The sequence below is a fragment of the Apteryx mantelli genome, chromosome 4, assembly GCF_036417845.1.
Source record: "Apteryx mantelli isolate bAptMan1 chromosome 4, bAptMan1.hap1, whole genome shotgun sequence".
NCBI lineage: Eukaryota > Metazoa > Chordata > Aves > Apterygiformes > Apterygidae > Apteryx > Apteryx mantelli.
This window is the reverse complement of record NC_089981.1, coordinates 10,063,274-10,135,123: the sequence shown is the minus strand read 5'-3', so window position 1 is coordinate 10,135,123 and position 71,850 is coordinate 10,063,274. Positions and strand designations below refer to the sequence as shown.

The following is a 71,850-nucleotide window of genomic DNA, read 5'->3' as shown; positions in this document are numbered from 1 at the left end:
GATAGAAAGCTAATCACCTGACATTCCCTGAATGCCCAATGGAGAGAGAGGCACCTCCAGAGGATATAAACCACCATCGTAGACCCTCTCAATCACTGACAGTAAGAGACAAGCATTCTCAGAGGTGCCATCTGCCACATGTTTGCAATATATTTCTTGTGGTCCAAAAGAAGTCGGTGATAGGATGACTGCAAGGAATAGGGATCATGTGCAGAATTTTCTGCCCTGAACTAACATTAAGATAGCCAGCCCAGCCTACCATGGAGCATGCCCTCAGCATGGGAGCTATGTTTGTCCTCTGACTTGCTCAGTATCTCTCTGGGAAGATGCCAGGACACAGAGCACTCTAGAAGGTCAGTGGTCATGGCTAAGAAGAATGCGTTCCTCGGGGGCCACCAGCGCCCTGAAAAAAAAACACATTTCTGCTTTCTTGGGGACAGTTGAAAGGAGACAGGCAGCCAAGGATGTTAGTGCTGAGTGTATTCCTCAACATAGTCCCTGTACTAGTGGCATGAGGTGCCTGCAAGGGACACCTGCCACCCTGAGGGCAGCAAACCTAACTCCACTCATCAGAAGAGCTCCTAGACACCAGCGTTTGAAATAGTCTTTATTTTCTCATTGATTGCAACATAAGGCACTCAGGGTACTGTTGGTATTTCTGCAATGTGGTTGAGGCCTGGAGGAAGGAATCTGTAGGTGCATATGTGTGTTTCAGAGCAGTCCAATTTTCACCACATGCAGAAGGGTCAGAGAAAAACTAAAAAGACTTGACTTGCTTCCCTTTCCCAAGCCTCTGCCCTCAGTCGTTATCTCCACCCTTCCTTTCCCACAGCTACCCCCTTCTCAACTCCAAGAGCTCCTACTGCAGTCAACCCTCTTCTCTCCCTCACCTCAGCCTACCTCAAACATCAAACAAAAGTAGCAAACAAAAGTCACAATATCACAAAATAGGTCTAATTTGTCTAATCAAAGACAATTCCTGACTGTAGAGGCAGAGAGAGAGACCTTTGCTTCTTCACTACATGATACCCAAAGTCTGAGTGAGATTTGTCCCTCTGGAGCCAACACCTACCCATTTTGAAGCTTGCACAATCACACTGTTAAAACTCTTTTCTTCCTCTTCATTTTGTAAGTAAGTGGCACACAACAAGCACACTTCTTGCCTGCAGGGTTTCTGTTGCATTACTGCGAATAAATCGCTGTGTTTACTCTTTTTCTAAAGTCCGTTTCAGGTCAAGCTGCTAAAATACTTTAATTCTCTGGGGCCAGAGGTGAACAACGAGTCATCAAATGCTGTTAGAGCCCTGTGCAGTTTGGGGAGACTCCTCCTATCTGCAGGAGAAAGAAATAGGCACCTTTTTACACATGTTGTCAAAGGGAGGCCCAGAAGCATTCAGGGGAGGCAGGCAAAGGCTGATAATGCCCAAAGAGGATTATTGATGCCTAGCACCCAGGCTGTGAAGGCCTCAATGTCTGATCTCCCTTTCCCACCCCACGCACAGCAGACAAGCCGTTTCTCTTCTGGGGGTCTTGGCAGGATTTGGGGCGAGACATTGCACAGGAAGTGATTTTTGAAGGAAACATTGGAAGAAGGGACATCCTCCTCTGGAATAATCCCATTCCAGCTGATTCTCATGTTCCAAGAAAGAAAAAACAAAACAGAATACAGTTACTCTGACAACTTCCCGCAATCTCTACTGACTGCTCATTTGTACATCTCCTTTATAACAGCATTTGGCCAGAGTACGAACGCACCAAGAGCCTTTCACAGATGCATGCAAAATCCCACAGCATCCCTGGGAATGGAATCCCTGGCAGGTAATTTTCTCCCCACCTACTGTAAAAGCAACCAGAGAAGTAGAGCAGAAATAGGAAACTGCCTCACAACATGAGAGAGCCCCATTCTCATCTGCCGCTGACTTCGTCCCTGCCTCCTCAGTACAGTGAAAACACTCCTTCCTGACAACGCCCGCTTCATTACGCCACAGGAGACAGAAACTGAATCTGCAGGCTGAAAGAACTTCCTTGTCTTTTTCACAGAAACTGTTTCCCGGAAGATCCATGGGATGAATCAGAAACCAAGAGAAAGACACTAGAGCTGATGCCAGGTCCCAGCTTCTCTGAGCAGTCAATTCCGATGCACTGGGGCAGGAAGGTAAGCATTTCTGGGATAGGTTCAGCACTTCCTTGCCATCATTAATGCTTTGGGATGTTCTCTGTCTCTGCTGTTCCATCTTCACGTCCTCTCTCACAGACATCCACACACACACGATCACTGCGTAGAGTTACCCCCTCCTCATCTCCTGCTCCTCCCTCTCTACAAGCAGCAATGTTTTCTTCTGCTTCTTTTTTTTACTCTGTTGAACTGCCTCACCCTGTCTTCCTGCTTCAACCTCTCCAAATTTCTGCATGATTTTGCCTTCTCCTCAGTATGTAGCACCTTGCTGTTACCTTCCCAGACATCAACCATGCATACTCCGTGAGCGATAGCTGTCCCAGGCCACAAGGCTGTAAGTATAAAAGCAGTGTATCAGTCACTAAATTCCCCTCTGTCTCTTGCAGAAACAGAGAGAAGAAGAAACTTTCTCCATTTTGGTTATTTCATAGTGACTGATCAGTTCATAATGCTCTCCTTTCAAAGCAGTTCAAGCCTGGCTGAAGGGACTAATTACAGTGGGACTGTGCAAAAGGCAGGGCCGTCATATGCTCTCCTCAAGTTCATGGAGAGCTTCTGCCTCATCAGCTCTGCCTGTGGCATGTTGGGAAATGGCACGGTCCTTTGGTACCTCGGCTTCCGCATCCAGAGGAACCGCTTCACTGTCTACATCCTGAACCTGGCTGCTGCTGACTTTGGCTACCTGCTCTGCATCGCCATCGAAACAGTTCAGTGCCTGATGCACTGCAATGTGGGAGTGCAGTTTGGGATATTCCTCTTCCTGGATCTTTTCACGTACGGGACTGGCTTGTATCTCCTGACAGCCATCAGCATTGAGAGGTGCCTGTCTGTCCTCTGTCCCATCTGGTGCCGAAGCCATCGCCCAAAGCACTTGTCCGGCATCATCTCCGGCCTGCTCTGGAGCCTCTTGCTGCTGCTGAACATGCTGGGGTACGTTTCTAGCACTGTTCGCCCCTCCAGCAACTGCCACATACTCCTTATCACCATTGGAGTCCTGGACTTCCTCTTCTGCACGCCCCTCATGCTGGTATTCAGCCTCACCCTCTTCCTCAAAGGCAAGTGCAGCTCCCAGCACCTCCAAACAGGCAGGCTCTTCACCCTGATTATGCTCACCGTCCTCTTCTTCTGCTCATTCTGAAGGGGATGGAAACACACAGCCGCACCATAGAGTCGATACTTGTCAGTTCCCAGCACACTCTCCTCCCTAAGATGCAGGTGCAAATCCCAGGCTAAGAGGTTTCGGAACCTCTTGAAGCCACAGAGGGCTGCACTGATGCTCCCATCGTCTGGGGCAAGTGCACTGCATTGGGTAGCGCTGCCCTGCCAGGGAGTGCTGGGCAAGCACCTAGGCAAGCAGCAGCCCTACTCGGAGCACTACCATTCAACACCAGTGCTAGCAGCAAGGAGAGAGAGCAGGAGGGAGGGCTTTTCACGTGAAAGGGTAGAAGATGAGGAGGAGCAGGAGCGCCTGGGCAGCAGCCCTCTCTGAGGGGACACAGTGAGTCAAATGTAAAACCAGATCAGCAAAGGCTGTGTCCCTTGAGGGAGGGATGCTCACAGTTTTACAGCTCGGGTGGTTGTTTCCTTCGTAAGCGCTTAGCTGCCTTGGAGTTTCTCCAAAGTCTGGGGTAAAGTGTGTGCGGCGCCTTCAGCTGTTCGCTCTCGACTCTTCCTGCTGCATCGCACAGCACTGCACTGCACAAAGGGGAAGGGCAGGAGCGCTCTCTCCTCCTGATTTTCTTGCCTGCTCTTTGCTTGATTTCTGTTTGCAGTGGGCAGAAGCAGGAAAAGAAAGACGACGCTCCCATGGCCGCTTGCTCTGCGACGGACATCCGCCAACGGCCATCTGCCAGGGCAGCTTTTGGATCTGCGCTCAGAAGGGCAGGCTGTGACCAGCCTCTGGCAGCTCTCCGTTGGGAAGAAGGCCCATTACCGCTGCCGATCCAGGTAAGCAAGCCTGGCAAGGGAGTTTCCATTGCCCCAAGCCGATTTCTTGTGTTACAATGCCAGACGCGAGCCTTTAAAGCAGTGCAATGAACACGCTGGTCGCATCTGTGGCGAAGGCGCTGAGCCTCGGCGGGGCGAGCAGGAGAGCGCTGGGGAAGAGCAGCGCCCTGGGCTGGAGCGCCGCGGCTGCGGGGCGCGCTAGCACAGGCTGCGGCCGGGCGAGGCGGGCCAGGGCAGCGGCAGGGCAGAGCGCGGGCGCCGGGCGGCGAGGCGTCGGGGCGCGGGGCCGCTGCGCGGAGCCGAGAGCGCGACAGGTGCGGCGGGGGCGAGGGTGCGGGGGCAGCCGGTGCCGTGGGCGCTGCAGCCCCGGGCAGGCTCGCAGCCTCGGCGGGGCTCGGGGGCGCTTCCCGCCGCGAGGGTGGCTCCTGGCGCGGAGCGCGGCTGCCGGCGGCGCTGGGGGTGGCGGCGGGTGGCGGCGGGTGGGGGCCGGGCGGGCGCTGCGGGCGGGGGTGGGCGCCGGGGGAGCCGGGGGCTGGCGCGGCTCGGCGCGGCTCAGCTCGGCTCGGCTCGGCTCAGCGCGGCTCGGCTCGGCCGCCCGGGCGGAGAGCTGTGCCGGGAGAGCCATGCCCGGCGGCGGAGCGGCTGCCGGGGGCGCTGGCAGGCCGAGAAGGGGGGCCGGGGCCGAGGTGAGGGGCCGAGAGTGCGAGCTTGCCGCCGAGCGGGCGGAGGAGAGCTGCTGGGGGGGGGCGGCGGGCAGCAGGCAGCGCTGCGGGCTGAGACGTGCCCGGGCGCGGGGCGCCCCGAGCACAGCAAAGTGCCGCTGCCTGGGGAAGAGTTTTCCTCCCCGACGCTTGCTGCAGCTTTGTTTTCCTTCTCTGAGAACCCCTGGGGGCGCGAGCAGGTCCGAAGAAGAATGACCTCTGCGCTGCCTTGCAACATTGCCTAAATGACAACGGCATAGGCAGTAGCCCAGGCGACGCCAGAAAAGCTGCCTGTCACCGTTTGGGCAAAGATGGTCGAGTTTTCCGTTGCTTTCTTTTGAGAGAGGCACTGAGATTACTTGGAAGACGTCCAGATGTGTGTAGGTCAAAGGCACTGATGACCATTGGTCTCCTAAAAATGCCAGGCACGAGACTTTCAGGCAATGCACATGCGAAAGGAAGGCCGAACACATTGATCTCAACAGATCATGTATGTATACGCAATAGGTTTGGAACACCAACAGCAACAAACAGCCAGTAAGAAAGCTTAAAAGGATTTATATGAGCTTTATTGGTATAGCCTCACTATATTTGGATATATATACAAACAGATGTCTTTATATTATAACTACAGGCTCTCTTCACTGAATTGTGCACTGAGGACTAGACAGCAAATAATGAAAAAGAATGGCAGAGTAGAAGCATGTTTCCTGTTACTGAGCACGGGAGAAGTTTTCAATTTCTTCCTTCATTTCCTAAAAAAAGATAAAAAAAGATAAAAAAGGAATAATAATTGCCAACTAAACACAGGCAAACTTGCTATAAGCTGGAATAGAAATGTAAAATCCTGTAGCTAGCTGCTTTGTATAAAATGAAAGTCTGTGTAGATGCCTTCCGGGTGGAAGTCAGCAACTCGTATGTAACACAGACTGCTAAGCAGGAAAGAGGAATAGCGAATAAGCAGGATACCCACTGTGCGCAAGGAAGAAGTGCAGAACAGTGACAGGAAGTGCTGTGTAACCAAAGTACCTCTATCAACTGCGTTTTGTCATCGTCTTGCCAATGGCGGTAAACACACTGGCTGAGCACCAGGTGTAGTTTTGCGAGGTGGCAGATGTTGCAGTGCTTTGTTGCGTCGCCAACGACATTCAGCAGTTGCTGAAGAAAAAAGGGAGACAGTACAAGTTTGCGTTAGCACGAGATCATTTGAATGGGCTCTCGATGTGTTCAGACACAAAAGAAAATGGTCCCACACAACTCGCATCCTCCTTCCTTGTATGGCTAAATAAAGAAGGAGTGAAACGTCCAAGACCAGACTAAATATCGCAGCAGATTTCCATGGAGGAAATGAGCTGCTGTGTCCGACTTGCGAGAAAAAGCAAGGCTCCAGTTTCAGCTAGCATTGTGCTGTTCCTCAGGCTAGCAATCACCTCCATGATCCTAACTGCAAGTGAACTTCTCTGAGAACAGCGGGAACTGTCATACACACAGAATCACACAGAATCGCTGAGGTTGGAAGGGACCTCTGGAGATCATCTAGTCCAACCCCCCTGCTCAAGCAGGGTCACCTAGAGCACATTGCACAGGATTGCATCCAGGCGCGTTTTGAATATCTCCAGAGAAGGAGACTCCACCACCTCTCAGGGCAACCTGTTCCAGTGCTCTGTCACCCTCACAGTGAAAAAGTTTTTCCTCATGTTCAGATGGAACTGTCTGTGTTTCAGTTTGTGCCCATTGCCTCGCGTCCTGTTGCTCGGCACCACTGAAAAGAGTCTGGTCCCATCCTCTCGACATCCTCCCTTCAGATACTTGTACACGTTGATAAGATCTCCTCTCAGCCTTCTCTTCTCCAAGCTAAACAGGCCAAGCTCTCTCAGCCTTTCCTCATAAGAGAGATGCTCCAGTCCCCTAATCATCTTTGTGGCCCTTCGCTGCACTTGCTCCAGTAGTGCCACATCCCTCTTGTACTGGGGAGCCCAGAACTGGACGCAGTACTCCAGATGGGGCCTCAGAAGGGCTGAGCAGAGGGGGAGGATCATCTCCCTCGACCTGCTGGCAACATTCTTCCTGATGCACCCCAGGATACCATTGGCCTTCTTGGCCACAAGGGCACATTGCTGCCTCATGCTTAACTTGGTGTCCACCAGCACTCCCAGGTCCTTCTCCGCAGAGCTGCTTTCCAGCAGGTCTGCCCCCAACCTGTACTGGTGCATGGCGTTATTCCTCCCCAGGTGCAGGACCCTGCACTTCCCTTTGTTGAACTTCATGAGGTTCCTCTCTGCCCACCTCTCCAGCATGTCCAAGTCTCTTTGAATGGCAGCACAGCCCTCTGGCGTATCAGCCACTCCTCCCAGTTTTGTATCATCAGCAAACTTGCTGAGGGTGCACTCTGTGCCTTCATCCAGGTCACTGATGAAGAAGTTGAACAAGACTGGACCCAGTCCTGACCCCTGGGGGACACCGCTAGCTACAGGCCTCCAACTAGACTCTGTGCCACTGATCACAACCCTCTGAGCTCTGCCATTCAGCCAGTTCTCAATCCACCTCACTGTCCACTCATCTAACCCACACTTCCTGAGCCTGTCTATGAGGATGCTATGGGAGACAGTGTCAAAAGCCTTGCTGAAGTCTAGGTAGACAACATCCACTGCTCTCCCCTCATCTACCCAGCCAGTCATTCCATCATAGAAGGCTATCAGATTGGTTAGGCATGATTTCCCCTTGGTGAAGCCATGCTGACTACTCCTGATCACCTTCTTGTCCTCCACATGCGTGGAGATGGTCTCCAGGATGAGCTGCTCCATCACCTTTCCAGGGATGGAGGTGAGGCTGACTGGCCTGTAGTTCCCTGGGTCCTCCTTGCCCTTTTGGAAGACTGGGGTGACATTGGCTTTCTTCCAGTCCTCGGGCACCTCTCCTGTTCTCCATGACCTTTCAAAGAGGATGGAGAGTGGCTTAGCAATACCATCCGCCAGCTCCCTCAGCACTCGTGGGTGCATCCCATCGGGGCCCATGGATTTGTGGGTGTCAAGTTTGCTTAAATGATCTCTAACCCACTCCTCCTCCACCAAGGGAAAGTTTCCCTTTCTCCAGACTTTCTCTCTTGCCTCCAGGGTCTGGGGTTCCTGAGGGCTGGCCTGAGCAGTAAAGAATGAAGCAAAGGCGGCATTCAGTAACTCTGCCTTCTCTGCATCCTTCGTCACCAGGGCACCCTCCCCGTTCAGCAAAGGGCCCGCATTTTCCCTAGTCTTCCTCTTGCTACTGATGTCTTTGAAGAAGCCCTTCTTGTTGTCCTTGACATCTCTCGCCAGATGTAATTCCAAACTGGCCTTAGCCTTCCTCGTTGCATCCCTGCATACTCTGACAACATTCATGGCCCGTTTTGTAGTAAAGGACAGCGGCTGCCACAGCAAAGGCCCTCTTGCCTTGGATGAGCTTCTGTGGCTGCAATGCAGGGCCCTGCAAAATGCATCTTTTGAAGAGAGGCCACAGAGCCTCTAGAAAGAGGGCTGCCAGCTGGCAGTGGGAGCCTCCTCAGGTGCTTCTGTCTCACCGTTAGCTGAATGTTGCCCATGCCTGCAGCTCTGCTGGCAGAATGGATAGCTCAAGGGTCATCAGCAGAGCGGGAAGCAAAGGTGGATCAGTGAGCTCCAACCTACCCTGAGAGAGATGCTGGTTTCCTTCTCAGCAGGGGGTGAGCATTTCCTCCTCTTCTCTGCTAGGCTCTCTGAGGGCGATGCGTTCCTCCTTCACTTTTGTCTGCAGGCAGCTGCACAGAGATAGGAGAAAAAGCAAGCCAAAGCATTAGCTAAGCAGTTCTGTCTGCACAATCTAGCACCGTCGTCTTACTTGGTGCACAAGGGAAATGGTGAGAGGGACTGAAGTACCATTGTGCTGGCTCACTACATGCATGTGTTGAGGGAGAGAGGGCAGCAAGCAAAGGGGGTCCAATTGTTATTAGAATTAAAAAGCGCAAGAACTATTAGATTATATCATGCATAAAAGAATGCCCTTGACGATTTTGTGCACAGAGCAGACTGTAGACCGAAGGCATGAGCACAAAGCAAGGTCATAAGCTCAGGTGGCTTCGTCTCTCATCACAGGAAGTAAAAGAGGTGAGAAGCAGAAAAGTCTTTGGAGACAAGCTCTCCTTCCCCTGTGTTCCAAAAGCAGAGGTTGCCTAGGCCTCACAGACAGACGGCAATGACTTGGTGCGGGGGTGGCGGGCAGGAAGGCAAGAGGGAGAGGAAGAGAAAAAGGAAGCAAAAGCACAGGAAAAATCCTCACTGTTTCCTATTACCATAAGAACTTGTGGAGTGTTCAGCAACTGCTCTAAACAACATGTTACATTTGAGGAGTTAGCCGTTGCGGGGCCATCGAGGCCAGTGTTTTACAGTGTGAGCCAAGCTCTGTGGCTGGGCTTTATTTCATAAGCACGTTGAGTGACTGTCCTGGGGACTGACCTCACATGCTGCACCTAATTTGGAAATGGAATGCCTTTGGCATAAAGCCACCGGCATCACCAAAAGCAGGTATGCCATGACAAGAGGGAAGATATCAATGTCATTGGCACCTTATCCAAAAAAGGAAAAAAGAAAAAAAGAAAAAAGGAAGAAAGGACTTGCCAGTAGAGAGGGGTGTACTGGACTCTGCAGGCACCGCTGGCCATGTCTCATCCCCTTGCTCCTCGAGCTGCCTCTCCTCCTCCTCTCTCAGCAGTCGAGGCTCAGTTGGTGATGCCACAGGCAGGAGGACTTCCCGTGCCTAACAAGCTTCAGTCAACCAGAAAAGGTTAGCCAAGTGATGATACGCAGACACAAGCAGAGTAAACCTTCGTGCCAGGAAATCTATTACCAAAGCAAATGCCGAATGGCTGCTAAGCTAGAGATAGCAACGCTGTGTTTGTAGAATAGGCTCACCTGCTTTCTTTTGTGGTGCAGCAGGCTTAGCAGCTTGCTGGACAAGCAAGTCCTCGAAAAACTTTCTCCCTTCCTCCTCGCTAGGTGACTGGACATTGAAAACTTCTCCGTAAAGCTCAGAAAATAAAGCTCGTACCTGAGGTGGGAGGAGAAAAGACAGCGCAGCCGTAAGCCCCCCCCCCCCAAATGTGTGTTCTGCTCCACAAAGATGAATTCCTTTTCCAGTGGAGCTGAGGAATGCTTTGAATAAGGGAGAGACTAGAACAAGTTTGCTTCTTGGCCTTAAAGGCGAGATTGTAGTGGGTCGGCAGGGCAATTTAGGGCATCTTCTTTAAGGAACACCTCTAGGATTAAAGCTCTGTGAAGCGACCCGAGGTTCCAGTGCTCCAAGGGAGGACACTGAGCATCTCCTAGGTTGCCTGTTTTGGATTTAGTTGCCTTGCTGCCCTTCAGGTTGAAGCCTTGTGGCAACTGCAGAGGGAAGAGATGCCAGCAGGGTGCCCTAGTAATGCCGGTGTTGAATGGCTTAGGAGAGCACAGTATTTGGGTGCTTAATGGAGTGATAAATTAACATGAGACTGAAAGAAGCCGGGAAGGCAGTGAGAGAAATACCTCTGGCGGGAGATCTGCATGGCAAACATCCGACGTAGCGAGCAACAGCACTGGAGCATATGCTGGAATGCCCTCTAGTAATGTTGTGAGCGTAGCTCTCAAGGTGAGTCCAGCAGCCTCCCACCAGGCATGGATATGTGGAATAGAAAGGATGCTCGGTGCTGTCCTCTGGGCTTCTCGGATCAACTAGTCAAAAGGAAGTTTGGAGAAGGCTGTTGAAGCGGGTAGCAGAGGCTGCTGCTGAACAACAATGGATCAATCAAAATTGCCTGCAAAACGGGACTGCACAAAGACAAAGCGTCCAAACAAGCCACCAAGAATAAGGTAACATTGCTGCTTGGACCCAGTTCCTTCAGCCTCTCCCCAGCGAGAGGCAGGCCTGAATCTCTGCCTGATTTCCAAACTGCTTAGATGTCAGGTAACTCGCCCAGAGCCTCACGCCCGGTGCGAGTGGTAGTGTGCTTGAAAAAACAGGCCCAGCCCTTCAGCAGGGTCCACATCAGCCTGGGGCCACTGCTACACTGCTCGAATCCAGCAAGTGTGTTCTTGCCTCTTCCCTGCAGTGTGATGAGAGAAAAGAAACCCTTTTCTTCCCCCCTCCGCCAAGTGGGAACTTTGCCCGTACCCGGGCTCTCCAGCGATTAAGAACCTGGGCCTGTGACATGCTGGCTGGCAACAAGCATTGCTAGGAGCGTAACTGCAAAACAAGAAGTTTGCAAAGGAAGTGATCAGTCAAGACACAGATGTTCAAGGTGTCTTTCTTTGTCCAGCACACGCTGGTCTGGATCTCTTCCCCCCGGCCGTGAGGCTCTTATGTTCAATATGTCTTGACTGAGCAGCCTTGAGGCCTCTGCCTTGGTCAAGTTTAGGTGCAGGGGGTCCACTGGAAATGGAGAAGGTGGTCAGGAAGGAGCAGAAGAACCTTGTGGGAAAAGAAATGCCGTGGGCTCTGAAAGGCCTTAGCTGTATCTAACAAAGTGCAAAACATTCCTGTGAGTCCACAGAACTGGAGGATATTTATTAGATCCCTTCATTCAGATGGTTTCATCTTTCCTTGTGTGCTCTCTCCTAGATTGCAAATACAACTTTCTCGTGGTTTTTGCTCTGTTATCATGGAATACATCTGTGAATAGCACCTTTTTTTTCCTTTTCTTTTTTTTCTTTTTTTTTGGCCATCCCAGTACTGCAAGACCTTTTCTGGATAGGGCCAAGGAGCCTAGAGACTGGACCAAGTTCTGTGGGTCAGAAACCTTCCTGAGCAGCACAGTAAGAGAGAATGAGAAAAATTACTGATGCAGCTGGGACCCCATAAGCTAACTTCTCCACTGTGGGATTGAATTACTTTCCCATTGCAATTTCAAAATATGAATGTAAGCATAGTGGCTTAAAGATCGCAAATGAAGCCTTTTTTGCAGGGTTTTTATTATGCTCTTTTAGCTGGCCTTTCCTCAATTTTCTTGAGTCACTCCTGCATTCCCAATCTGGGAAGCTAGGTGACTCCACAAACCCACGTTGCATTTTTTTAGCTAAGAGGAGAGACAACACATTTCTTTGGCCTTGAATCCTTGAAGAACAGCATGCATGAAATCAGCATGCCCTAATTGTCTGTGGATGTCTTTGGTGGAGGAAAAGGAGGCTGGCTCCTTCCGGATGATCGGCTGGAGCTACTTGCTTTCCTACAACTGTAGCACCTAGTTATATCTCCGTGCTTCCTGCTTGCAGTTTTTGATACCAGAGCACCCTGGACTAACTCTTCTGTCCTCCCTCATCTAACGCCCCTCCCACTTGCAACGGCCACGACAGCTTGGAAAGCCCCAGCAATCGGAAGAATTTCAATGAAAGGACACGGGCAGTTACCTGTTACAGTTAAGGAAGGTTTGCTTTTGCTGGCCAGGCCTTGGAGGAAACGGCTCATCTTCAGGACCAGAAGGTGACTCCTCATCACTGTCCATGCAGTCATTTTCTAAGAAATGAGTGGTACCATGAGAAGGCAAGAGAGGCTTGTTAACTTTCCCAAAGAGTCTGCAACCTTCTCTTGCGCTAAGACAGCTTCTAAATGTGAGCTGAAACCCGGGGCCTTGTATTTCTTCATCTGAGGGGCATATGCTGAATGCCATTTTCCAAAGCCTTCAGTCTCTACAGAGCTCTCCTAAGTGTCTGGATTTGCGCAAGCTATGTTTTGTAGCGGTGAAAGCTCCTTTTCTCCTTGCAAACGGGAAAGATGATGCTGACAGCCTTCAGAAACTGGATGCTCGAGTGGAGAACATAGAGTTCTGTACTGTGAAGTGGGAGGAGTTCCCGGCTCTGCCCTCTCTACCATTCAGTTTCACCTCATCCTGACTGAAAGCTTTGTTTCTGTTGCTTGCACAAACTAGCAGTGTTTGCTTTGGGAGAGTTTTATGGCAGTGAAGGCAGTGAAGCCCTACCTGGCTGTTGGTCCTGCTGGAGTGCAAGTGCTGCGTGGGGAAATACCCTCTGCATGCCTTTTAGGAGTCTCTGTAGCGTGTTCTGAAGCAGTGGCTTGGAAAGGGGTGGCAGTGGTTGTCCAGGGGAAGCCACAGCCCTCTGTGAAGCTGGTGCAGTCTTCTGCATAGCCACAAGAAAATCTGTTGCTGTGATTTCAATGGCAGCAACATCGATGTGCAGCTTGTGACTGCTTGTGTAGATCTGCGGATAGTGTCGACGCAAAGCACAGAGGGCAGCTTCAGCGCAGAGGGCTTGAATATCGGCCCCGCAGTATCCTGAGCAACAAGAGCAGAATCCAAAGGGATGTCAGTCTCAGGCAGCAGAAAGCAGTCAAGGACAGGCTTTGCAAAGGGACACTCTCAAAGTCTTTGCATGTGGCCCAAAGGGGAAGAGTTTCATGGGCAATGGCAAAAGAGTTCCTGCACTGCAGAGCAGTGCCCTGATGGGGAGCTTGCATTACGGGAGGCCCAGCACCCTACAGCCTGTGCTTCGGAAGTAGGCCTCTGAGCCAACCTTAGCTCCTGAGGAAGATGCCCCCCAGAGCCTTCCATGTTCTCAGAGGCAAGGGAAGGCAAGGAGACAGAAACAGCTTGGGTACTGCCTGGCACAAGCTCAGACGCTGTCAGGAGCCAGGCACAGGCAGGAACTCGGGGCGTTTTTTCATCTTACCGACGCATTTTTCAGCAAGCTCCTCAAGCAATGCGTCCAGGGCCTTAGGGCTCCAGTCTCTGGTGTGGATCTTGAAAATCTCTTTTCGAGCCTACAAACCAGGTGGTCACACTGTGGTTTGTCTTAAGCCTCTTTCTCAAAAAGAAAATAAGCAATGCGCAGTCCCCCTCCCCCCGTCACATTCCCGTAATTGCTTGTCTTCCTCTGCTAAAATTAAGAAATGTTTACATTCTAGTAACACACTGCCTGCTTTTCAAAGCTCAGTACTTTTCAAGTAGATAGGAAGAGTAAGTAGAGTAGTAGGAGCAAGAATTCTGACTCCAGCTGCTGTCCTTGAACGAGCAAATGTCAAGCTGTGCCTATGTTCATCGCTGCTCTTTGCCAGAGCTTCAGTGAAGTGTTTCCTGTTTCTGTCCAGTATAGTGTGTTGTGCATTTTTACTAGCCTTCAATCCAATAACCTTTTTCTCCTTTTCCCCACAAAATGCGAACTAAAGACAAAAGAATCTGGGGAAGCCAGAAAAAAAAAAAAAAAGAAAGAAAAAGAAAAAAGAAAAGAGCCGGAGCTCCCTGCTAATACCAGTAACAATGTCAGCTCCCTAAATGCTTTTGGGTGGCTCCCAGGATTCCCAGCCCGGCCACACTCAAGCCCAAGTTTTCCCCCGAGGCTTTCCCAACTGGAGAACTGAGAACAAGGCAGCAACCTCAGAAGGCAAGAGCCTAGGTGGACTCACTAACTAAGCAAAGAGCAAGCCCTTGGGCAAGGAAGAATGTCCGTGTGCTCCAGGCGGAGTGAAACTCCTGTTTGCAGCCTTCCTGCCAGTTGTGTGTGGGGAACCGGGAGGTGTGCAGCACGTATGCCACTTGTTTCCTTGCTCGCTCTCGGAGATGCTGTGGTGTAAGCCGGTTTTCTTGTCGAGCAAGGCTCTGTGCCAGTAGCAGGAAGGTTGACGAAACAGCCTTACCTCTTTGTTTGGCAAGGTGAAAAGGAACTCCCTGTCAAAGCGTCCAGGCCTTCGTAAAGCAGGATCCAGGGAGTCTGGCCTGTTGGTGGCTCCAATGACCACGATCTCTCCTCTGCTGTCTAAGCCATCCATAAGCGCCAGGAGCGTTGTGACAATAGAACTACCAAAAAAACGTTGTTTGGATTCCCTGGGTTAGTAGCTGTTGTTACCTTTGGCATGACTTTCTCCAAAGTCATGTCGCTCAGAAAGGAGAAGCTTTTCTGGATGAGCTGTTGTTAGCGAAAGGACTCATGGTAAGACAGAAAAAGCGAGGCAAGGTCTCGAGAGAGACCTTGTCCGGACACCAAGCTTAGTGACCTGATTTCAACTCCTGCCTTTAAACTGCTATGAAGCTCTGTGTCATTGTACTCGAGGAGTTCAGGGTGTGGGGGTGTGGGGGTGTGTCCTATAAAGGGAAGCAGGTGGGTCTTCTTTTCCTAGAGATGAAGCAGATGACGTGGAGATGGAAGCGAAAGGAAGTACCTGTGAATCTGGTCTTGGCGACTGGAGCACACAAGAGCGAGACCGTCGATCTCATCAAAGAAAATAATCGAAGGCCGCATCTCATAGGCCTGGAAGGGAAGTACAGGTGCAGGCATACTGACGTATGTGAAACAGAGCACCACGCAGCGAGAACATGCAGGATAAACATTATGGCTGCAAAGGCACTGGCACTGTGCTGGACCCAACATCTGCAAGATTTCCAGCCCCTCAGGCAAAGCAGCAGAGCACAAGGAAAAGGAAACCCTGATGTTCCCTTCTCAACAGGAGACACTGCCAAACTGCCCAAGAGGCCAAGTCCTCCTGGAAGACGTCCACCCCGGAAAAGTAGAGGTCCAACTCTGACCCAACCTACTGCGCATTTCCTCCTTACCTGCCGAAATAATGAGCACAGCTGTCGCTCGGATTCTCCCACCCATTGGCTGAGGCAGTCGGCACCTTTTCTCATGAAGAATGCTATTCTCTTGTCTCCCTGCCTACATTCATTTGCGAGCGCTCGAGCCACCAGTGTCTTTCCAGTGCCTGGTGGGCCGTAGAACAGACAGCCTCTGCAACATGAAAAAAAGAGATTTACGTAGCTACAACAAAAACATGGAAAAGTGCCCATGACAGCCCCCGTTGTGAAAGCAAAGCGGCCTTCCCTCCTAACCAGAACACTTCCCGTCTTAGACAGATTTGCGAGCAAAGCCTGTCTTTCTCCCTGCCACAGTTGGAGTCTCTTGGACTGTGCCTCCCAGAATTTGTTGGAAGCACTGGGGAGGAAGCCTTCAGCTGGGAGGCCAAAAAAGGTCTTCTGTGTTTCCACACCCTACTTAAAACATCAGCCAGAAAAGGGAATTCCTGTGACCAAAGCAGCAAAGCATCTGAAGATTTGCACACTTTTAAAGGTATGGAAAGGGAAGGATTTCAAGTCATATTTCAACATCCAGTGAGTCAAGCTTTGTTGGCCAAGAATATATAAAGCTAACCATTATGTCTTGAGATATTGCCCCTCCAAAAAAAAAAAAGAAAAAAAGAGGAGGATACTTTTCATGTTGAAAAACATATTGCAGCAGTTAGCTCTGTAGTTCGAATGCACTGCCCGTTACCTGGGGGGTCGGATTTGGAATCTCTCAAAGAATTCTGGGTAAAGCAGTGGGAACAGGACCATCTCCTTTAAGGCTGAAATGTGGTGAGAGAGACCACCCACACCATCAAAGCATACCTAAAGAGACATGCAACAGAAGACATGTCAGAGGTCAGAGAAAGCTGCCACCTGGAAAAAAAAGGCTTCCTCCAAATTTTTCCTATGGAAAGGCTCAGGACGATCTTGAAGTTCCCTGAGAGGAAAGTGTAAAGCCCGGGAGCTGTCAGCAGCACAGTAGGGAAGGTTTTCATGACCCCTGGAAAAGTCCCCACTGACACAATGAGTTACCACTGCTTACCGAACTCTGGATTTGCACTGGATCAGCTTCTGGCAGGGTGGTTCCGCTTTTCCTTCCATCCACGTGCTTTGCCTTGAATTTGTCTTTCCCAGAGCTTTGGGGAAGACACCAGATGTGAATGGAGGAGAAAGGGAAAGGGGCTTTCTAACTGAACATGCAGTTAGCGGGATTGCTGTGGTTTTCATGTTGGCAAGTGAGTGCAGAAGCGCTTATACACTGGCATAAACTTCCCAAACCATGAAATATTCCCTAGACTTGATTGGCGTTCACTATGCAAGCGTGAAGAAAGGCAGGTGGGCATTTTTATACTGCACAATGAAATCATCTAATGACAATTTGTGGAAGGGGATTCTGGCTTCAAGTGCAGAACAGAAGAATTGCAGATCCCCAACCTCAGCCAGGACAATCCGCAGTCATCTCATCGCTGACCCCCAAATCCTGCCTTTTTAAAAGCTGTGGGCTAATGAAAGTTATCTTCTCTCCCAAAGGAAAAGCCTTGCTTCCTCTAGACGCTCCAGCTGTGCCAGCTACAATGCTGCGATTTTCCCATCATGGCCATCAATCGGAAAATCTTTTCAAGCATTACTGAGTGATGGGAGTGGCACCGCTATGGATCCCTGAGAACTATCACTATCCGTAAACCAACCTGTTTGTTCTTCTGCAGCGTGGGCTTTGCGATGGAGCAGCCCTTTGCCTGTCAGGAGAAGATGGCCCTGAAGAAATGAAAAGCAGCAGTGAGCCTGCACACTGGTCAAGAACTGCAGTGTGCGCAGGATACAGGCATCTCGATCCCAAAGGGAGAGTTTTACCTGCAGAATGAAGGCAAGGAATTTAAATGAAAGGTGTGTGTGTGTGTGGGAGGGGGGTTGGGTGGGGGGTATATGTCTTTTCATTTAGCAACCTCTAGCCCACTATCCACAAGAAATCAGCTCTTCCGAGAAACTGTGCATGGAACCTGCTTTCCAGTGGATCCTGGAAGATGGTCTTCCTGGGTCGAAGGTTATACTCCTTGCAGGGATCTTTGCCATCTTCCCCTTCTCGGCCTTCACCTTCTTGTGTTGCCCCTATGATTGTAGAACCTAGCGAGAACTTCTTATTTGTCTGTGCGCGTATAGCTTTTCATTCAACAACGTGTATGCCACTTCTGCACAAGAAATTCGTCCTTCAGAGAGGCTCTGCATATAGCCTACCTTCCAGTGGGGCTTGAGTGTCTTCAGCAGTTTGCCGCAGGTTAGATGGCTTTGGAGTATCTTCGCCGTCATCCTCTTCCTGCTCTTCATCGTCCTCTGAGGACCCTGTCATTACAGTACCAAGTCATCATTTCTTGTTTGTCTCTGCATATGCACATTTTCATTCAAGAACTTATAGCTCCCACCCTTAAGCACAAGGAATCAGCCCTTCTGACAAACTGTGCGCGTAACCCACATTCCAAAGGCTCTTGATACTGGACAACAGTATTCCTGCGCCGAAGGTTATACTCCTTGTGAGCATCTTGGCCATCTTCCCCTTCTTGGTGTCCACCGGCCTTTGATGGCCCTACAATTACAGAACCTAGACATAGTTTCTGATTGCGCTGTGCGTAGCTACATTTTTGTTTAACATCTTCTATCCCCCTTCTACACGAGAGATTAGCCCTTCCGAGAAGCTGTGCCTATAACCTACTTTCCAGTGGAGCTTGATAGCATACAACAGGCTTCCTTTCTCTCACGCTATAGCGTGCCTATAGGGAGCAAAGATACAGGTTCTTTTAGACTGTGGTACACTTTGGAGGAAGTTCTTCTCAGCTGAGCGAAAAGTGCACTGGCATCACTGTGCTGTGTGAAATCCATTACTTACCGAAAAGGAGTAAGGTAAAGACATTTTGACTTCTGCAAGGACTCGCTCAGTCTGCCTGAGGTCCATTCTTCCTCAGAACCTGAACTCAAAGAGCATATGAACCACAAATGAACTTTTGTAAGCATGGAAGTAAAGCTCTTTACTTTTGCAGAAGTTTCTCAGGCAAAGAAAATTGCTGAAGAGGACAAGGTAAATCTCCTGCAAATGAAGCAAGCGTTTGGTTCACAAGAGACTACGTAAATTACTGAGCCCACAGACATGAGGGGCAGAAGTTGGAAGGTCTGGTTGGAAAGATGATCCAAAACCAAAGACAGCAGCAACAGGGAAATACACAGGAGCTGTCTGCAAATTCTTCAGACATGAAGCACCTTTACAAGTGCTCCTCTCATGCACCTTCCCAGTGCTCAAAGACTCCAGCAGCCATGACTGTCCACCTCCAAAACACTCCTGTCAAACCAGGTTGGCTCCACAGTGCCAAGGACCACAGGTGTGACAGCGGCAAAGGAGGAAAGAGTTATTGGAGCGAGGACCAAAGGTCCTATGACCGCAGCTGACAAGGAACTAGTAACACAGGGGTGGACGCGCTGCCGGGGAGCAAAGATTCTAAACGTGCAAGTTCTGCAGCCCTGACAGCGCCATATTATGGAGGGCTCCCGCAGGCAGCAATTCCCAGCAGCACCGAGGACTTCCCTAGGGGCACAGAGGGAATTCCCAGCCCACCGAGTTAGTCCAAAGAGCTCTTGTGGCAGGAAGAAATGCTCCTCTCCAACGACCTGCTGGGAAGGTCACCAAACAGCGTCTCGCACTGTCCCACCACCTCCTCTCGCCTTCTCCTGCTCGCTGCACAGCAGCTGCTCCAGAGCAGAGCAGGGCAGGGCAGAGCTGTGGCGAGAGCAGCCCCAAGCACCTGGGCTCAGCTCAGGCTCCCAGGGCCATATGGGGAGGGCGCAGCTGTTGCTGCGATGCACTGCGTGATGCCCCAGGCCATGTCACAGAGGGGCTGCAGGGACCCCTTGACCCCCCAGGTGCTGCCAAGGTGGGCCCTGCAAGGGCAAGGGGAGCTGCCTGGGGCACTTTAGGGAGCTGCCTGCACCTCACTGCCCACTCCCCAAGGACAACAGGGGGCACGGGAAGCCACAGGAGGGGTCCCCCAGGCTGGGGCTCACCTCAGGCATGCCACTCCCACAATGTCCCCAGGTCAGGGTTGTGGGGCTACAACTGCTGGCAAGGAGAGGCTCTGCTCAGGAAGGAAGGCCTAAATGAGCAAGTGAATGAATAAAGAGGAAGACTGTGACTGCACTCTCTCAGCCTCTGGGGAGGAAGGGCCAAGTCCTAGCTGTTGCTTCCCTAGGCCACAGGCATGGAGATGGCATGGCCTAGCGAAGGAGCAGAGGGGTTTGCTCTCTCACCCTGAAAACTGTATTAAGGCAAATCGACCATGAATGCCTCCAAACAGTGTCAAAGCCTGGGAAAATCAAGAAAGAAAAAAAAGCACTTATTGGAAAGGTCATTTCTTTCCCTCGGCACTAAATTCTCTCTGCATTAGAGATGACATCTGTGAATCCTGCTCTTGGGGTGGGTTCTAATTGGGGGGGTTTTGAAGATGTGATCCTAACAGGGCAAAACCAAAAGAAGGGTGGCACCAGGTGGAGATTATCACTGGAGCCCCAAAAGCCCATTTCCCTTCTAAAGTCACTCGTTTTGCAGAAGAAAAATGTGATGCTCAGATGGAGCCTGCAACACTCGCAGTGCCATCCCACCGCTTGGGTTCCCAGTGGAGGAGACTGAGAGCAGCTTCCCATCTACAGCGTGACAACGCAGTATCACACACCCGAACGAGGCACGGGAATAATGCCTGCACGCAGTACATTCTGGTGACCCTCTCTGGTTACTTCTCAGTCTGCCCGGAGGGTGGTCCGAGGAGCGGCCGGCCCTCTGGCCTCTTCAGAAGGAAACGATGCCTGAGGTCTTTCCTTTCTCACCTGCTTGGTAAGCACTGCAGGCTGAGAGACCCCTTGCAGAAGCAGAAGAGATAGCTGAGATGGCTGCATGGAAAGCAGAGTGGCTTTACACCGAGTGCCTGAAAGGCATCCCCTGCACATTATTTTCCGCCCTGCAAATCTGAGGGAGCCTCAAAGGAAGCAATGGAGTGAGCGAGACAGTGGGAGCAGAGCTGAGTTCCTACTGCCCCCCGTGCCCCAACTCTCCAGCTGCAGAGGTCTGTGGAAGGGGCACGGTGCCTTCGGCAGCAGCACTGACTGCAGAAGAGAGAAGCTGTAGAGGGGAAGTGAGCGTGAGTGGGGGAAAGGGAGGGGATGCGAGCGTGCCGGGAGGTGAATGGAGGGGACGGGAGCACAGAGGGAAGGGAATGGAGGGGCTGAGGGTGCGCGTGGCGAGCAACGGAGGGGATCAGAGGAAGCCTTGGGGGAAATGGAAGGGAGGAGGGTGCTGAGGGTGGGGAAAGCAGGGGGCTCAGGTGCTCACGGAGGGAAACAGAAGGAACCTGAGGATGCAGGGAGAGGACTGGAGGAGACTTTAGCAGGTGTGAGGGGACCAGAGCATCAGCGCATGCATGGAGAAGGGATCTAAGGTCGCACAAAGGAGCCTGGAGTGTGCCAAGGAGGCGATCGAGGAGGTTGCAAGGCACACGACTGCACGCCCCCGGAAAGCAGACAGCGATGCACTGGCTGCATAGAGCCCATGGCTTTAAGCTGGCAGGAAGGCAGCGCCCTCAGGGTGCCAGCACCTCGGCTCCGCCACACCAGGGCTTGGCTGGCGGCAGCCACCCTCCCCGCATGCCTTGGGGCATCCCCACGGCCTGCTGGGAGCAGGGCTGCTATGGGGCACCACGGTTCAGCCCGGGGAGACGCGGCCCCTGCCCCCATGGAGCCCCAGCCATCTCTTTCCCCCTGCCCCACAGCCCCAGCCCAGACCTCCTGCCCCATGGCCCCAGCTGCCACTCACTGCCCCAAGGCCCCAGCTCTGTCCCGGTGCCCCACAGAGCCCAACACAGAGACCTCCTGCCCCATGGCCCCAGCTCGAACCTCCACAGCAGGGGCCCACAGGGGCAGTGACTGTGGCAGATTTCGAGCACCGTGCACTCTGGCCTCCGTTCCCGAGGCTCTGCCAGGGGGATTGCCAGCACGGCCCCCAAGAAAGCAGCCTCCACGTCAGCCCCTGCTGTTCCTCTCTGCAGAGGAGGCAGGACCTTTTGCCTGAAGCACTGGCTGGGGCCCCGGGAGCTGCAGATGCTCTGCGGTGCGAAGGAGGTGCCTGGGCAGGAAGAAGCTGGCGGAGGAGGAATTGTGCCCCAAAAGCAGGAATTCCCTCATCCTCCTCTGGCCCACCGGCACATGTGTTGACACTTGCTGGTGAGTCGTGGGGACATGTCATGTGGCAGGGTTGGATGCCAGGGCACAGTGCTCAGGCTTCATGCTTGTCAGGAATGGCAGGCTCCAGCCCGGGGGTGGGAAGTGGAAGGAGAGGCACCCCTCGGTTTTCAGGCATGCCCACATTGCCTACTGCATTGCCACCGTGGCCTCTGTGAAAAGCCCGTGCAGGGAGTGTGCAGCGTGACATGAGCAAGGCCAGGTTTGCAGGGGGGAGTGGGGCTGAGAGGCGAGCATGTAGACAGCTGGGACCAGATGGCACCAGTGTGCAGGGGTGCACTTCTGTGTCCTTCAGCCCCCGGTCAAAGTGATGACTTGTGGTCTCCAAAACCAGCAGACTGGCTTTCACCTGGCAGCCTTTACACCCATTTGAGCACCAGCCAGCACTGTTCCTCTTAGCAGTTCATTGCTCCTGAATAGCAGGCAAGGAGTGTTGTGGGCAAAGGGGGCCACCCATATGAAATCTGGAGAGCCGCAGTGTTCACAGCAGAGCTTGTCCATTCATGGGTATCCCCAGAGCTCTGCAGATGCAGGAGCCAAAGGGAGTCCTGGGAGGATGCCTTTTGGCTTAACGAAGCTTTGTGTCAGGCAGCCCCTGCCTCGTTTCATCCTAGCTTTGGATCTCAAAGCAAATAGAAAGCTCAGAAGGAGAGGAAAAGTCTTTTTATGCATGCCATACTGCTGTTTTATTTAGGCCTCTTCTTTGCACTGTGCATGCTACTGCATTGTGTAACCCTGCAGACTGGTGCTTCCACCGAGGGTCCTTAGCCTTATACCTGAGGAGCCGTCACTATGGGGTTTATGTAGGCAACAGAGTGGCAAGTGTTTGTCTGGAGAAGGGCTTTGTTCAGCCCTCTCATGCCACACCAGGACTATGTTCCTGGAGCAATGCGATCAAAGCAATCTGATTTTGACTAATAGTGGGATTAATGAGCTTTGTCAGGTCTTGAGCTGTCCAACTAAGGATGCTCGTTATGAGCCCAGGCCAGTTACAGACTTAGCTGCTGCCTTCAGACATGGGGCTGAGAACGATCCTTTTTTCTTTCATGGCCATTTGTGTTTCAGACATAGAGACAAGATGCTCTGAGGTAGTTCTGTTGCAAGGGAATAATCCCTCCCTGCAGCTCACATTGCAGGTGGGCTCCATCCTCCCTGCTAGGCTCCCTCAGAATGTTCTTTGTTCTAAAATTAAATGAAAAATTGTGTTTCTAAGTAATGGCAGCAAAATTGCCAAGACCAAACAGAGCAGAATCCTGGAAAATTTCAGTGGGGCATAAATGGAGGTGGTCACTGAAGGAGTGGGGCAGGGAAGGAAGAACAGCCCCCCTCCCCAAACTGGCAATTGTGTCCTTGGTTTTTTTCTGTATCCTTAGCAGCGGGTAGTGAATTCCAGCTCTTCAGGGCTGTCCCTGCACAACTCTGTGGCCTCCTTTTGGGTTTGGCAACAAAATTCAACTGCCGAGAAGCCTGTCAGCCAACCCTTCAAGTCTGCCAGTGCAACTCTTATCCTAAAGCCTACCCGCCAAGCACCCCATAGTTCCATTAAGGATCCCAAATCCTATTTTCCACTGCCATGTTCCCTACGAGATCAAAGATCAAGAATACCTCGAGCCCACCTCCGCCATATGTGTCAACTCACAGACCCAAGTGAGGGCTGCTACCTACAGACTTGGAAATAGAGAGTTCAGTCCCCTGTCCTGCAAAGACCTTTGGCATCCCAGACTATTTTCACACAATGTCAGACCATGCAGAGACTGTATTACAAAGTCTATGATATACATTCCGAAATATCTAATAATTTCTTTATTGAAATTAAATGATTCAAAATGATCAAAGTGAAGCATTTTGATTTTTCTCAATTGAAATTTAGCATAATTGACCCAGAAGACATTTCAGTGTTTCAACATTGCTCTCTCATGCAAAAGGAAGATTAGAGAAGTAGGAATTCCCCATTGAAGAGAAACACTATTTGCCCAAAGATGGGAGATCTTTGGAGAGCAGCCTCCACCAGGAATGTCAATGACTCCCCCACTGCTTCTGATCTTCCTTCTCTTTCTGCAGGTGTGGGAGTGAGGGCAAATTTAAAATAGCATTTAAAATACCAGCAGGAAATGAGTGGAAATGGAAAATGTCCCACGTCCCTGTAAGATGAGTTTGCAAGAGAGAGATGATGAATTATCTTCTTGAATGGCCTGTCTCCTTCCTTTACTACAAAGGCAGCTTAGACAACTAGATTAGATTCAGTCACCTAACTTTTAAATAGCTTAACTGCAGGGAGATGAATCCCATCTGCTGTATAGACATGTGGCATGTGCTCAAGATCCATGATGGGTCTGTATCTACTGCACAGCTCTGTCCAGGAGATGCATTTCACATTCTCTGAAATATCACACTGAGCTGCACCGTGTGCTGTTCTGACTGTCTTTATGTGCACGGTAAACTATGCACATCCCAAAATCTGGGATGCATGGAGCCTAATCAAGATGTCATGGAGAAAGCATGTGTGAAATTGCACGTGCATGTGTAAAAACAAAAAAACAAAAAAAACCCTCCTTCCCTGGAAATCCACCAGCCTTACCCTCCCAAGCCTGCAGTTCTGCGCCATGCCATCACACCATATTTCCATACCACAGCAATGCAGGAGGCCAGGCTCCATGATTACTCTTTCAAATGCTCATAGGTGTGAAACACTTGGGGAAAACATACAGGAAGACTTCCTTACTGAGCTTTAGCTTTATGCAAGTGACCTATTTAAAGCTAATCAGGCTTCCTCTGTGTTCATCAGAGAGAAAGAAGTTAGCATCTTCACAGAGCGCTTCTTCCTTAGGACAAGTTGAATCATCTCCAGGAGCTGCCTGTCTCTCTCCGTTGAGTCCAGAGGGGGTTTAGATGACTAGATTAGATTCAGACAAAGCTTCTACATGCTTCCTGGTAGATGACATGAGCATTTTCACCCACAGTCCTCCCTAATTTCTCCCTTTTATCTCTACCGAGAGATCTCCAACCTCCTAGGCACCAGCATGAGGTCCTTCAGTAGGATGCCTGAATTTAGGCGAGATGAACTGAATCCTAAGAGTCAGTTACTCTAACACAAACAGATAATGTAACTCCCTGTATTTCTCTTGTTGCCAGATGTTGAACTTTTGACGTTATTTGGTGACATAATGAATACATTCATAATGGATAATTTGCTGAAGGAGCACAGTAACTTAATTGCTGCAAGGTGGAAGTTTCACAGTTATTCAGTTCACCTCACAGAAGAAAATCCTCTTGTCTTCCCTTTACTCTGCTTCCCCAAATACTTGTGCTGCCTCCCCAGCTATAATACTTTACCTATGGATGTCCCCTGGTATGACTTTTCATAATTAACTTGTGCAGGAGAATTATGACAATTTTCAGAAAAGTTTTTTAAAATGTAGCGCCCTACTATGGCTAAAGAAAATCCAACAAATAAAATAGCCATCTTCAACTTACCGGAAAACATCAGCACCAGTGTATACACATTTATATACACTCAGGTTTGTGCCTTCGCCATCTGGTGGCAAAGCACGATCATAGCATGTCCACAGAGCTGAGAAAGTTTTTGGACCCTATCTATTTGTTTGAAAATGGGGATTCGAAATAAGTAAGATGGTTGAGAAAGTTTCCGTTTTTCAATGTTTGTTGATAATACCATCAGTTATATATACACATCATTTGGAGAGCTTCTATTTTGTAAATAGGTGATACTTATTGTTTACTGCTGCTACTTGTTTTAATGTATTATCTTGTATTATATTGTACTGAACAACATTGCATTGCATCATATCTGAGTGTTGTGGCACAAAAATATCCGACATGCTCTTTTCAGATAGTTGACTATGCATCTAGTCATAGGCTTGAGCAAAAGGCTGTCCCGGCTTATTCCAGTCATAGGTGGGCACATTGATTTATCTTACCCAAATTTAAACCTCTGCAGAAGATTTGAGTTCATCTGACCTTGTCAATCTAATCTTGCTTTAAGGTTAAAAAAAAAAAGGGGGGGGCACTTCTTGGGCACTGTTCATCTTTTCTTAGAAGAGATGTCTTCATAGCCTGGGATCCATGAATCTTCTTTGTAAACTATGAAGAACACGAGATGAACAGCTTAGGTGAAGGCGATTACTTCTGAGATCATATCTCTTACATCATAGAGAGCCAAAGTGCAGACAGCAAAAACCTCACATCTTGTCCTTCAGACTGGGGAATCCAAGTCACTGAGTGTAATTAGAACCCGGTTACTTTCTCATGTATCCTGAAATATTGGAGCTGAGAAAGATATCTGAGCCATATTACATACTAAGATCAAATTAAAAAAAAGTACTTCTCTTTTTCTTTTTTCTAACTCTTACATTGTGTAGGAGAGGATTTACTAGTTGCACTGGTTAGTATGAAATTTGCATTTTCCTGGCCTTAGAAATTAGTGGCTGAAAGATCTATTTCCCATCTCTAGTTTCTTTGCTATGAAGGATGGCCATTCATTTTCTTACACCCACTGCTTAATCCTGCCTGCTACAACAGTGGATTTCAACACAGGTGGAGTTGCTTGCTTTCTCAGCTGGGAAGTAACATCTGTGTTCACTTTGGAAGTTCTTGTATGATCCAGGCATAAGTTGCTATGTAATTGCTTGCAGGTCGTCTTCTTTTTTTTTTCCCCCAATAAGGACTGGACTATTTACCAGATTTGCTTATAGACCCTTGATCTCCAGATGTCCATACACACATATAGAAGCTCCATCATTAACCAGATAGACAAAAGCCTGTTCTCCTTCTTTTTCAGAGTGCCGGGTATTACCAAGAGTGGAATAAATCCAAATCTTCTCAACATTTTGGAAAGAAACCATCTATGTTATACAAACAGAAATAACAGAGATAAAGTCTGTTTCTATTTAAAAGTAGACTGAAATTTAGCAAAACATCATTTCAGGACAATGTGGAACTAGAAGGTTACAGTCTAGGAATCCTAGAATAGCCTCATTTTCACACGTGTTCTTTGTGGCTTGTATGTCCAATTTATTGATAGAATTGGTACAGCAGCAGAAGACTGTAGTGATGTATTCTTCCGTGCAAACAAATTGCAGTTACTTACCTTTGGTTTAATAAAGACATGATAAGTGAAAATGGATATGAATTTAACTCTTTTCATAGTCGTGGAGTTTAAGTGCAGCTGACATCTACTCTGGAATATCATTGTAATCCCATGCAGACAAATGCATTTGAAACCTTATTTTCCCCAAAGATGCTGACCATCCATTTCTGTCTTCACAGGTAACTTTGTATATGCTGCACACCTTCAAAAGTCAGCTCATGAATTCATACGTCCATGTACCTACTAGTCAGACAGTCAGTTTGTTATGAGTGTGAATGGAGCTTGGTTTGGTGCAGGAACGAGCAGAATTAATCAAAGAGTGTTTTCTATCAGACATTTGTCTAGTAGAATGCCATCAAGTTGACTGGAAACAGTTGGAATCCAACCAGTGGACTTTAATATCCTTTTCTGAATACAAAAAAAATTAGTATCACAGTTATAAATATGGCAGTGAAGGAATAGTTGGTTTATTTGTAATAAAATCTGGAGTAGCTCTGCATGCATATGCCTGCTTATGGAATTCATCTCACCTAGAGATATACCTTTAAGCATGCCTTCGTTTCTGTCTTCCATCTTAGTTTCTTCTCAATAGGGAGGGGGAGGGAAAAAAAAGTAACAGGTGTTTTTGCAGAATGCTTCATTTAAGTATCTTAGACATCTGCTACATGATGAGATGAGTTATGCCATAGAAGTGCCCATTTTTTTCTTCCTTTTCCCTGTTCAGGATGTGTAGAATGATAAGCTCAGGAGGCTGCAGCCAGGGCCTGTCCCTCTGGCCCTGAGCCAGGTGGGCAGAGAAGACCTGGGGATGGTAGCCAAGTTCAACCAAGAGTCCAGATGACCAGGAGAGTTCCTGGTGATGAAGCAGGTGTGAGGTCAAGCTGAGAAGTCAGCCTGCGGGTCAGAGTCAGGATCAGGCCTGGTGAGGGTAACCAGGGACAGAGAGAGTCCAGTGCCTACTGGGCAGGCCCAAAGTGACAAGATAGGTCCAGGGTCAAGCTAGGAAGTCAGTCCACAGGGCAGGGTCCAGAGCAATGGAGTCTGCACGCTGAGCTGAGCTGTGCTGAGCTGGAGATCAGTGCTCCTCTAGGGTAGCTCAGACAGAAACTGAAGGCCCAGGGTTGAGCTTAAATGGGTCTCCTGGGCCCATGGGCAGGAGGTGCAAGTGGCTGCCTCAGGCGAGGATGATCAGGCCCATTAAGGCCTGTTAGTGCCCTCAGACCCTGGAAACAGTAGTAATTGAAATGCTCACTAGCATATGTAATTTTGAATTAAGAATTCAAAGAACTGGGAAACCAAACCAAAGAACGATAAATAACCCAGACAAGCAATACCTGTTGATCCACTTTTAACCCAGCTATCTCCTGAACACCACGGCTTTTTCATAGTCTAGACGAGAACTCCGGAAGCCATTACATTGCCAGTCTAATGCAGTCTGGAAGAGGACTCGGTCCAATGCAAATACATGGCAGACCTCATGGTGCAGCCCAAAGAGACGAGCTTCCCTCACTCATCATCTTACACACGGCACTGCACATTCATTGTCCCAGGAGTCACCCCCACTCCACAACACGAGCAGCCACTGTAAGCACAGTCTAACCAAGGCTGCGTTACCTGGGACATTTCTGCCTGCCTAAGCCCCACTGATGGCTTTCCCTGCTAGGGACAGTCAGAGCAGATCACTCTTCAGCTGAGTAACCCAATTCAGCTCTCTGCTCTGAAGGCCAACAGTTTGTCGAACAACCTCTAAGCCCTCGAAGTAGCACAAGTAAGCTAGCTTTTCTGGCAGGTAGAGATGTCCTTAAACTCCTGCCAGAATCAGGGGAAGGGTCTTTGTTCGTATGTCTCAAAGGCTCCTCAGCTTCCCAGAACAGCTGTCTTCATCATCTTATCGTAAAGTAATTTCAATAAGTGTCCAGTGATATTGCAAGAACAGAGAGAGGTTAATGGCAAACTGTTTACTAAAGCATGATATCTATGTCAACATCTTCCAATAGACCATTATTTTTCTTTTCTTCAAAAGAGTTAACTATTCAAGGACCTTAGAAGAAAATTATATGTGGGATTAGGTGCAAGTGCAAAGGCAGTGTTAAGGCAGAGGCACCAGAACTCTAAGCAAATCAGCAGCGACTACCTACTTGAAGAATTTTCTATCTGCATTTGAAGAAAAATCTACCCCGATGGATGGACACATAATCTGAGCCTAGATGGTGCACAGATGAACAGGTTATCACAGCAAAATATCTGCTCCACAGATGAGCAGGCTGCCTGAAACTAGATGGTCCATGAGCCAAAGAGGTTATCTAACAAAGGGCACGAGTCCAAGGGTAGATGTGTTATTAGAGACAACAGGAGTCTTCTGTGGAAAAACCAGCTAACTGTGTATCAGGACTGTGCATTTTAATGAGAGGAAGAATTATCAAGTTTGATCATAATTAATAACAGAGGTGGATTCACATTCAGATGGCATACTTAATGCTTAAACTCCACAGAGTTGCACTGCAGCTCTTCAGAGTCAGATAAGCAGAACTGATTCCTCTGATATCTTACACTGTACTGCTATTTACATGAATATGGTCTTATTATTATTAAAAGAATTTGTCTTAAAGTTTGCAGTCTAAAGCTTTGTTAAGCCTTGTTTGTCAGTTGATAGGGACAGACCAGGGTTCACTGAATTTGCTAGGATACTTATGTCATCAGTTTCACTAGTAAAAAGTAGTAAGGGCAGGGAAGGAGACGGGCATGTCCTATAATCAATGACAACAAAGACACCCTTAGATGATGATTCCTTCTGCTTATCACACTTATCTTAAGATGGGATGAATTGTCCTTTGAAGGTGATATTGCTTCCTTTGTCTATAGGGGGAGCCTAGAAAAGATACTGCCTGGACCCCTAACCAAGGATAGGGGAGATTAATTCACAGAAAGATTCTTCATTACAGTGCAGCTGCTGAGACTCCTAATTAAGGCCTGGTGTCTTGCAGGAGATCTAATTTACAGACATTAAACTGCATCGAGAGTCATAAATACACCAAGTACTTCAGTAACACCATTTTTCTGAAGAAAGAATTCCGAAGCGGCAAGCTGAGTGTTAGAATATCACATTTCATATTGAAGTTGTTTCTCAGCGTATCACTCCACTAATGTTTCACAACGCCCAGGCTGCAGGTCAGCTGCAACATACAGGGAAAAGAATGAGCTGTTGCTCCAAAGGCAGTACTGAATTGCATACTTCTGCAAACATCGAAGCAAAGAACATTTATCTGGGCATTTATCTGGAGCAGGGAGGGGCTCTATTGCAAGTGGGAAGTCCTAAAGTTTTTCTATTTAGATAAATCTTCTGACTTGTTTCAGTAAGATGTCTTTGAAGTGAAGAAGGAAGCTACTCACTATTATGAAGGTACATGAAATGTTTGTAGCTTTTGAAATAAGAGTTTATTTCTGGGATCAATACTGCCTAAAATATCTCGCACCTTCATGCAAGGAAGGTAGGCCTATTTCTTCATTTTAGAGATCAAAAAGATCTTTTTCAATCTGCAGATAGAATCATAGAATAATTTAGGTTGGGAAGGATTTCTGGAGGTCATCAAGTCCAACCTCCTCCTCAGAGCAGGTTCAGTCAGATCAGATTGCTCCGGCCCGATCCAGCTGAATTTTAAATGTCAGCACAGATGGAGATTGTACAAATTTGCACCTAATCCAGTGTTTGATCACTCACGTTGGGGCAGGAGAGGGAAATTTCCTCCTTCAGTTTTTTGGTCTTTTGTGCACCTAAGCAGGGTAAGCATTTTCCTCACTTAAACTGTGTAACTAACCATTATAGGCTGGTTTTAATCCTGCTGTCTGCTTCTTGAAAAGGGCAAGTACTTCTGAAGATTTGGCTCAAGGGGGGAATAAACTGGCTTGGTATCTACAGTACAGACGGTATCTACAGTACAGAGTAGATACTCTTGCCTTTCTGGATGAAACAGGTCAGTAAGAGAATAGTTTTGTACCTATGCAATACCTTGAAGCCTATGCTAGAAACAGACCTCAGCAAGAACTGAAACCTCCATTCAGTCACCCACATGATAAGAACTCCGCTTTGAGAGCGTCAGCCAGGTTACTGGTAACCTCCAATAGATTAAGAATAATTTCTCGTGTGAGGTGAAGCTGGTAGAACCTTTACAGGGATGAGTGATTCCCTTTTTGTTCAGGATTCCTTCCCTTTTAGCATGAGATTTTTCACCCTCTAAATGGAAAGTATTTCATTTGGTGACTCTTCCCAGTTTATTCCTGAGCAGAAAATGGCCACTTTCCCTTGACAACAGGGATGCAAGCAAATGAGAAATCCTTTCTCAGCCAAACCTGGAGGATCTTGTGGTATCTCCTCCTCTTTGGGAAGATGCAAAGCTGAGTTTTCCTGATGCTGTTGCCATTTAGTGCTTGCCGCCATTTCTTTCAAGAGAGGAAACTCTTACTTTCTTCTGCCAGGATGTGGATTTGTTATTTGTATGTTTACAAGTTGCGGTCCCAAAGGTCAGGGTGGTGGAGGTCCATGTAATGAAGGCAGGTCTTAGCAAGTTGGCACAGCTGCAGCCTAACCATTATATTCCCATTTCAGCAAGGCTGAACGGGGGCTGCTTTGCCCTTTTAACGGACTTTGTGGCCCATACTGAGCTCTAACTACCCTGCTACCAATGCCCGGGGGAGTTAGCTAATAGGCAAAAAATGTATTGGTGATTGCAATACAGGAAGAATGATGTCTGAACTAGTGTCAAGACCATGTATCTTCAGGAACAAGTGGGCCATTGCCCTTGGAGTGGGCCATTTGAATGATCCTGTACACCCAACCGTGGCCACGAGTGAGGGGAGAAGAGTGCTCCATAGATGTCCTCAAGAAAAGCAGACTTTTTTCCTTAAAAAAGGCACACTAAAAGAGGTAACACAAAAACCATTGTAGTGCCAAACTAGGACTTGTGTTTCACAGTGCTGCTGCTGCCTTTTGAATAAATTATTTTATCTTTCTGCGCTTTCTTATCTCACCTGAAAAATAGGAACAGTACTCCCTTGTATCACAAGTCATTTCAATGCGTAATTAAAGAAGTCTAGTGAGAAGCTATGAAGAAAATGCGCCGTACTTCCTTGTGGCTACTGAGACAATCAATTGTGTGTTGCCAGTTTCCCATCACTTCTAGATGTTGAACCAGTTTCCTGTTGGGAGATGATATGAGTGTGCTAGCAACATACCTGAGAGGAATCACTGTGTGGCCATTGAGTTTATCCTCTCTGGACTAACAGAAAGCCAAGAGGTGAAGGTAACCCGCTTTTTTTAAGCACATTAATAGGGAATCCTGGAAGGATCATGTAGATGAAGGTTGATCCCCTGGCTTCACACACTGTGTACCTTTCCCTCAGTAACTTGGCTTCTGTGGATTTCTGTTACTCCTCAGCTATCTCCCCGAGGTTGCTGGTGAACTCTTCAGCAGTGAGGAGAGCCACTTCAGTCAGTGCCTGTGTGGCACAGCTATTCACTTGTCTCCTCATGGCTAGTGCTGTGTGTCTCCTGCTGGCAGTAATGGCATATGACTGCATGTGGCTCTCTGTAACCCTCTTCTTTATGCAACTGTCATGTCCTCAAAAGCCTGTACACAGATGGTAATCATCTCCTATTTCACTCGCTTTGTCCATGCACTTACACAAACTATCTCCACCTTCACATTCTCTTTCTGTGACTTTGGTGTTATCAGTCATCATTTCTGTGACATCCCCCTAGGATCCAGCTTTCATGCTCTGACACCTATAGCAAAGAGATGGTACTTCACATTTTTGGTGTGTTTCGAGGCACCTTCACATCTCTGGCAATTCTCATCTCCTCCATCTACCTCATCTCCACCACCCTGAGGATCCACTCCTCCAAGGGCAGATGCAAAGCCTTCTCCACCTGTGCTTCCCATCTCAGAGCTCTCTTCTTCTTTTATGGGAGCACCGTTTTTATGTGCAGTAGCCCAACATCCAGCTACTCATTGGACTGAGATAAATGGGCCTCTCTGTTCTCTACAGTGGTGACTCCAGTGCTGAATCTTACCAGCTACAGCCTAAGGAATAAGGAGGTGAAGGATGCTCTGAGGAGAGTTTTAGGTCATATTAGAGAAACTTCAGCAGACTTGTTAGAAAGAGAACTTTGTTTGGGGAGAATTTATCAAAACCTTGGTACAAAGAGTAGGACTTCCGAGGAAGATTTGATCAGCTTCCAAGGGTGAGATTCAGAAAGGTACTTAATTGTTAGAAGTGATTTTAGGTGGACTTCTAACTGGTTGTATCTGCAACTTCTATCTTGAAAGACTGTGTTCCTCTGCTGCTGAAAGCTGGAGGAATCCTGACTCTTAACTTGCAAGTTCCAAGCACAAACAGGACTCCTGCCTGAGGAGTGCGTGGCACAGAATTGCAGTTCTCTGTTCTTTTAGGAACGTTTGCTCATGTAGGAAAACCACCAGTCCGTCAAGATGAGAAAAAGCTTTCAAAGATATTCAAGAGGAGAAAAGCAATGTGATTTGAATTTATGGCCATTTCTGCTACGTCTTCAGTATTTGAAAGGAGTAGCCTCTTCCAGTGCAACACACAGAACCTGAAGTTCTGGAAAGGAAATCTTGGAGAAGAGACACCCGTGTTTTTGCCCCCCAAACACTAGGGAAAGTAACTGTCCCTCTTCTGTTAAATCTCCCTCTTCTGTCACTCACTACTACCTCCTTTTTCCCCTTCTGCCTGGAAACATGAAAAAACTACAGAAATGCAGAAAAGATTGACTTCTAATTTTGCTACCATTGTGAAGTAACAAGAACTTATTCCTGCTTTTCATCTCCACATATCAGCAATCCACTTGAGGCAACTGAGTGAACCGGTAGTTATTTTAAGGACATTGGACATAATTTGAAAGTTAATCAAGCTGCAGTGTTCTTTCACTTAAAAGAATGCCGAAATAAGATGGTGACTTACCAACTACATGTCTGTCATCAATGTGATTTTGAGCATAAACGACCAATCATTTCTGGGAGATGAGAAAGTTGGGAAAGGCTTTGGAATCCTTTTATCAATTCAGCTAAGCTAGCTCTAAGAATAGGTGTTCTATCTCTAGTAGATGTTTCATCGCTTCTGGCTGAGTTTACAAATGCTGTCCCTCAGTTGGCAGAAGGAGTTGAAATCTTTATTGAGCTGAAAGTGACAGAATTAATCTCAGACAGGTGAGAGGTTCCTGCCTCTGCATAAAGTTTACAGTCAAAGGGGGATGGAAAGAGGTCTTGCGGCTTCCCTTTGCATTTCACTGCAAGCCTGTTAGGGCTGTTATTTCCCCTGACTTCCTCTCCTTAAAGCTGTGCATAACTATAGCAAAGATTGTGTCCCTGTGATCATCTATGGCACCCTAAAGAAGGATTTTACAAGTCTCTTTCTTTCAAACTGCTGCCAGCATATTTTACAGAGAGGTGATATGACTGCGAAACATCATTATTTCTGCCCAAAGACACACGGCTGGGGAGAAAACTGATCTTCAGTATGTTATAGTCTGAATTTTGATCAAGTAGTGAGGATTAAAGGCCATCACTATCTCAGAAGCCGTTTATCTCAGTAACACTAAAATTAGAATATGCACGGGGTAGTAAAATCATTTGGACTATATGCACTATTATCCCACTGGCCTGACAGTCCCAAAATGCAGGAAAAAGAATGTGAAAATGTAGCCTTTTGGTGCTGCTAGTTGTCATCTTTCTGTTGCTGCAGAGTCTGAAGCTCAAGGTTTATCTCTTGTTTCTGATTATTAAGTATCATCAGATATGTGAAGTTCACTGTTTTTGTACATATCAATGTTGCGCTGTCCTTATCTTGAACAGAGAAGTGAGCTTTTTAAACCAGATTTCTGAGTTGTCCAAAATTGTCTCTTTCAGTGGACTCCCAGCTCACAGGAAGGAAATAGCTTGAAAAGAAATCACAGGCATCATTTTACTTTACTGTGTATGTTTTCAGGTCTCTGGGAAGAGCAATGTACACTACTCCTCTTCCAGAAAAAGACAGGGAGGTTGTCATCAAAGAGCTTCCCTGCACAGCAATGAGTCATGTCTGCACACCTCTCTCTGCGCTGATGTTTAAGATAGTCAAAGCCATCAAGAGCTAAGCATCAGCAGAACCGGCAGCATGTTTCAATCAGGAATCACAATCACAAACCTAAATATGCTTTCTGACAAATATCATAAAAAAAGAACAGATTATCATAAGCCCTGCATTCACCTATCCCTTAGTCCCCACCTGGAGAAACCCAGACAAAATTAGGGAATTTAAAATGTTAAAGAGCTGCTGTCTCTTCAAATCTACAGTTTGCTTTTCTAAGAAAGCCTTCTGATCCAACATCCAGAATCCTGTTCCTCTTCTTCCCTTCCCCAAATCTCAGTTCCAGGAGGAGATTTGGGGAAATCCCTGCCTTGAATCACTTGTCATGACAGCAATGCTAAAGTAAGTCCATTTGCGGTAGAACAGCATTGCCCAGAGTCAGGAAGTCCTAGGGGCATTTGGGGGTTTCCCTGCTGCAAACAGTTGAGGAAAACTCGATGAATCAAGAACAGTACTGTTAAGAATTTTAGGGAAATTTTCAGTGTTCAGCTAGGAATTAGGTTATATCTTATGGAGTATGGAGAGATATTGGATCCCCATATTTCCACTGAGATACCTATTCCTTAGATTTTTATAGTGTAAAGCACCAGACGACTGGCCAAAGTATGAAACTTCATCCAGTCTCTAAATAAAGCAGTGAAAAATGTCCTGACGATTAAACTGGATTGTGGCTCCATCATTGACTATGGTATTTAACCATGCTTGGATTGCTGCTCTGATAGATTACAAAGCTCAGCTATGACATAAGGTCAAGGCCTTGGAAAGGTGTTAGCAGAGCTCCTTTAAATGAAGCGTTCCCAGAGACACCAGGCTGGCACAGACTGATGAAAATCGGAGTGAATGCCTGGCATTGGGGAATGGCCTCTGTGTCCATCAGTGTTCCTGGGAGCCTTGGAAAGCCTAGTACAGTGTATGTCACCCTTCACTGTAAGGCAGACACCTAGTGCAGCATCCTGCTCCTCTCATGCTCCTCTTTTACCATGCAATGAATCGCAGTCCCCTCAAAGGTCTCTTGCTGTCTTCAGCAGCTCTCTCAAGTTGAGGCACCTCATGTCAGCACACCAATATATGTGAGATGAAACCTGCTTGTGCTGTGCCATCCTGAAGGATTTGCTTTCTCTTGGAAGCTTAGCACCACCATCACTTTTTTTGTGTAGAAACGTGAGCAGACACCACTCTCTGAAGCTCGTAGGAGCTAGTGGGAAAGCATAACCTCTCAAAATACCTAGTTATTCCTCTTAATGCCAGAAGCCTAGACCTGAGACTTACACAGCTCTAAGGTGTCTAAAGGTAAAAGCCCCACTACCACCCCAAAGGCTCGGGTTTGACTGGTGACAATATGCTCACATCCTTGTGACTGACAATTTCCAAAGAATGATGAGAGCTACATATAACTTTGAATTTAGTTTCAGTTCTATTCTGAACAGCCATGCCAAAAATAGAACAACATTCCTGAAAAGTCCCTCCTGAACACTTCTCTTTGCCTCCCCATGGTTGAGATGGACCCCAAAGAGCTGTGCTATGCAGCCCGCAGAAGAGATGGTCTTCTTTTCAGCCAGAAGGTCATAAATGAGTTTGGGAACTGTGACAGTAGAGTAACTGATATCTACAAAGGACAAGCAGCTCAGGAAGAAGTACATGGGAGAGTCCAGCTGTTGACTGTTCTGTATAGTGATGATGATAAGCAGGTTTCCAAGAATAATAGTGGCATAGAAGACTAAGAAGAATGTGAAGCATACTTTTGCTAATGTATCATCTTGTGTGAGTCCCTGGAAGACAAACTCCGTCACATTGTTCTTGTTCTTCATATACGTCACGTAGACAGGACCTGAAGCACAGAATAAAGCCACCTGTGATGGCATTAGAAGCACAGTGTTATCAGTACACATCCATGTCAATCACTGGTATGTTCAATATCAATGTATTCCCTTTTATGCCTTTTGGGGAAAGTTTCCTTTCAAAGTCAATGCTTCTCTCAAGGAGTGACAGTTGATATCTAACTCAGAATGTATTACTGATGTGTGTAATAGCGAGCTCCGTTTATTTGCTTGAGGGAGTTGGTGGAAATATCCTCCAGATTCATATTTCTGATCTTTGCCCCTTTTAAAAAGGAAGACTAGTCACTAGGCTTCCTAAACATCCACTTTTGAAGTGTTGATTTGGAAATGAAAAACTGACTGAGAAGGATAGTGCATGTTTCCATTTGAGTCCCAACACATTAGTCATCCCCTAAGGAATTCTGCTCAAGCAGTGAACGTACCTTCTTTTTCAACCCTCTGAGGGAATTCAACAGAACTTTCCTTGCTATTGCTCTCTGACTCTGGTAGAATGTCCATGCATTTCTGTGCAACCATCAGCGTTCACATCATGACACAAGGCAGCTGGCTAATTAACATCACTTCAACTCTCAGTGTAGATCCTTCTGGAGGAGGTAAAGTGGACACCTACCTCATGTCTGTTTAGCAGAGATGTGCCTTTAGGCACAAACTGTCTTTAAGGCGCCCTAAGTGAAATCAGACCATGTTCAAGGCATGCCAGGAAACCTGAAGCAGGAGAGTCATTGCCCTATATGTGCTGTACTGGGCTACATCTTGTGTCGATTGGTTCCAGTTATTGCTCATGAGTTTCTGGGTTGTGACCTCAGTCTCCAAAAGAGCAGGCTTGTATTTCCTCAGACCACCTTTCACACAGTACATGGGTGAATACTGGAGATAATCTGCATTAACGATGTGTCAGTAAGGTTTTATACACCTCAGCCAAGTTCTGGACTAGGCATGGAAACCCCCATAAACACACCTGTGATGCCCCTGGGGTAATAAATACACCGCTGCTGAATCTCCTTTACTCACCAACACCCTTGTATTCACCTTTGCTGCACTCTAGTGCAGTACGCAAGTATCACTAGTGTTCAGTTTCTATACTGAAAAAATAGACGGCAAGAGCTGCATAACAGTGTCCACAATACTGGCAAGTCCTTTGGGCTCTTAATCCTGTTCCACAATTACAGGTCAATCAGTTCTTTCTCACGAGATCTCTGCCTCTTCCACCCTCCAACTTTAGCAGCAGAGGAAATATTCTTTCGTGTCTCCAGCCCTATCTCCATGCCACTCCGTGTGCAGAGGGAAAGCAGTATGGGGAGGCCCAAAGCGTGTGTGTTAAGAGCATTGTTGCCACGATGTGTACAGCTAGAGGGGACAAGTTAAGACTGAGTACACAGGAAGTGCTGCAGCTACCTATTGACTCCTTGAATCTGTAACACCAGAATCTTCCTCTTGACAGATATTTCTGGAAATGGCATATAACTGAAAAATAAGCAAAGAAGACACCAATTAAAACAAAGGGTAAAAAAAATTGAGTTCTTTCTACTTCATAAAATGCACCTCACAAAAGTCACTCAACAGTAATGCCTCTTTTCAAAGGCAGGATTTCATAGTCACTCTTGAACAAAGCAAAGAAGCAAGATCAGAAAACTTACACAGTTTATATTTGCTAGTCTACAACAGTTTGCCTGCTATTCTCCTCTGATGACCTCTCTGACCACTTCAGGCAGTTTCATCAAAACCTCGCAGCTCCAAGCTGCTTCTTGTGTGTCACGAGAGCAGTCCACATCTCTGCCAGGGCTGAAAACTACAGGGGATGAAACGGACAGCCTGAATGTCTAGCTCCATTTCTCATTCTGCAAAAACAACTTCCAAGAGCATCTGCAAGAACAACTCTCTGTCTCTCTCCAGATGGGGAAGTTGTGGCAGAAATATTTCAAGTAAATTGCACAGCAGAAGCACAAGCTTACCAGAAGCAATGAGATCCCAGAGGCATGTGAAGTTTTCTTTGTCAGAAAGAATCAGTGAACAGGGAGCTAAAATATATGTTTTGGACAGCTATTAGAGTAATCTCTACAGGGTGACTCTGGAGCGTGATCACCTAGACCATGTCACATTGTGGAGGGGTTTGCTTGCCTTCTTGCTTGCTTTCCAATGCTGTCCAGAAAAATGGACTTCATTTAGTATTAGCTATGTGCTTCTTTTGGAAACATTTCTATTTAAAATCAATGTCATGGCTGACCATTTGCAAGAGTTTGTGTTCACATTGCCCTTGCAATCAAACATTTTTTGCGTAAAGATGTCTCTTACACGTGTCAGATATTTTTTCCCTTCCAAGCCAATATTTCACATATGCTTTCTTCTTTCTTATTAACTTGCTCTTACCATTGCATGTTTGCAGCATAAATAAATATCAGAACTGTGCTATATGACTGTTGGCACTTAGACATCTGGTCTGTACACGTTTGAAACAAGAAGTAAACGAGGAAATCATTTCAAGACTTTAAAAATGTTTGTGGTCAGGCCTCACTACTTGCCAGGTATTTTTACTCAGGCAATGCAAAATATAGAAGCAGCTGTTTAGTCCACATATTAAGTCATTATAAGAATCTGGGCCAATGTGTAGAGGAATAAAATGTTGTTGTTGCTGTTGTTGATGCCTTCCATAAACTATGGTCCCACTGTTGCCTGCTAGCATCCAGCAGCTGGAAGAGAAATCAGAAAAATCATGGCGTTCTTCCCCAAAACATTAAAAAAAAAAAAAAACTAACAGTTTTAAAATTATAAGCCTTAGCTTGAACTGGCCGTGTGCCCTAACCCCTCAGCAGTTTCAGTATGAAGGGGGTCAGTGGGCCCCATCTGTCTTTCTACCTGCCCCACCCCGGGTGAGACAGACCAACCTCTGAAGGCGCCTGTCCCTCTCTGTTGACAATGGTGCTGAGCTAGACAACTGTCCTTCATTGCATGAAGAATTTAGACTGCTACAAATAGGTGGGGATGGTCCCACCTTTAGCTGTGTCCACAGAGTGTGACTGCTGGGTGAGGGACATGCTGGCCCAGGCCTGAGGGACACTATCCCTCTAAGCCTTGAGAATCAGGATTTACCCCAGTTCCGTCCTGCTGGCTGCCATCCACATAACCCACCACGGTGAGCAGAAGACACTGAGACGTCTGCAATGTACTGGTGCATGCCTGTGAAACGGGAACCCACTCTGCCACCCCCTGCATAGAGCAGAGGACATTCGGGGAACCAGAGCATTTCTGACATTGTCCCAGGGTTTGGTCTGTAGATGTGCCGCTCTCCTGTGCAGGGAACACCTTCTTATCTTGAATCACACTTAAGCCATGTTAAGGTGCAACACAAGTGCAAGCCAGTGTTTATAGGGAACGTGAAGTGAAGGAAGAAAAAAGAAAGTGCTTTAGTTACTTTCAGAGTGCATTACACAGATGTCTTTCTCCCTCACGCAGCTCATTTGCTCTTTTCCTCCTGGCAAGGTAGGAGTCAGGGTCCCGTGGCTCCTTGTGGCTCCTTTGGCCTTGTGGAGAACCTTAGCTGCTACAACTAACCTCCCTGTGGCAGCTGTGACTGGCTCTGAGATGATTTAATCTTCCATCTTCACATTTCTTCTCTTCCCTCCTGCAGGAGTAGCTGCTCCAGCTATTCCCTTGGAATACATGTTTCTTCCTTTGCCTGGGCCTGTAAATGTGCCCTGTTGGGCTAGGAGTTATCTTGCGTATAGTAATTATTCCCAAATAACCCTTTTTTTTCATTGACACATAAAATTGTGCCCCCCAATGCTTTCTTTGCCCCCCAATGCTTTCTCTGGTGGCAACAATTTCCTACAGTGAGCAATCTATCTTTCACTTGGATCTTTGATTCTCTATTAGTCTAAACAGTAAAATGCAAAATCTGAGGCAGAGATGAAGGGCAGAGGGGATGGCTAGGAAGGAGGGCATTAGTGATAGGTGAACTACTGCAGAAAGGCATAGAGCTGCACTGTAATGGGAAGGGGAGAAGCTTCTCCTCATATCACCTGCATCAGCAAATGACCCAGCCAGCATCTAATATCAGCAGTTTAATTGCTAACCCATGGATTCAGCATATGACAATGCAGTACTCCTAAGAAGGCATTTATTCCAAAGTAAAGGGGAAGGAAGCCTTTGGTACAATTGCTTCCAGCAGCAGGGGACCAACAGCCTTGCAGACACCTTGGGCCATCGTTTCCTAGCTGAGTAGACTGCAGAGTAGATGGAGTTTGTCTGACGGAAAGTTTACACCTGGGAGAGCTCGGAATAATGGGATGCTCTGCCTGGAACACATTTTAATATTTTTGATAGCATTCATTTATTTATTTGCTGGTGTCTCGACAGTGCTTGGAAGCCCCAGTCCTGGGCCTGTGCTATTCAAGAAGAGAACATAAAGGGAATCCCTGCTAGTCACAGAGTTTACAATGCCATTCCAATCAAAACATGAACTTTCAGTGTCTTCCTAATTACTGCAACAGCTAAAACCAAGCTTTTCTTCAGAAGGGAGCTTTCAGTAAATTTTCCAAAATGGAATTATAGTGAGAGAGACTTGATTTTCTCAGCTCCTGAGAAAATGTTGCCACAGTTCTACACCTCACCCTTTTCAGTCCAGACTTTTCTATTCCACAGTTTTCTCATGGCACTTTTCATCTCCTCATTTCTCAGTGTGTAGATGAGTGGGTTCAGCATGGGTGTGATGACAGTGTAAAAGACAGCTACCCTCTTGTCCTCCGAGAGATTGCTGGATGGGCGTATGTAGATGAATGTGCAAGGCCCAAAGAAGAGAATCACCACAGTAATGTGGGACCCACAGGTGGAGAGGGCTTTGTACCGCCCTTCGGACGTTCGTTTTTTCAAGGATAACAAAATGACAATGTAGGATGTGACCAGGATGAAGAAAGAGACCAAGGCAATCATTCCACCATTGGCAACGACAATGATGCCCGCAACATAGGTGTCGGCACAGGCCAGTTGTAGTAGGGGATGGACATCGCAACAGTAGTGGTCAATTTTGTTGGGGCCACAAAAAGGGAGGCTAACAGTTATGAGGGTCTGCACTAGGGAGTGCACAAAGCCCCCCACCCATGAACCCATCACCATCCAGCCACACACACGCCTGGTCATGAGGGTGGTGTAGTGCAGGGGTCTGCATATGGCAAAGTAGCGATCATAGGCCATCGCTGTGAGGATGAAGATCTCAGCGCAGCCAAAGAAATGTCCCATGAATAGCTGTGCCATGCAACCCCCAAAGGAAATGGTTTTCTTTTCAACAAGGAAGTCAGCAATCATTTTGGGAGCTGTGGCAGAAGAGAAGCAAATATCTGCAATGGACAGGTGGCAGAGAAAGAAATACATGGGGGAGTTCAGACGCTGACTGCTAACTACAGTGACAACAATGAGCAGATTTCCTGCCACAATAACAATATAGAAGAACAAAAACACCACAAAACATATTTTCTGCACCCCTTGGTTCTTTGAAAGGCCCAGAAGAATGAATTCCTTCACACTGCTTACATTCTCCATGTTGGTCAGTTGGGTGGCAATATGCAATATACAGCTTACACACCTGGGAAAACAAAGACAGACACATGATTCATCAGCATTTTTTTCATTTTTAGTAATCAATTCTATATCAGAAGTGGATACAAACCAAGAAAAATATAGGATTAGTATTAAGCTTATGAAGTGTTTAGTTTCTGTCATGTATTTTTTCACAGCTATTTAATTCTCCACAGTACAAAGCTTCTGCCATGGCTTTGGTGGCACAAAGATAGGTGCACTCTGTGATATGTTCCTTAATCCTGGTCCTCCAGGATTTTGAAGGACTGGCTCCATGGCTGGTAGCCTTCCATGCACTAAGGACAAGGCCAGAGTGTTCACCTTGGGCACTACGAGGCAGATAATGCAGCATGTTTGCCCTCAGGGTAGACAAAGTCCCTGACAGCAATCTTTGTAAAATGGGTGTCTTTAAGAATACCTGCAAATATTGCTCAGAATGATGATTGGCTTTATAAGTACACATGATCTTCGAATTCTTGTTTAGAAGGGAAATGTACCCACATGCAGAGAAAAGAACTCTCTTGTGTATAGACATTTTGAAACGTAAATATGAAATGTCACAGGTTGAAAAATGAGTTCTGGGAAGGTTATCTGTCATGGAGGGAAAAAAAAATAGCACATATGACTTAATGTAGTATTTCACATTGTTCTAAATCTCAGCATTGTTTCTATCAGAGGAAGGAAGAATGAAAGACTCTTGTGAGATCTTCTGTCCCAGCACTGTACTGATTTTACCTAGTATGATTTTTGATACACTCTGCGTGATCCTTTCAAGGGTTAACTTAGCTTAATGAAGCTAATCTAACTAAACTCCTTCAACAGCCAGTATAAGTCTGATTCATAGGCTGATTCAGAATGACTGAATTAGGGTCCTTTGCAGAACCCTTTTTTCCTCCATTCACTGTGAGGAGCTTAAGCAAATTAGCACCACCAGGTTAGAATGACCTTCAGAGAATAATCCCTTTTGGTCCCTGAAAGTAGCTCAGAGCTTTTTGTAATGCCATCCACCTGTTTTAGGTTATGGCTGAGCTCCTTGTCCCTAGGCATTTCTACATCCATACAGTTTCTCATTCGAGACAAGGTCACATTCCAGCATAAACATGGGACTTCTTTGGTTCACCCTGTATTCCAGCTACAACCCATCGAGCATTACGTGTCACTAATAAATGAGTAGCCTACATCTTTAGAAAGAGTGTAACGTCTCTAGCTTCCCTTTATGCACCCAGACCACCAGAATTCCCTTGGTCAAAGAAGTCTGGGAACCACCGGATTAAACTCTTCACAGAGAGTTTAAGGTCAGCCAAAGCAGGCACTCTTTTAATAAAAATATCCCCTGTATGGGCTTCCTTCTAGGATCAAAACATTCCCCGTCAGCTGGTGTTAAAATGCACCATTTTAAGTCCTGCAGAATTACATCACAACCAGGTCTTCTCATTTGTGTTGGTGATCTGTGAGCAAATCTGTGGAATGATTCAGTTAAGCCAAGTTATCTACCAACTACTTCAATCTGCAGCATAATCAGAAATTCTCGTGCAGGCACAAAGGGATCAAGCATCCACAGGAAACACTGAAACTGAGAAAACCCAAGAATACTTTCAAACCCACAAAGTGAAGCCGAGAGAGGAAGTGGGCAAAGTTAGGGACTTTTCCTATGCTTACGGTTGTACTTACACTAGATGAAAGTTTTTCAAGCAGAAGGGTAAACTTTACATGGATGGTTCCCTTTCAGATATTTCTACATGAAAAGGATCAGTAAGAACAACGTGAGGTCAGTTTCTCCCTCGTCTTACCAGGTATTGATCCTTTCTACCCCTCTTCCTTCTACTGAGCAACGACGTAGACTTCTCAACAAAATAAATGACAGGGATGAAATGAGCACACCTTTATGGCTGTGCAGTACCCAGTCGAAAAGAAATAGCTGGGCTCCATCCAAGCCAGAGCATGACTGGAAGCATACCACAGCAATCGCAGGGCCATATTTAGGCAGTCAGAAAGGAGTGACCAAGAGAGAAATGGTCAGGGGATTCTATATGCCTGAATACCAGCAGATGGCAAACTCCTGAGCTAAAAACAAGGTGTGCATCTACAAAAGGACCGATTCACAATTCAGACAGCTCGGTTATGTATCTTGCTTGATAAGGTCCTTTCCATCACCACCAAACTGCATTTAACAAACTACCCATCTGTCTGATCTCATCTCATCGACTTAAGTCATGTAGGCACCGGTACCTAAGCTAGGCATATTACACCTGACCAGTCTACTTATAGATGTGATGAATCATGTGCTGCCGGTACCCGTTTCTTACTGTTGACTCCAAGAGGATTACTAGAATGACTAATTCAGTAGAGGATTGCCACCAGTGATGGCTTATCTCTTCAAGTGCCTTTGCAGGGGTAGACCTGAGCTATATGACATAATGCAATCAGCTGCAAAATAAAATGAATCTCATGTGTACTCTTAACATCTCAAAAAGGGTGAGAAATTGCACCATCTCCTTACTGCATGCATTCTTCCCTAAAATCTCCGGTGGTTATGGGAAACAAAAGAATAATATCAAAGCAATCGAATCTGCGGCTGTAGAACTAGCTCTGTATATGATTCTAGCCAAAGATAACTAGAGACAGTTGATAACTTCAGTAGAAGTTCCTTTCTGTATTTTCACATTTGTGCAAGAAGAAAGGAAAAGAAAGAGGAAAGCAAAGCAAAGCAAACAAAGCGAAGAAAAGCGAGAAGCCAGAGAAGCTGCAAAACTTACCTCGCCTGTGTTTAGAGATCTAATATTTTGTGTAAGGGCTGTACAACTTTATCTCCTCAAATTCTGTCTTCCCTGGTATGAATGTGTTAGAGCACAGCACCTTTAAAGAACATAGAATGGCTTCTGGAAAGCTTCCAAAACTTGCTTAGGAGGTGGCTGTTAGTGTATAATCCAACCCCATCTAATTTATTACTTGCTTTCGTGTGTCACAAGTGTATCTTGATGTTTCCTGCCTGTGTGAGAAGTGGTTTAATAGGCTGTGTGGATGATGTGACCTGGGTGTGCTGAATGATGCTTTCATACCCCAGCAGCTGCAAAAAGGGCTGAGAAGAAAACCGTTTAAGTACCAATCTTTAACCCTCTCCCAGGAAATCTTCCACCTGCAGGGCTCTTGGGGCTGCAGGAGGGAGGGGTGGAGGCTTAGTGAAGGGAAGGCGTGAAAGAAAGGGGCAAGTGAGGAGAATGAGTTCTGTCTTGACTGAAAAGTAAATATAAGTAAATAAAAGTAAATATAAGTAAAAGTAAATATAAGTAAATATAAGTAAATATAAGTAAAAGTAAATATATTTTAAAGAAACAGTTGTCAGTCAATGCTTTTATAATGATATCACAAAGGCATTTCAGGGTTTCTCCATAAGAAATAACAGTCAAAGGAGTAGCTGAGTATTCAACTGGACAAGCATATGCATGGACCTATCCAGTTAACGCTTCTTGGAGTTCTTCCCTACTCCAAGCTGATAGTTGTATGGATTTCCCATGTGTAAAGGGCCATTAGGTCCACTGCTCTGGCTTCCTAGCATTGTGAATGCTAAAACAGTCCATTTGTAATCTAGATATTTTCTCTCCTTTTTTAACTTCTGTGTATTCCAAAAAACATGTAAAAGAGAAATCTTCATTAAAGGAAAAAAAGAAAGAAACCTCAAGCTGTAGGAAGAGTCACCATCCTCCAGGGATGGTAAAGAATTCCTATCACGGGAGTCTTTTAAGGACAGCTTGGGCTCATTTCTCTCAGGAGTGGTTACGATGAAGTTTTGATAGGGACAGAAGATGTCCTGGGTGACCTCTTGATGACCCTCCAAGTCCTATCTCACCAAAAATTTCATCACTGGAAATCCAGTGAATAAAGCCTCCTTGCAAGAATTTGCATGTTCTAACAGAGGTCAGTGAATTACCAAGTCAGTCAAAAAAGTCCTTCATTTACGAATTGGGAAACTGAGGGAGGAAGTCACCTATTTAATGCCAGTGGAAGTCAGCAAATTTAACCCTGACTTAGTCACTCTAGGCTCTTCTGCGGAAAAAAATGAATGTCTCTGGAGGCAGATGCATCTGATCTACCTCAGAACTGATTTTAGGATGCGATTAGGTCTTAAATGGACATCTAGCTTTTAAACAAAATAACTTAGGGCAGACAAATCTCACTGTCATGATGGGCCCCATCTTTCTTAACCTGAGCAGCTGCAGTCAAAGGTGAACCTATGAAATGAAACAAACGAAGGAGGACAGCAGAGAGGTCTCATGGTTTCTAGTGAAATCTCTGCTAAAGCAATATTGTAATCAACCATTAAAGGGCTTCTCCAAACCTTGTTAACTGACATGAAATGGCTTCAGGAATACTGCTACTCCGTAGAATTAAAACAAACAAAAAAGAAAAGTTTTGACCCCTGTTAGTTCTTTGAATGTTCTGGTGCAGACATTTTCCCTTCTTCCTCTGCCTTCAACTTAATTTCAAAAAATCAGATTTAGATCCATTCCTTTTAAATCCAGCCCTTCACTTGCTCACAAACTGTTTTGGTGTTAATTAGATCCACGCACCAGCCAACCCAGAAAGAGAGTAATGGAGAAAAAAAGGAGGGAAGGATTGAGGGCAGGAGCCAAAAAAAACAAAAAACAAATAGAAGTCTGGAGAGCTGGATGGAGAGGCAGAGAAATGCCCTTTCAGCCCTGCAGCAACAGGCAAGTGCCAGTGCCAGGAAGAGAGGTGACCCTCACAGCAGCTACTGGGAAGACAGTGAGATAAGGTGCTGTGGCTGGGAGCTGAAAGCTTTCTCAGAAGCACTAGGGTGAGAGGCCTTGCATGGCACTGCGTAAGGGGAGCGAGGCATCCCCAGTGTGGGGCGAGACGGTGGTGGGGAAGAGATTTGGCACAGGGACAGGAGGGTGGCTGATGGCTCAGCAGCAGCTGTGTGCTGCAGCCACATAGGGAAGGGAAAAGCTCCTTACAAGCACCTTTCTCTCCACTGCCTGTACAGACAGCCTAGGGCAACTAACTCATCTGGAGATGGCCATCTTGGGCGAAAGCTGGGAGAGATGAGTTCCCCCTCCAGCCCTCTGGGGACAGCGATGGAGAGGCTCAGGGTGTAGGTGAGGAATTGGTGCTCTTCTCTACACACACAGAAGCACTACGCATCACTCCAGGACTCCTGTGTGTTGACCAGAGCAGCCGTGGCACCAGCTGAACGGTCCCCTAGGTGTTCACGCCTGAAGGATGTTTCTATACAAGCCCAAAATAGCCAGGATGAAACTCATGCCTGCTGAGAATGGCCTCCCAGGAGCTGCCAGAATGCACTGGAGTCCTGCAGGCTTGGCCTCAAGTCAAAGTGAGGGAAAAGACTCCCTGTAAGGTTCAGGGTCCCAAAGACATGCCCAGCATCCTGGGTCACTCTTCCTCCCCGCACTCTGCATGCTCTGCATAGCCATGCTCTGTGCACCATGTCCCCTTCCACAAGGGGGACCACGTAGTGAGAAGAGGCACTGGCATGGTGTGCAGACAAGGATCGCTCTCACCCAGCTCCCTGGTCCCCAGCACAGCCCTGCTCGCAAGGGGCATGTCACCAGCTGAGCTGCTCCCACCGCAGTGGAGATGCCCTGGCTCTGCTGGGGTCTGAGCACTGCTGCCCACCTCCCCTCAGTCCCCTCTGCAGGCTGCCCCACCCTCCCACACCTCCTCGCCAGCAGGGATTTATACAGCAGTCTCTGCAGCAGTGTCTCTGGGCACTTGGCTTCCTTCTCCGCACGTTGCTTTCTCTGCAAACGCTTGTCGGAAGGTGACTTTCCCAGAGCCATGGAGCTGGTGGTGATGGTTGCTCCTGAAGAGGAAGTAAATGACCGGGTTGGTGCTGCTGTCCCAGAGAGATGAGCCAGGGACCATCAAAAATGGGAATTTACCAATGTTTGGCATGCAACAGCACAAGGGCTTCATCCATTGATTCTAATCCCATTCCCGGCACGAACATGTTGCCTCAGAGATTACATCTTGTGTAATACAGAGGGCTGCAAATGAGCTTTTCTCTGCAAGAGATTCTTGTCTCACAGAATCTCATCCATCAGCCTTATGGAGACTGCATCTTTACTGCTCACTTGTCTTTCCTTCCTTCCCTTCCTTCCTTTCCTTTACCCCTTCTTTCTGAGGTGTTTCCTGGGGAAAGACGGAGATCTCGAGAGGCTGCACACACACTACATGTGCCGCAGGCCCTGCTCACCCCCCAGCACAGCAACGCCATGGGAGAAGTGGGAAAGGCACCAAGACAGGAAACAAGGGCAGGCAAAGGAGAGCACCACCTTCCCTGGCAGGGGCTGCTCTGCAGAGCGAGGGGGACATGCCCAGGCTGGGGGAGAGAAGACAAAGACCTCTGAGTGAGGGCTGCACACTTCTGTGGGAGGGAAAGAGGAAACACTTCTTCACTGCTTCAAATTTGACAAGGACATGCCATCAGAAAAAGACGTGATCTGGGAGCAGGTTCAAAACAGCTCTGGGGACTTTCTCATACAGCCGGTCACTGCCCATGGAAATCACAGCCGTGGGGTGCTGAGGGTGCAAGATGTGTGCGAGAGGCCCAGACCCTGCCTGCCGAGCTCAAGGGAGAAAGACCTCAGGACATCTTCTTCACAGGGGTGTGTGCGCAGCCAAGGAGGTGCCGGGGGTGCAGAGCCTGGCAGACCACAAGAGACGGCCTGCAAACTGACCCCCAGCTGTGCTGCTGGGGCCGGGGCCTGCCTGCAGTGAGCCAGCCCAGCCGCTCACCTGCTCTTCACACCAGCAAAGGGGGGCTGCAGTGGAGAACCCCGTGCCGGGGCAGCAGGGTGGGCACAGAGAGCAGCTCTCACAGCAGACGCTGCTGCCTGGGCCCGAGGGAGGTGACCGCTGACCAAATGCTGACCCAGCTGCATTTCTGCTTCCTGCTGGCAGGGTTCCCCTCCAGTTCTTGCTCAGCCTTGCACTTCAGCACAGGGACAGCAGGAAGAGGCAATCCCCCTCTGGTGGTCCACCACCACCACCACCACGTGTTGGCATTGCCGCTTTCACCCTGCCTGAAAACTTGCTTCCCCAAGTTGGCCAAAGCTCCACCAGAGCCTTCCTGTGAATGTGGCTCACTTCTCCTGAGCGAGAGAGCCCCAAGAAGACCACAAGGGCTTGTTTGCTGGCAGAAGAAAGCCAAAGTTTATTGGGCGAGGACCAGGACCGTGGCGGAGGTTGCAAAGGGGAATACAGGCAGTGCTTGGGGACCAAGTCCAGCAGAGCGGCACTATGCCAGGCTTGTGGCCCTGTCCCCACGCCACACTCCTCTTGCACAGCAGCGCCTGACCCCCAGCTTTGGTCACCTCCCTGGCGGCAAGAGGGCCACAGCCATGGCGTGGGGCTCTCTGTCTCCTCCCGGGCTGCCTGTGGAGATCAGCATCTCCACTCCTGCCTTGCCAGCAGGATCTACACAGTGGTCTCCACAGCAGTGTCGCCAGGGCCTTGGCTGCCCTCCTCACATGTTGCTTTCTCTGCAAACACTCGGCGGAAAGCCACTTTCACAGAGCCCTGCAACCGGCGCTGACGGCAGCTCCCGACAAGGAAGTAAATGACAGGATTGATGCTACTGTTCAGAGATGCCAGCAGGTAAGACATATAAAGGTAAAATATGTTTAAATCAATCATAGGATCTAGGAACATCACTGCAGTTAAAGGAAATCCGAAGGCAAAGAAGAAGATCACATTGAGCAAGATTGCAACAAACAGTCTCCCAGGGTGACGCCTCTGTGAGCCATATCAAAGTCTGATGAACAGGGTCAGGTTGGAAAGGAATGGGAAGAAAGAGAAAATGAAGGAATTCACAATGCCTAGTTGTAGAAATATATGTCGACAGTTCATATTAAAGGGGGAATAACAACCCAGAAAAAACAAGCAAACAAAAAGTCAAGAAAGAAACCAGATTACCCCACACACAATTCCGGACAAGCACTTTGGGCGACGGCATCGGTGCCAGACTGGGAATAAAACAGACAGACACCTCTCCATGCTCATTGCTGTCAGGAGATACATGCTGGTAAAGTACCACAAGAGAAACAGATCCATCAGGAGATATTTGGAAAAGATATAGTTATATAATGGAGAACAAGAGATTTCTATAACCATGTCTAGTGGTAATATAACAAGAAGAAAGAGGGGCAAAGAGAAGTCGGTGATGGCCAGGCTCAGAATGTAGATGGTGAAGGGGCTCTTCTTCATGTGAAAGCCCAGGAACCACACAACCATCCCGTTCCCCACTAGCCCACACAGAGACACTCAAAATTATCACTGCTCTGTAATCTCTTATGCACTGAGATTCTGCAGTCCTCTGAGAGTTTGTGTATCCTGTGGCCGTGTAGCTCAGAGAAAGGGCTGTTGTGTTGGTGTCCACCATGGTGAAGCCCCTCCTGTCGGTGTCATCTTGTCCCTCTCCCCTCTCCCGCCACCTCCTAGGAGAGACAAGTGTTGCTGCGCTCTGGCTCGGTCCCATGGCGCCACCAGGGGAGCACTGCAGCTTCCTGCTGCAGGGCCACAAAGCACAGACCTCAATGTGAGAGATGCTAAAATGGCATTTATTGTGAGCTGTGATCAAGCTTACATACAGTTGCATTTCGTTCCCACCCCTAGTCTGCGCGTCACACCGCGTGATCTTCCGCTACGCCTACTCTACCGCTTCTCATGCAAATATCTTTGTCTACGCAGTTTCCCAAGATCCCCCACATCTCCCCCCCCTTTTTAGAACCTCTTTTCCTGTACCATTAATTGATATACTCTGTGCTCATGTCTATCAAGCAGTTAAGCCCGTACATGCCGTAAGCAATAATTCAGAATTAGCAAGCCGCAGCATATTGCTATCACTACTGTGAGCGCTACCAAGCTCAGCGTTATAAGCCATTTCTAATCAAGCCATGACAAGATCCACGCCCCTGTGTTGACCTGTTCCCCGTCAGGAAAGGTCTGACGCAGCTCCCGTTTTTCCCTTAGCCTTCAGGGTCAGGTTGGAGTCGACGATCATTGGGACGGTCAGCATAGTACTGGTGTTAACCCATAGTGGCCGGAACACCAGGCCAGCTGGGGTCTCTGCCGGCCCCGCCTCGGGGTTGAGCGGGATGCAGTAGTGCGCTGCTCCGTGCGCCTGTGCTCACCTCCTCCAGTATGACTCTGCGGCCCCCGGAATCATGAAGCCGGCGATAAACATCAATCCAATCAGGCAGCAGCGTCCCTGTCTGGCGTTGCCCTGTTCAAAATGGAATCTCACCGAGAATGATTAGTTACGCCCCAGTCCCTTCCATCCGCGCATTTAAATCAGGTCTTAAGCATTTCATTGGAACCCATCTTATCTGCTCTTCCCATTTTATCGCGGCATACCCTCTTCCCTGTGATATCAGTTCCCATCCTGTCTCCCACTCCCCTTCCCCTGGGAAGCGGACCTTCACACCTGGACCCGTCGAGGACGGTGGGTGCCCCCAATGTCTCCTCACTGGCTCCGTGGGGCAATCCCCTCTGCTGTGATGGTTCAGCACATAGAGCGCCCGATGCAGTAGCATCACCTGTTTCTCAGGAGGGATGCCTCCCCCACAGCCCTCCGCCTCAGCTAGGGATTTTATTTTCCTTTTCAGTGTTTGGTTGGCCCGTTCTATGATTGCCTGGCCTGTGGAGTTATAGGGCAGGCCTCTGAGTAGAGTAATTCCCCATAGCTGTGCCCATTCGGCTGTGCTCTGAGAGACAAAGCAGGGTCCGTTGTCCGTCTTTATCTTCGCTGGCACCCCTAGCCACGCAATGGCTAGGTTCCAGTGGCTCTGTGCCGCTCGGGCCGTCTGGGCTGGAATGACCCCATGCCCATCATTTGGCTATTAACGGCTCTGAGATCGTAAAGAAGTCGAAAGTTCCCAGACGCCTTCTTCTTAATTACGAATATGGAAGTGTTCCAGGGGCTATGGCTCTCTTATAAGTGTCCTGCTTGTAGCTCATGGTCTACTATTTCTCTGGCGGCTTTCAATTTTTCTTCCGTAAGGGGCCACTGCTCTATCCACACAGGTTCTTCTGTCTTCCAGGTGATCTTCACGCCACCTCCAGCAGTGGCCCTCATACTAAATTTGTGAGCTTGAGCCTCATTTGCGCCTTGGCATCTCGGCCTAACAGCGAGTCAGGGATGTGCGTGACGTACGGCCGGACCCGAGCTATCAGCTCGTCGCCGTCGTCGTCCTGCACGCGGATCTCCACTGGCATCACACTCCTGTACGTACTAGCCATTCCTCCGACTCCGGCTATGTAACCAGCATCTATCAAGGGCCAGCTCTCAGGCCACTGGGCATGCGCTATGCATGTCACGTCCGCTCCGGAATCTGCCAGCATGGTTATTATCCTCCTCCCCTCGTCACTGCATCCTCCCAAGCTCAGCGTTGCCTGCACCACCAGGCGATCACCTAATTTTACTGCCAGAGCCATGTTGGGACGTCTTCCTCTTGAACCTCTGCCACTGTCGGGCCAACTCTGGTCACACTCCTGTGCGGGGCCAAGATCTTCGGGAGGGACGCCCCTTTGCGATGTCCCCCCCACCCCCCGTTTCCCGGCAGTTTCCACTGTTGATTTTTGGGACACTCTCGGGCTACATGCCCGTACTGCCCACAAGCCCAGCATGACCCCCAGCCTTGCCACGAGATCGGTCGGCCTAGCCGCTGACAGTGTGCGCTAATATGCCCTAATCTGCCACAAGAGAAGCATCGCTGTGGTCCCTTTCTCATTTGGTCCACCGCCGTGATAAGGGCCTGCGCTGCTGCTGTTCCCTGATTCTGTTTTTCCAGTACCGTGCGGATGACAACTGAAAGTGGTGTTCCTTTAGGGATCGTTTTCAGGATGTCCTGCGTCATGGCGTTACTCTGTTGCCAGAGGCACTCCATCATGACCGCACTCTGGGCCTCAGGGGGCAAGTCTGACTCTGCAATGGCCCATTGGAGCCTGTCACAGAATTCAGTGAAGCTCTCTGCGTGTGTCTGTTTTATCTTTGTCCAGGGTGGCTCTACTTTTACTAGCTTCCTGAGTTCTTCATAGGCGGCCCGCAAAGCCTCTGTTGTGGCCATGACCTCCCGGGCTCTTAGATTTGCTGCTTGCTGGTTTGGGGATGCAAGGTTTGCACCCCGCCCCACCAAGCGATCCAGTGTGGTACCTGCTAGGTGGTGGTTCGGGTTCCCGGCGGCAGCTGCAGCGAGGGCGGCACAACGGCCTTGCCATGCCTCCTTCCACAGTATCCAATGCGTGGGCGACAGTATCGCCCTCGCCAGCTGCCGTAGGTCGTAAGGCGTGCACGCCTGGGCATGCACACTATCCAACAGCATCTGAGTTTGCTGATGTTTCAGCCCGTTCTCTTTCACCGAGGTCATCAGCCCCTGTACTATTTTGGGCTTGAGCGCCATCCACTGGACTCCTCCCCCCGGTACTGCTCTTACGGGGCAGACTTGCGGCGCTTGCTCGAACCATAGCCCCTGAAGGGCACACGAATCGGCTATTAGCCACCAGTCAGTGAGCGGTATGGACTTTGCAGGGGCCGCTTCCCTTTTAGCTCCGCTGAGCAGGTCCCTCTGTTTCTCGACCTCCCGCCTTATTTCCTCTAATGCACGCAATAGAGTGTCGACCGGGGATGTTGTTACTTCCTCTCCGCCTTTCGGCCTCCCCTTCGGCTGTGTCTCTCCTATTACACACCCCCGCAGCCTGCGCGTAACTTCTCGCAAGCCCCCGCCTTCCTCGTTGCTACTATCTTCTCCGCTCTCCTCCTTAACCGGCGATCTCACCCGAACCTTCCTCCCTCCTCTCAAGGTCGAACTCTGGTCTCTCCGCTCTGATTGGCCGTTACCCTTCCTCCTTCGCTGCACTGCCTGACTCTCCCCGCCTACAGCACCCTCCTCTGCCGGGGCCCACGGCAGCAGGGTCCTATCTTCCTCACTAAGCACCTTCCTCAAAACTGCGCCAGGCACGCAATCCTCGGGTTCGGTCCCATCGACCCCCCATGCCTCTCCATCTTGAGCGAGATCTTGCCAGGGGTACACCGGAGGCGGCTCCTGGGATTCCACCGGTAGGATCACTGGAACCTCCCCGCCCCCGCTCTCCTGTTCTTTCACCGGGGCCTCCCCACCCCCTCTCTCCTGTTCTTTCACCGGGGCCTCCCCGCCCCCATCGCTAGACTTCTCCTCCATTTCCGTCTCAGCCTTCTCCTGATGAAGCAACGCGTCGCGGGCGGCCTTCCAAGTCTGTATTTCCTCCCGCGACTGCCTCAGAAGGCGGAGTATAATTCCCCACGTCTTAAGATCTTTAGCCGTGTTTGTGGACATAGCTCACTCCGCCAGCACCGTAGTGCATTGCGGCCAGAATTCCGGCTGCAAGCAGCCCCCCGGCTTATTTATGGCTCCTTCTTTCTGGAGCCGCTCTACACATAGTGTAATATCTTTCGGCTTCACAGAAGCTCCCCATGTCTTAGCTAGGAACACAACTACCTTTATTAACGCCTCCATATCGTCCGGACTCTTGGCTATCGCCCACTGCTCGCCGTCTCAGCCGCCGTTCTCCCTCAGGAGACAGCCCGCACCCCCTGGGTCTCACGGCGAGACATGTCGGTCCTGCCGAATCACGTCGGGGTCACCACTTGTTGCCGTGCTCTAGGTCGGTCCTATGGCGCCACCAGGGGAGCACTGCAGCCTACTCTACTGCAGGGCCACAAGCACAGACCTCAACGTGAGAGATGCTAAAATGGCGTTTATTGTGAGCTGCGTACAAGCTTACATACCGTTGCACTTCGTTTCCACCCCTAGGCTGCGCGTCACACCGCGTGATCTTCCGCTACGCCTAGTCTACCGCTTCTCATGCAAATATCTTGTCTATGCAGTCTCCCAAGATCCACCACACTACAGCTTTACTGTGAGAAAGTACAATTGTGACACTTTTGACGGTGATTATTTTCACCTAAGTTTTTACTTTCAAGTTTGATGCCTTGAAGATATCCCAGCTTTGTTTTCGACTGTTGCTAACTAGTACCACTTCAGCAGTATCACCTCCATGTTCTGTTTCCATTCCCTTACCTCATACATCCTTGTAGTCTTTCTTTTCCTGACTCACAGTCTGAAGGTGATCATTAACCTTTCAGCAATAGTGGGTCACATTCATCAGGCACCTTAGACTGTTTACAGTATTAGTGATGTGGGCGACTAGAGTCTTCCATGCAAGAACAAAGTTACCACACAGCAGGTGGTCCTGAGGAACAGCCTACCCTCTTTTGTTGTGGGTGAATATCCTTGAACCAATTCACATTCATCGCAGGCTAAAAATGTGCACACAGAAGAGTTTTTTACAAATGCTGAGGCTGGGATTCATCTTACTTAAGTTTAGACTTCTGTTAATGAGCTGCCAAAGCATAAACCAAACTTGTAGGCTCTTGCTGTAGCTCATGAAGGCAAATAAAAGTCTGTTTGCCTCCATAGTTTTGGAAGAGAGATTGATCACACCTTTCTCTGTCTCCCTTGAAAGGTCTATATTTATATCTATGAATTACAGGAAGAGTGTAGAGTGGCCAGCTCAGGTTTATGGAATTATTTCAAGTCCACGTTAATGCAGCTTAATGCTGCCCTGAGTTCTGGTTTTGGATCACATTCCATCTGACTCAGGGAGCTGGCTCGTAGAGAACAAAAAGCCACTGGCTTCAGTAGAGAAAGACTTCAGTCTCAGCTGCTTTGGCCATGGAAGTAGCACAGAGAAGGAAACGGAACCTGCTATAACACTGCCTCAACTCACAGAGTTATTGGACAAATGGGTGTAAGACCATTTTTCCCTATCCTTAGGAAGGACTGCAAGTAAAGGTCCCATAAAAAGCTACACTCCCTCTCACTGGGGGTCATCACTCAGAGCAACCCATTCTGCCCATCCTGAACCACTTAGACCCCTTAATGTGTAAACGTAGTGTCTGAGGAAGAAATATGTTCCACTCTTCCATATCCATAGCTTTATCATTAAGACTGACAGGTGTCATTAAGCAATAACCAGTCAGTTCCCAGAGCAACTCTGGCAGCATCTAGAAGTACAAATTTTCTGCAAGCAAACATTTTCATGCTTCCTAGAATACCACGGAGGTTTCAGATACTCCTGACTAAACTGTGAGAGAGGACTACAGCAAAGAAAGATAAATAACCCAGACAAGCAATACCTGTTGATCCACTTTTAACCCAGCTATCTCCTGAACACCACGGCTTTCACATAGTCTAGATGAGAACTCCGGGAGCCATTACATTGCCAGTCTAATGCAGTCTGGAAGAGGACTCGGTCCAATGCAAATACATTGCAGACCTCATGGTGCAGCCCAGACAGACGAGCTTCCCTCACTCATCATCTTACACATGGCACTGCACATTCATTGTCCCAGGAGTCGCCCCCACTCCACAACACGAGCAGCCACTGTAAGCACAGTCTAACTAAGGCTGCGTTACCTGGGACATTTCTGCCTGCCTAAGCCCCACTGATGGCTTTCCCTGCTAGGGACAGTCAGAGCAGATCACTCTTCAGCTGAGTAACCCAATTCAGCTCTCTGCTCTGAAGGCCAACAGTTTGTCGAACAACCTCTAAGCCCTCGAAGTAGCACAAGTAAGCTAGCTTTTCTGGCAGGTAGAGATGTCCTTAAACTCCTGCCAGAATCAGGGGAAGGGTCTTTGTTCGTATGTCTCAAAGGCTCCTCAGCTTCCCAGAACAGCTGTCTTCATCATCTTATCGTAAAGTAATTTCAATAAGTGTCCAGTGATATTGCAAGAACAGAGAAAGGTTAATGGCAAACTGTTACTAAAGCATGATATCTATGTCAACATCTTCCAATAGACCATTATTTTTCTTTTCTTCAAAAGAGTTAATTATTCAAGGACCTTTGAAGATAATTATATGTGGGATTAGGTGCAAGTGCAAAGGCAGTGTTAAGGCAGAGGCACCAGAACTCTAAGCAAATCACCAGCGATTACCTACTTGAAGAATTTTCTATCTGCATTTGAAGAAAAATCTACCCCGATGGATGGACACATAATCTGAGCCTGGATGGTGCACAGATGAACAGGTTATCACAGCAAAATATCTGCTCCACAGATGAGCAGGCTGCCTGAAACTAGATGGTCCATGAGCCAAAGAGGTTATCTAACAAAGGGCATGAGTCCAAGGGTAGATGTGTTATTAGAGACAACAGGAGTCTTCTGTGGAAAAACCAGCTAACTGTGTATCAGGACTGTGCATTTTAATGAGAGGAAGAATTATCAAGTTTGATCATAATTAATAACAGAGGTGGATTCACATTCAGATGGCATACTTAATGCTTAAACTCCACAGAGTTGCACTGCAGCTCTTCAGAGTCAGATAAGCAGAACTGATTCCTCTGATATCTTACACTGTACTGCTATTTACATGAATCTGGTCTTATTGTTATTAAAAGAATTTATATGAAAGTTTGCAGTCTAAAGCTTTGTTTAGCTTTGTTTGTGAGTTGATAGGGACAGGCATGACCAGGGTTCACTGAATTTTGGTAGGACACTTATGTCATCAGTTTCACTAGTAAAAAGTAGTAAGGGCAGGGAATGAGACAAGCATGTCCTGTAATCAATGACAACAAAGACACCCTTAGAGGATGATTCCTTCTGCTTATCACACTTATCTTAAGATGGGATGAATTGTCCTTTGAAGGTGATATTGCTTCCTTTGTCTATAGGGGGAGCCTAGAATAGATGTTGACTGGACCCCTAACCAAGGGTAGGGGAAATTAATTCACAGAAGGATTCTTCATTACAGTGCATCTGCTGAGACTCCTGATTAAGGCCTGGTGTCTTGCAGGAGATCTAATTTACAGACATTAAACTGCATCGAGAGTCATAAATACACCAAGTACTTCAGTAACACCATTTTTCTGAAGAAAGAATTCCAAAGCGGCAAGCTGAGTGTTAGAATATCACATTTCATATTGAAGTTGTTTCTCAGCGTATCACTCCACTAATGTTTCACAACGCCCAGGCTGCAGGTCAGCTGCAACATACAGGGAAAAGAATGAGCTGTTGCTCCAAAGGCAGTACTGAATTGCATACTTCTGCAAACATCTAAGCAAAGAACATTTATCTGGGCATTTATCTGGAGCAGGGAGGGGCTCTATTGCAAGTGGGAAGTCCTAAAGTTTTTCTGTTTAGATAAATCTTCTGATTTGTTTCAGTAAGATGTCTTTGAAGTGAAGAAGGAAGCTACTCACTCTTACGAAGGTACATGAAATGTTTGTAGCTTTTGAAATAAGAGTTTATTTCTGGGAACAATACGGCATAAAATATCTCACACCTTCGTGCAAGGAAGGTAGGCCTACTTCTTCATTTTAGAGATCAAAAAGATCATTTTCAATCTGCAGATAGAATCATAGAATCATTTAGGTTGGGAAGGATTTCTGGAGGTCATCAAGTCCAACCTCCTCCTCAGAGCAGGTTCAGTCAGATCAGATTGCTCCGGCCCGATCCAGCTGAATTTTAAATGTCAGCACAGATGGAGATTGTACAAATTTGCACCTAATCCAGTGTTTGATCCCTCACGTTGGGGCAGGAGAGGGAAATTTCCTCCTTCAGTTTCCCAAGTAGTCCATGGAAGAGAGCAACCTGTTGATAGCAAGCTCATTGAAGCCCTTTTCTGAGAATTAACTGGGCTAGTTGCTGTGCTTTAGGGCAGAAAAGGTTGGGTAGGTTGGAGATAAACAACAGCCAGCTATGCAAAGCTAACTCAGTGTGTAAAGGCAGTCTGGTCTTTTGTGCATCTAAGCAGGGTAAGCATTTTGCTCACTTAAACTGTGTACCTAACCATTATAGGCTGGTTTTAATCCTGCTGTCTGCTTCTCGAAAAGGGCAAGTACTTCTGAAGATTTGGCTCAAGGGGGGAATAAACTGGCTTGTTACCTACAGTACAGACAGTATCTACAGTATCTACAGTACAGAGTAGATACTATTGCCTTTCTGGATAAAACAGGTCAGTAAGAGAATAGTTTTGTACATATGCAATACCTTGAAGCCTATGCTAGAAACAGACCTCAGCAAGAATTGAAACCTCCATTCAGTCACCCACGTGATAAGAACTCCGCTTTGAGTGTGTCAGCCAGGTTACTGGTAACCTCCAATAGATTAAGAATAATTTTTCATGTGAGCTGAAGCTGGTAGAACCTTTACAGGGATGAGTGATTCCCTTTTTGTTCAGGATTCCTTCCCTTTTAGCATGAGATTTTTCACCCTCTAAATGGAAAGTATTTCATTTGGTGACTCTTCCCAATTTATTCCTGAGCAGAAGATGGCCACTTTTCCTTGACAACAGGGATGCAAGCAAATGAGAAATCCTTTCTCAGCCAAACCTGGAGGATCTTGTGGTATCTCCTCCTCTTTGGGAAGATGCAAAGCTGACTTTTCCTGCTGCTGTTGCCATTTAGTGCTTGGCACCTTTCATTCAAGAGAGGAAACTCTTACTTTCTTCTGCCAGGATGTGGATTTGTTATTTGTATGTTTACAAGTTGCAGTCCCAAAGGTCAGGGTGGTGGAGGTCCATGTAATGAAGGCAGGTCTTAGCAAGTTGGCACAGCTGCAGCCTAACCATTATATTCCTATTTCAGCAAGGCTGAACAGGGGCTGCTTTGTCCTGTTAATGGACTTTGTGGCCCATACTGAGCTCTAACTACCCTGCTACCAATGCCCGGGGAAGTTAGCTAATAGGCAAAAAATGTTTTGGTGGTTGCAATACAGGAAGAATGATGTCTGAACTGTTGTCAAGACCATGTATCTTCAGGAACAAGCGGGCCATTGCCCTTGGAGTGGGCCATTTGGATGATACTGTACACCCAACCGTGGCCACGAGTGAGGGGAGAAGAGTGCTCCATAGATGTCCTCAAGAAAAGCAGACTTTTTTCCTTAAAAGAGGAGAAAGAGGGCACACGAAAACCATTGTAGTGCCAAACTAGGACTTGTGTTTCACAGTGCTGCTGCTGCCTTTTGAATAAATTATTTTATCTTTCTGCGCTTTCTTATCTCACCTGAAAAATAGGAACAGTACTCCCTTGTATCACAAGTCATTTCAATGCGTAATTAAAGAAGTCTAGTCAGAAGCTGTGATGAAAATGCGCCGTACTTCCTTGTGGCTACTGAGACAATCAACTGTGTTGCCAGTTTCCCATTACTTCTAGGTGTTGAACCAGTTTCCTGTTGGGAGATGATATGAGTGTGCTAGCAACATGCCTGAGAGGAATCACTGTGTGGCCATTGAGTTTATCCTCTCTGGACTAACAGAAAGCCAAGAGGTGAAGGTAACCCGCTTTTTTTAAGCACATTAATAGGGAATCTTGGAAGGATCATGTAGATGAAGGTTGATCCCCCGGCTTCACACACTGTGTACCCTTCCCTCAGTAACTTGGCTCCTGTGGATTTCTGTTACTCCTCAGCTATCTCCCCAAGGTTACTGGTGAACTCTTCAGCAGTGAGGAGAGCCATTTCGGCCAGTGCCTGTGTGGCACAGCTATTCACTTGTCTCCTCATGGCTAGTGTTAAGTGTCTCCTGCTGGCAGTAACGACATATGACTGCATGTGGCTCTGTGTAACCCTCTCCTTTATGCAACTGTCATGTCCTCAAAAGCCTGTACAGAGACGGTAATCATCTCCTCTTTCACTGGCTTTGTCCACGCACTTGCGCAAACTATCTCCACCTTCACATTCTCTTTCTGTGACTTTGGTGTTATCGGTCATTATTTCTGTGACATCCCCCAAGGATCCTGCTTTCATGCTCTGACACCTATAGCAAAGAGATGGTACTTCACATTTTTGGTGTGTTTCGTGGCATCTTCACATCTCTGGCAATTCTCATCTCCTCCATCTACCTCATCTCCACCACCCTGAGGATCCACTCCTCCAAGGGCAGATGCAAAGCCTTCTCCACCTCTGCTTCCCATCTGAGAGCTCTCTTCTTCTTTTATGGGAGCACCGTTTTTATGTGCAGTAGCCCAACATCCAGCTACTCATTGGACTGAGATAAATGGGCCTCTCTGTTCTCTACAGTGGTGACTCCAGTGCTGAATCTTACCAGCTACAGCCTAAGGAATAAGGAGGTGAAGGATGCTCTGAGGAGAGTTTTAGGTCATATTAGAGAAACTTCAGCAGACTTGTTAGAAAGAGAACTTTGTTTGGGGAGAATTTATCAAAACCTTGGTACAAAGAGTAGGACTTCCGAGGAAGATTTGATCAGCTTCCAAGGGTGAGATTCAGAAAGGTACTTAATTGTTAGAAGTGATTTTAGGTGGACTTTTAACTGGTTGTATCTGCAACTTCTATCTTGAAAGACTGTGTTCCTCTGCTGCTGAAAGCTGGAGGAATCCTGACTCTTAACTTGCAAGTTCCAAGCACAAACAGGACTCCTGCCTGAGGAGTGCGTGGCACAGAATTGCAGTTCTCTGTTCTGTTAGGAACGTTTGCTCATGTAGGAAAACCACCAGTCCGTCAAGATGAGAAAAAGCTTTCAAAGATATTCAAGAGGAGAAAAGCAATGTGATTTGAATTTATGGCCATTTCTGCTACGTCTTCAGTATTTGAAAGGAGTAGCCTCTTCCAGTGCAACACACAGAACCTGAAGTTCTGGAAAGGAAATCTTGGAGAAGAGACACCCGTGTTTTTGCCCCCCAAACACTAGGGAAAGTAACTGTCCCTCTTCTGTTAAATCTCCCTCTTCTGTCACTCACTACTACCTCCTTTTTCCCCTTCTGCCTGGAAACATGAAAAAACTACAGAAATGCAGAAAAGATTGACTTCTAATTTTGCTACCATTGTGAAGTAACAAGAACTTATTCCTGCTTTTCATCTCCACATATCAGCAATCCACTTGAGGCAACTGAGTGAACCGGTAGTTATTTTAAGGACATTGGACATAATTTGAAAGTTAATCAAGCTGCAGTGTTCTTTCACTTAAAAGAATGCCGAAATAAGATGGTGACTTACCAACTACATGTCTGTCATCAATGTGATTTTGAGCATAAACGACCAATCATTTCTGGGAGATGAGAAAGTTGGGAAAGGCTTTGGAATCCTTTTATCAATTCAACTAAGCTAGCTCTAAGGATAGGTGTTCTGTCGCTAATAGATGCTTCATCCCTTCTGGCTGAGTTTACAAATGCTGTCCCTCAGTTGGCAGAAGGAGTTGAAATCTTTATTGAGCTGAAAGTGACAGAATTAATCTCAGACAGGCGAGAGGTTCCTGCCTCTGCATAAAGTTTACAGTCAAAGGGGGATGGAAAGAGGTCTTGCGGCTTCCCTTTGCATTTCACTGCAAGCCTGTTAGGGCTGTTATTTCCCCTGACTTCCTCTCCTTAAAGCTGTGCATAACTATAGCAAAGATTGTGTCCCTGTGATCATCTATGGCACCCTAAAGAAGGATTTTACAAGTCTCTTTCTTTCAAACTGCTGCCAGCATATTTTACAGAGAGGTGATATGACTGCGAAACATCATTATTTCTGCCCAAAGACACATGGCTGGGGAGAAAACTGATCTTCAGTATGTTATAGTCTGAATTTTGATCAAGTAGTGATGATTAAAGGCCATCACTATCTCAGAAGCCATTTATCTCAGTAACGCTAAAATTAGATTATGCACGGGTAGTAAAAGCATTTGGACTATATGCACTATTATCCCACTGGCCTGACGGTCCCAAAACGCAGGAAAAAGAATGTGAAAATGTAGCCTTTTGGTGCTGCTAGTTGTCATCTTTCTGTTGCTGCAGAGTCTGAAGCTCAAGGTTTATCTCTTGTTTCTGATTATTAAGTATCATCAGATATGTGAAGTTCACTGTTTTTACATGTATCAGTGTTGCGCTGTCCTTATCTTGAACAGAGAAGTGAGCTTTTTAAACCAGATTTCTGAGGTGTCCAAAATTGTCTCTTTCAGTGGACTCCCAGCTCACAGGAAGGAAATAGCTTGAGAAGAAATCACAGGCATCATTTTATTTTCCTGTGTATGTTTACAGGTCTCTGGGAAGAGCAATGTACACTACTACTCTTCCAGAAAAAGACAGGGAGGTTGTCATCAAAGAGCTTCCCTGCGCAGCAATGAGTCATGTCTGCACACCTCTCTCTGTGCTGATGTTTAAGATAGTCAAAGCCATCTAGAGCTAAGCATCAGCAGAACCGGCAGCATGTTTCAATCAAGAATCACAATCTCAAACCCAAATATGCTTTCTGACAAATATCATCAAAAAGAACAGATTTTCATAAGCCCCGCATTCATCTAAGTCCTGCATTCACCTATCCCTTAGTCTCCACCTCGAGAAACCCAGACAAAATTAGGGAATGTAAAAAGTTAGAGAGCTGCTGTCTCTTCAAATCTACAGTTTGCTTTTCTAAGAAAGCCTTCTGATCCAACATCCAGAATCCTGTTCCTCTTCTTCCCTTCCCCAAATCTCAGTTCCAGGAGGAGATTTGGGAAAATCCCTGCCTTGAATCACTTGTCATGACAGCAATGCTAAAGTAAGTCTATTTGCGGTAGAACAGCATTGCCCAGAGTCAGGAGGTCGTAGGGGCATTTGGGGGTTTCCCTGCTGCAAACAGTTGAGGAAAACTCGATGAATCAAGAACAGTACTGTTAAGAATTTTAGGGAAATTTTCAGGGTTCAGCTAGGAATTAGGTTATATCTTATGGAGTATGGAGAGATATTGGATCCCCGTATTTCCACTGAGATACCTATTCCTTAGATTTTTTTATAGTGTAAAGCACCAGATGACTGGCCAAAGTATGAAACTTCATCCAGTCTCTAAATAAAGCGGTGAAATAAGTCCCAATAATTGAACTGGATTGTGGCTCCAACATTGACTATGGTATTTAACCATGCTTGGATTGCTGCTCTGATAGATTACAAAGCTCAGCTACGACATAAGGTCAAGGCCTTGGAAAGGTGTTAGCAGAGCTCCTTTAAATGAAGCGTTCCCAGAGACACCAGGTTGGCACAGACTGATGAAAATCGGAGTGAATGCCTGGCATTGGGGAATGGCCTCTGTGTCCATCAGTGTTCCTGGGAGCCTTGGAAAGTCTAGTACAGTGTATGTCACCCTTCACTGTAAGGCAGACACCTAGTGCAGCATCCTGCTCCTCTCATGCTCCTATTTTACCATGCAATAAATCTCAGTCCCCTCAAAGGTCTCTTGCTGTCTTCAGCAGCTCTCTCAAGTTGAGGCACCTCATGTCAGCACACCAATATATGTGAGATGAAACCTGCTTGTGCTGTGCCACACTGAAGGATTTGCTTTCTCTTGGAAGCTTAGCACCACCATCACTTTTTTTGTGTAGAAACGTGAGCAGACACCACTCCCCAAAGCTCGTAGGAGCTAGTGGGAAAGCATAACCTCTCAAAATACCTAGTTATTCCTCTTAATGCCAGGAGAAGCCTAGACCTGAGACTTACACAGCTCTAAGGTGTCTAAAGGTAAAAGCCCCACTACCACCCCAAAGGCTCGGGTTTGACTGGTGACAATATCCTCACATCCTTGTGACTGACAATTTCCAAAGAATGATGAGAGCTACATGAAACCTTGAATTTAGTTTCAGTTCTACTCTTGTCTGCTGAGAAGATGGTGGAAGGGTGCATATAGATGAAAATGCATGACCCAAGGAACAGAAGTGCAACAGTGATAAGGGAGGTGCAGGTAGAGAGTGCTTTGAGACGCCCTTTGGAAGAGCGTGTCCTCAAAGAGACCAAAATAATGACGTAGGACACAACAAGAACCACAAAAGAGCCCGAGGAAATCAGACCACTATTGGCAACCACTATGCAACCAACCACGTAGGTGTCAGCGCAGGCCAGCTTCAGCAAAGCGTGTACATCACAGAAGTAGTGGTCGATCTCATTGGGCCCACAAAACAATAGCTGAGCAGTCAGCAGGGTCTGCACCAGGGAGTGCACACAGCCTCCCACCCATGAAGCTGCCACCAGCCGGCCACACACATGCTTGTTCATAATGCTTGTGTAATGAAGTGGCTTGCATATAGCAGCGTAACGATCACACGCCATTGCTATGAGGATGAACATCTCCGTGCAGGCAAAGAGATGGACCCCAAAGAGCTGTGCTATGCAGCCCACAAAAGAGATGGTCTTCTTTTCAGCAAGAAGGTCATAAATGAGTTTGGGAACTGTGACAGTAGAGTAACTGATATCTACAAAGGACAAGTAGCTCAGGAAGAAGTACATGGGAGAGTCCAGCTGTTGACTGTTCTGTATAGTGATGATGCTAAGCAGGTTTCCAAGAATAACAGTGGCATAGAAGACGAAGAAGAATGTGAAGCATACTTTTGCTAATGCATCATCTTGTGTGAGTCCCTGGAAGACAAACTCCGTCACATTGTTCTTGTTCTTCATATACGTCACGTAGACAGGACCTGAAGCACAGAATAAAGCCACCTGTGATGGCATCAGAGACACAGTGCTATCAGTACACATCCATATCGATCACTGGTATGTTCAATATCAATGTATTCCCTTTTATGCCTTTTGGGGAAAGTTTCCTTTCAAAGTCAATGCTTCTCTCAAGGAGTGACAGTTGATATCTAACTCAGAATGTATTACTGATGTGTGTAATAGCGAGCTCCGTTCATTTATTTGAGGGAGTTGGTGGAAATATCCTCCAGATTCTTATTTCTGATCTTTGCCCCTTTTAAAAAGGAAGACTAGTCACTAGGCTTCCTAAACATCCACTTTTGAAGTGTTGATTTGGAAACGAAAAACTGACTGAGAAGGATAGTGCATGTTTTGATTTGAGTCTCAACACGTTAGTCATTCCCTAAGGAATTCTGCTCAAGCAGTGAACGTACCTTCTTTTTCAACCCTCTGAGGGAATTCAACAGAACTTTCCTTGCTATTGCTCTCTGACTCTGGTAGAATGTCCATGCATTTTGTGCAACCATCAGTGTTCACATCATGACACAAGGCAGCTGGCTAATTAACATCACTTCAACTCTCAGTGTAGATCCTTCTGGAGGAGGTAAAGTGGACACCTACCTCATGTCTGTTTAGCAGAGATGTGCCTTTAGGCACAAACTGTCTTTAAGGCGCCCTAAGTGAAATCAGACCATGTTCAAGGCATGCCAGGAAACCTGAAGCAGGAGAGTCATTGTCCTATATGTGCTGTACTGGGCTACATCTTGTGTGGATTGGTTCCGGTTATTGCTCATGAGTTTCTGGGTTGTGACCTCAGTCTCCAAAAGAGCGGGCTTGTGTTTCCTCAGACCACCTTTCCTACAGCACATGGGTGAATACTGGAGATAATCTGCATTAACGATGTGTCAGTAAGGTTTTATACACCTCAGCCAAGTTCTGGACTAGGCATGGAAACCCCCATAAACACACCTGTGATGCCACCGGGGTAATAAATACACCACTGCTGAATCTCCCTTACTCACCAACACCCTTGTATTCACCTTTGCTGCACTCTAGTGCAGTACACAAGTATCACTAGTGTTCAGTTTCTACACTGAAAAGATAGATGGCAAGAGCTGCATAACAGTGTCCACAATACTGGCAAGTCCTTTGGGCTCTTAATCCTGTTCCACAATCACAGGTCAATCAGTTCTTTCTCACGAGATCTCTGCCTCTTCCACCCTCCAACTTTAGCAGCAGAGGAAATATTCTTTCGTGTCTCCAGCCCTATCTCCATGCCACTCCGTGGGCAGAGGGAAAGCAGTATGGGGAGGCCCAAAGCGTGTGTGTTAAGAGCATTGTTGCCACGATGTGTACAGCTAGAGGGGACAAGTTAAGATTGAGTACACAGGAAGTGCTGCAGCTACCTATTGACTCCTTGAATCTGTAACACCAGAATCTTCCTCTTGACAGATATTTCTGGAAATGGCATATAACTGAAAAATAAGCAAAGAAGACACCAATTAAAAGAAAGGGTAAAAAAAAATTGAGCTCTTTCTACTTCATAAAATGCACCTCACAAAAGTCACTCAACAGTAATGCCTCTTTTGAAAGGCAGGATTTCATAGTCATGCTTGAACAAAACAAAGAAGCAAGATCAGAAAACTTACACAGTTTATATTTGCTAGTCTCCAACAGTTTGCCTGCTATTCTCCTCTGATGACCTCTCTGACCACTTCAGGCAGTTTCATCAAAACCTCTCAGCTCCAAGCTGCTTCTTGTGTGTCACGAGAGCAGTCCACATCTCTGCCAGGGCTGAAAACTACAGGGGATGAAACGGACAGCCTGAATGTCTAGCTCCATTTCTCATTCTGCAAAAACAACTTCCAAGAGCATCTGCAAGAACATCTCTCTCTCTCTCTCTCTCTCTCTCTGTCTCTCTGTCTCTGTCTCTGTCTCTCTCTCTCTCTCCAGATGGGGAAGTTGTGGCAGAAATATTTCAAGTAAATTGCACAGCAGAAGCACAAGCTTACCAGAAGCAATGAGATCCCAGAGGCATGTGAAGTTTTCTTTGTCAGAAAGAATCAGTGGACGGGGAGATAAAATATATATTTTGGACAGCTATTAGAGTAATCTCTACAGGGTGACTCTGGAGCGTGATCACCTAGACCATGTCACATTGTGTGGGGGTTTGCTTGCCTTCTTGCTTGCTTTCCAATGCTGTCCAGATAAATGGACTTCATTTAGTATTAGCTATGTGCTTCTTTTGGAAACATTTCTATTTAAAATCAATGTCATGGCTGACCATGTGCAAGATTTTGCAAATGCACCGCCTGCATAGAGCAGAGGACATTTGGGGAACCAGAGCATTTCTGACATTGTCCCAGGGTTTGGTCCGTAGATCTGCCGCTCTCCTGTGCAGGGAACACCTTCTTATCTTGAATCACACTTAAGCCATGTTAAGGTGCAACACAAGTGCAAGCAAGTGTTTATAGGGAACGTGAAGTGAAGGAAGAAAAAAGAAAGTGCTTTAGTTACTTTCAGAGTGCATTACACAGATGTCTTTCTCCCTCACGCAGCTCATTTGCTCTTTTCCTCCTGGCAAGGTAGGAGTCAGTGTCCCGTGGCTCCTTGTGGCTCTTTTGGCCTTGTGGAGAAGCTTAGCTGCTAGAACTAACCCCCCTGTGGCAGCTGTGACTGGCTCTGAGATGATTTAATCTTCCATCTTCACATCTCTTCCTTCCTGCAGGAGCAGCTGCTCCAGCTATTCCCTTGGAATACATGTTTCTTCCTTTGCCTGGGCCTGTAGATATGCCCTGTTGGGCTAGGAGTTATCCTGCGTACAGGAATTATTACTGAATAACTCTTTTATTTTCATTGACGCATAAAATTGTGCCCCCCAATGCTTTCTTTGCCCCCCAATGCTTTCTCTGGTGGCGACAATTTCCTACAGTGAGCAATCTATCTTTCACTTGGATCTTTGATTCTCTATTAGTCTAAACAGTAAAATGCAAAATCTGAGGCAGAGATGAAGGGCAGAGGGGATGGCTAGGAAGGAGGGCATTAGTGATAGGTGAACTACTGCAGAAAGGCATAGAGCTGCACTGTAATGGGAAGGGGAGAAGCTTCTCCTCATATCACCTGCATCAGCAAATGACCCAGCCAGCATCTAATATCAGCAGTTTAATTGCTAACCCATGGATTCAGCATATGACAATGCAGTACTCCTAAGAAGGCATTTATTCCAAAGTAAAGGGGAAGGAAGCCTTTGGTACAATTGCTTCCAGCAGCAGGGGACCAACAGCCTTGCAGACACCTTGGGCGATTGTTTCCTAGCTGAGTAGATTACAGAGTAGATGGAGTTTGTCTGACGGAAAGTTTACACCTGGGAGAGCTCGGACTAATGGGATTCTCTGCATGGAACACGTTTTAATATTTTTGATAGCATTCATTTATTTATTTGCTGGTGTCTCGACAGTGCTTGGAAGCCCCAGTCCTGGGCCTGTGCTATTCAAGAAGAGAACATAAAGGGAATCCCTGCTAGTCACAGAGTTTACAATGCCATTCCAATCAAAACATGAACTTTCAGCTTCTTCCTAATTACTGCAACAGCTAAAACCAAGCTTTTCTTCAAAAGGGAGCTTTCAGTAAATTTTTCAAAATGGAATTATAGTGAGAGAGACTTGATTTTCTCAGCTCCTGAGAAAACGTTACCACAGTTCTACACCTCACCCTTTTCACTCCAAACTTTTCTATTCCACAGTTTTCTCATGGCACTTTTCATCTCCTCATTTCTCAGCGTGTAGATGAGTGGGTTCAGCATGGGCGTGATGACAGTGCAAAACACAGCTAACCTCTTGTCCTCCGAGAGACTGCTGGATGGGCGTATGTAGGTGAATGTGCATGGCCCAAAGAAGAGAATCACCACAGTAATGTGGGACCCACAGGTGGAGAGGGCTTTGTACCGCGCTTCGGATGTTCGCCTTTTCAAGGAAAACAAAATGACAATGTAGGAAATGACAAGTATGAAGAAAGAGACCAAACAAATCATTCCAGTATTGGCAACGACAATGATGCCTACAACATAGGTGTCTGTACAGGCCAGTTGTAGTAGGGGATGGACATCACAGAAGTAGTGGTCAATTTCGTTGGGGCCACAAAAAGGGAGGCTAACGGTTATGAGGGTCTGCACCAGGGAGTGCACAAAGGCCCCCACCCATGAACCCATCACCATCCAGCCACACACACGCCTGGTCATGAGGGTGGTGTAGTGCAGGGGTCTGCATATGGCAAAGTAGCGATCATAGGCCATCACTGTGAGGATGAAGATCTCAGCGCCACCGGAGATATGTAACCCAAATAGCTGTGCCATGCAACCCCCAAAGGAAATGGTTTTCTTTTCAACAAGGAAGTCAGCAATCATTTTGGGAGCTGTGACAGAAGAGAAGCAAATATCTGCAATGGACAGGTGGCAGAGAAAGAAATACATGGGGGAGTTCAGACGCTGACTGCTAACTACAGTGACAACGATGAGCAGATTTCCTGCCACAGTAACAATATAGAAGAACAAAAACACCACAAAATGTATTTTCTGCACCCCTTGGTTCTTTGAAAGGCCCAGAAGAATGAATTCCTTCACACTGCTTACATTCTCCATGTTGATCAGTCGGGTGCCAATATGCAATATACAGCTTATACACCTGGGAAAACAAAGACAGACACATGATTCATCAGCATTTTTTTCATTATTAGTAATGAATTCTATATCAGAAGTGGATACAAACCAAGAAAGATATAGCATTAGTATTAAGCTTATGAAGTGTTTACTATCTGTCATGTATTTTTTTTTTAACGGCTATTTAATCCGCCAGAGTACAAAACTTCTGCCATGGCTTTGGTGGCACGGAGATAGGTGCACTCTGTGATATGTTCCTTAATCCTGGTGCTCCAGGATTTTGAAGGACTGGCTCCATGGCTGGTAGCCTTCCATGCACTAAGGACAAGGCCAGTGTGTTCATCTTGGGCACTACGAGGCAGATAATGCAGCATGTTTGCCCTCAGGGGAGACAAAGTCCCTGACAGCAATCTTTGTAAAATGGGTGTCTTTAAGAATACCTGCAAATATTGCTCAGAATGATGATTTGCTTTATAAGTACACATGATCTTTGAATTCTTGTTTAGAAGGGAAATGTACCCACATGCAGAGAAAAGAACTCTCTTGTGCATATACATTTTGAAACGTAAATATGAAATGTCACAGGCTGAAAAACGAGTTCTGGAAAGGTTATCTATCATGGAGGGGGAAAAAAGACACATATGACTTAATGGAGTATTTGACATTGTTCTAAATCTCAGCATTGTTTCTATCAGAGGAAGGAAGAATGAAAGACTCTTGTGAGATCTTCTGTCCCAGCACTGTACTGATTTTACCTAGTGTGATTTTTGATACACTCTGCGTGATCCTTTCAAGGGTTAACTTAGCTTAATGAAGCTAATCTAACTAAACTCCTTCAACAGCCAGTATAAGTCTGATTCATAGGCTGATTCAGAATGACTAAATTAGGGTCCTTTGCAGAACCCTTTTTACCTCCACTCACTATGAGGAGCTTAAGCAAATTAGCACCACCAGGTTAGAATGACCTTTAGAGAATAATCCCTTTTGGTCCCTGAAAGTAGCTCAGAGCTTTTTGTAATGCCATCCACCTGTTTTAGGTTATGGCTGAGCTCCTTGTCCCTAGGCATTTCTACATCCATACAGTTTCTCATTCGAGACAAGGTCACATTCCAGCATAAACATGGGACTTCTTTGGTTCACCCTGTATTCCAGCTACAACCCATTGAGCATTACGTGTCACTAATAAATGAGTAGCCCACATCTTTAGAAAGAGTGTAATGTCTCTAGCTTGCCTTTATGCACCCAGACCACCAGAATTCCCTTGGTCAAAGAAGTCTGGGAACCACCAGATTAAACTCTTCACAGAGAGTCCTGCAGAATTACATCACAACCAGGTCTTCTCATTTGTCTTGGTGATCTGTGAGCAAATCTGTGGAATGATTCAGTTAAGCCAAGTTATCTACCAACTACTTCAATCTGCAGCATAATCAGAAATTCTCGTGCAGGCACAAA

General features: G+C 47.2%; 1 protein-coding gene across 1 annotated transcript; it reads right to left on the bottom strand.

Moving 5' to 3' along the window:
* Positions 1–41,335: 41,335 nt before the first annotated feature.
* LOC136991909 (olfactory receptor 4S2-like) lies at positions 41,336–42,274 on the bottom strand (the record flags this gene model as incomplete). The annotated part of the gene is made up of 1 exon (XM_067295404.1): positions 41,336–42,274. A coding segment is annotated over exon 1 (924 nt), but the record flags the coding sequence as incomplete, so codon positions are not given.
* Positions 42,275–71,850: the final 29,576 nt, after the last annotated feature.